Here is a 72,089-nt window from a genome sequence, read left to right on the forward strand (position 1 = left end):
CCTTCATGCCTCAAGAATGAGGTACAGCATTTGTCATCTCTCTGCACAAAGGCAAGCTATCTACAAACATGGAACTGCAGACCCATGAGACTCATTAGTCTCATATGCAAAGCCATGGAAATAATTATCATCGGAATGATAATTAATGACATAGGAAACCTCCAGACACTGGAACCAACCCAGTTTGGTTTCCCTAAGGGCAGGTTATGCCTACTCAACCTTGTGGACTTTTTCAAGAAGGTCATCAGTGCAATGGATGAGGGCAAAATGGTTCAAACTGCCTATGCTGAACTGGCCAAAGTATTTGCCACAATACCTCCCTCAGGCATTGTTCACTAACTCAAGTGGTTAGGCATAAACCCTTATGTCAACTGGTCGATATCCAATTGGCTCACTGACAGAACCCAGAAAGTTAGAGTTGGGAAGTCCAACTCTACAAAGAGACCAGAGACAAACAAAGTGCCTTAGACATCAGTCCTCGGACCACTTCTTTTTCTCATCTATGTCTCAGAATTCAAGGCCAACATCAGGAGTCTCTGTGGCTGACCCAGTTTGCTGGTGACTGCAAGTTAGAAGCAGTCATTGAATCCCTCACTGACACTAATGTTCTCTATGAAGGGCTGACACAGACAAATAACTTGTGTCAGAACCATAAACTAAAACCAAATGCCAATAAATGCATAATAGCATCCCTTGGGAATTCATCCACTCCTGTTAACTATCATATTGACAACACAGTCTTAAGAGTCAACTCACTAGTCAGACACTTGGGGACACATGTATACAGGGTTCCCCTTCATATGATTGAATTTCCCTAAACTCAAAATTCATAAGCCCGAAGCCAGAATCTCGAGTTTAAAGAAACTTGAAAATATGAAGGGGACATAAAAAAAAATGTACACCTTTCTAATGTGTTTGCAGCACCCCTGCACCCTTCACACCCCCTACTTAAATATTCCTACTCCGAGATCGCACTACAGCAAAGGAAAGGGAAATCTCCCATTCCGCGCTATATGTGTAATCGCAAAATGGAAGACTTCCCAGTCCTCCACTATACTGTGGTCACGTAGGATGTGGATTTAACCTGCAAGGGTGCAGGGGGACCAGGCCCCCTGCAGAAAGGTAAGTGAACCCTTTTTTCCTCTAACCCTAAACTTCCCATTCACAATTTTGAGTGAATGGAAGTTCGAGATTTTCATCTCGAGCTTATGCATTTCGAGCTTCCATTCATTCAGTATTGTGAAGGAGAACTGTATACAGTAATCTACCTTTTGACCATCAATTGTCCACAGCAGTGAGGAAATCATTCTATGTTATGCAACTTATAAACAAAGGTATGCCATCTAGATCCAAGGAGGTCATTGTTCCACTGCATTTGGCATTCATCAGACCTGTCATTGAGTACAATGCCCCCTTTGGCATCAACCTAATCAGTCACATCCGACAACTGGAATGTCCATAGAGGTACATTACTAAAAGTACACAGGGAGTAAGTAACATGCCTTATGTAGTCTTCCTCAAAGACCTATCCCTGTATTCGGAACAGAGATCTGTATACTGGAATATTGAGGAGGCTGTACACGCGACATACATAATACATCTCTCTGGCTTGCTTATAATACCGCTTGTTTAAAAAAGTGATTGAATTCAGGCTTCCACTTATTAATATACTTATATATATATATATATATATATATATATATATATATATATAGAAAGTTGACTGTAGAGTGTTAATGGCAAAAGATATAAGGTTTTACTGCCAACCTTTGTTGTAGAATGTTAGTGTTTAATTTATCCATGGTTAACTTATTATAATATTGATGGCTAAGATATTAGGTTTTGCTGCTAACTTTGTTGCAAAGTGTCAGATACTACTTTATGAGATTTCACTGTCAACCTTTACTTTGTTTCACTTGAACCTCCAACTACTGTTCTCTTTTACTACCTTGGTCTTCTACTCACTTTTTCTTCCTTTCTCTGCTAATTTGTCATTTCTCATTTCCTCCCTCTTTCTACCTATTTATCACCTCTGTACATTTACTATAAGCTTCTACTTCCACTACTTATATGGTCTTTTATCCTAACTTTCCCCTCTTCCTCTCACTCTTCATATCTAAAGCTTTCTAACTTGGTGTTCTCTCCTCCTCTCTTACAGCACGGTGTTCCAGATGATCCCTCCCTGCCTCAAAAATGAAGAGGAAAACCGCCTGTTAACCTGAAGACACCCCTGACTGCTTGCCAGGCTTCACAAAAAAGCTACTATCCTAAAATAAATGCACATGTATGTTGCTACTACCTTATTTTATCTGAATGCTTATAGTGTTTTGTGAACCCCTCCATGCGAAAGTCAGCAGCCCACCGCAGACCCTAGCCAAACTTCTCCTTTAGTATTTTTCCCTAAGCTTATTTTTATTTTACACTGGAAAAACCCTCTTACCTTTCCTAGTTGCTTTTCTCCCTCTGTCCACTAGGTGGCAGTATTCTAGCAATCTCTCTATTTCAGTTTTTTGACATTCTATTCCCAAATGTCTTATTTCTAGTCCCTAACCTCTAAACCAAAATTCTTATCCCCATCCTAATCTATTAGGTAATTTCACTCTTACCACAATAATTAGCCATATATCTTAGATAAGATAACTCACCTTTTCTCACTATTTCACTCTCATTTCTGCATTATTATGCCAAATCTTTAAAGACAGCTGATACTTTTTTCTCCTGTACCTATCTTATTGCTCTTGCCCGCTGTGGGCTCACTCTGCTCCCCTACCCTACCCCTAAATTCCACCCACCCCTACAACACCTAACCTTATACTTCCTTAGCCATACCTCTATCCCATATCAACCAACAGCTCACTCATTCTCATTACACACTTATCACATTACTCCCAATTAACTTAATTTCCTTAATTACCTAATGCTTCTCTTTACATAGACACACCCAAATCTTGTCCTTCCAGAATCACTTATCCCTTTATTTTACTCATCCTACACCTCCTAGCTATTCTATGCTATCCAATCCCACTATGGCTATCACTAGCTTACAAAGACATCTTAATGTACTCTTCCTGTCCACAGTCCTTACCACACTCTTACTATCCCACAACCTCTCCTGATATCAACACTTAAGCCTTACTATACTTAACAGCCCCTTAAAGTAAACAACCCCTTTCTCTTCTCCAGCCTCTCAAACCCATAGTAATATAACATCCTCTTCATCCTACCTTCTACCACATTTCCGTAGACTAACCCATATTAAATACTTCCAAACCAGAAAAACTGACCCCATCTTATGTAAACTTGGGAAACTCTCACAGAAGCCACAACAGCACCTATACAACAAGGTGACATTCATCCAAACCCAGGCCCTAGCATATCCACATGTAATTCCCAGTCTACCCATCCCTCCACCTCACTTACCTCTACTAAAACCCCAAACACACTTCTCATAGCTCAACTAAATATACATAGCATTAACAATAAAATCACCCAGCTGCACACCCTAGTAGATTTACATTCCTTTGACATCCTATGTCTATCAGAAATCTGGCTCAAACCAGCTACTAAAGGCAATGATATAATCCCACCTGGCTACAACATCCTGAGACTAGACCATCTAAATAAAAAGGGTGGTGGGGTAGCAATATTGTTCAAATCTGGATTGCAGGTCACCTCACTAGATACTAAACCACCCTCACCTAATAAAGCAGAGATCTTAATATCCAAGCTCCAAGTGAATGCTAATAAATCCATATACATTATCTGCTCATACATCCCCCCAGGTAATAACATAAATACTCTTGAAAATGCCCTTAGTTGGCTCTCCACCTCCTTCCCACAAGAAACCATACTCTTTGGGGATTTTAATATTGACTGGAAATGTTGTACTTCTGGAAATCCAACTACTCACATCAATCTTTATGGATTTCATCAAACCATCACCTCCCCTACCAGAATCCATAAACCTAACAACAAACAACAAACCTTAGATTCGATACTAGTGAACAGTATTCCCCAAGTATACAAAACAGGCTTACTCCCCGATGATATTAGTGACCACTCTCTGACCTTCATATCCAGACAAAAGACCTCAATCCCCAACCAAATTAACTGTAGAACTACACGTAACAAGAAACATCTAAACCCAGTTAGCTTTCAAGCTGAGCTTAAAGCTTGCAATTGGTCACCCCTAAAATCCATAACTCTTGATGAAGCAGTCTCATACTTTAACAATAAATTCTTACAAATTCTGGAACACCATGCTCGCACTTGCACTGTTAGAATTAGGAACAAACCTGCTCCTTGGCTCACAAATGAAACAAGGCAAAAACTGGGACTGAAAAATAAAGCCTGGACCAAATGGAGACATACTAAAAACTCTACTGATCACCTAAACTTTATACAGCTTAGAAATTTCACAAAAAATTAATATTCCTTGAGAAAAAAACTATTACCTCACATTCCAACAGACCCCAAAAAAATCTTTGTTTCTTGTATTGTATCTATTTTACAAAATCTTTTTAATTATAAATGACTATCAATGATATTTATATTGTTATTATGTGATCACTATGTACTTTATTCATTTTTTATGTCTTGGAGCTTTGATGTGATCACTATGTTCTTTTTTCATTTTTTATGCCTTGGAGCTTTTCTCCCAAGGCCTCTGCTGAAAATGGACATATATCCAGTCAGACTTTCCTGGTCAACAAATGTAAAATAAATAAATAAATAAATAAAATATTCTGTCTCCTACAAGTTTTGAAGGGAGATCTCTGGCATACAACGCATTGTCAGACCCCACCCTGATAGACCTCCTGCATACCTGCAAAACATATAATATCAGAATTACCCATTTTAAAAACTTAAAACTTGATAAAACTGACTTTCTGAAGATACAGGTATGTCTGCCAGAGAGTATCCCTTCTCTGGAACAGGTTCCCCATCCATATGAAGCAGGTTTCCTCCCTAACCCAATTCAAGTGTAACTTAAATGGATTGGGAACAGTAACTTCATCTCAGTTGTGGCCCCTGTGTTGCTAATAGACACAGGCTGCCTGTAAGTGGTTCAATCTCCCAGCCCTCTGATTTTAAATATAATATCTCACAAGGCCCTGCTTATTATTATCACGTTTATCAGAACTTGTCAAATATTTGGGATGTATGCTCAGACTTGAAAAGTACCCAGTGGTTGTTAGCCTAGTAGACACCTTTGAACATATGAACTGTTCACGTTAACATAGCTACATCTTTTCATCACTCAGAATATATATATATATATATATATATTTATATATATATATATATATATATATATATATATTTATATATATATATATATATATATATATATTATATATATATATATATATATATATATATATATTGGATAAATTAACATCAAAATCCCGTTTTTACTTCCCACTTGAACTGTGTCATTTGTGGCAATTGCCATTACTATCAGCCTGTGGCAGACAAAGTTAATACACATCTCTGTAGATTGTGTAGCACAATTGGCAGGGGTTTGAAGCTGATAAGATCTGTCTGTCAGACAATTGTGACAAGCAGGAGTGGATTTGGCAAAGAATGTAGATATGGCACATTAATAGGGCCAAATTTATTAGGTCTTACACTCCATGTTAGGGAAGCCATACCCATTATGATAGGATACTGATGTAATCCTTTCAAGTGTGTTCTTCATCATTTATACTTCTTTATGTGCTGTCAATGGTTGATCCACATCTCTCTGAGATCTGCCCTTGACATTTGTTCAAGTCTGGCAAGATGTAAAGTCTGAGTGTATCAGTGAAAGTTGACAGGCATTATTTATTTCCCAAGTAGCAATGATTTCTATTGCAAGACTTCATACAAATATTTATGTATTGATGCAATTCTTTTGTTCACACTCTAGGACTTTATGGGAGATGAGGGCTTACACACCATTTCTTAATGTGTGCCATGCTGCAAAACCATCACAAGGTGTGAATGGGCCTGTGTCGTATTTCCTGTACTTCCATATGAGCATACCCAGTGAAATGATGGAGTAGATGCATGCCATTTAGCACAAAGTGCAACAAGTAGTCAATATCCTGAGAAAGTTCTTGTGATGTATGTCAAAAATTAACCAAAAATTGCTCTAAGGATGATTAGCTTTGCCATCATCCACACAATGCAGTTCTTGATCTATTGGTGGAAAAAACATTTGTTACAGGCCAGTGTGCATTTGGTGCATATGCAATATAAATCTTCAACAGATTACTTAGGAATACTTTTTAATGTTCTGCCGGGGTGTGACGTATGTTATTGTAGTGTCATACAAGTCTTACTAATGTTTTAAATAAGGCTCACCTCATGGCTATATATAAATTACAATATACTGCATTCACATCTGTACTTTGATGCACATATTTAATTCAGCATATACGGTGTGGCAGTTGGAGCAGGAAGAGCACATATCATATCAGTGATTGTTGTAGCACAAACTGGTAATTCTGACATAATTGTAGCCTAACATTTGATACATTTGCCTATCAGCTAATGTGATAATGGAACAATGCTGGTATGGACTTTTATTTTGCCCAGGTCTTGTTTGGGCTACTTATCCATTCGTGATATACACATAAATGTATCCTATGTGTACTGATATACATGATGACATTCAGAGTCAAAACCCATTTGTCAGGTAACTGACATGTCAGTTGTACCTTCATTTATGGGCATGTTCACTCATGCCACTCAGCAATGACTCATTTTGCATGTACATATGTCATATCTAGACAACTGTTACTATGTGTATCAGATCATTATTTTGTTTATATCCTGGTCAGTGTGCTACATCTATGTATGTGTCATATCCTTTTGTATTTTGCTACATACATACACAGAATACATGAACATTTACAAAATTATACATTTCACAGCATGCATTTTGCCATTTTGCTAAACAATGCTTTTTTCATCATTTAATACTAGTATCAGAATGATTGCAGAGGTGTACATGATTCTTCTCCAGATTTCCAGATTGCCACAGGTGTTTACGTTCACAAAGCCATCATCAGTATACTGTGACATAGTCAACATCAGTATCATTTCCTGCATACACATAAACCAATGAAAGACTTAATTCTTTAATGTGTATCTATATTATGCCATCAGTGATGTGAATGTCATTAACAAGTGATGATCATTCCCACAATATACATTATAATGGCAGAATATTTCCATACACTTGCCACAGAGGTATAGCTTAGCATTCTTAGTATAATTGTGTCTGTAACACAAATATTACTGTGCATGCCACATAAAATGTATAATGGCAACCGTATATTTATCTTTCATAGCTGCATTTATACCAAAGTTTGTAATTTGAAATAATATGCCTGGGTAATGTATGTTTAAATTGATAATACCTTTTCTATTTTTGCAAGTGACAACAAATGGAAGACATATCCCTTTCTGAAGTGCATAATACAACAACTGTAGTGTTTATTTATTTCATGTTTTACATGAGAGGTGGGGAAGACACAATACTGCTGATCACAACAAATTACTTTTGGAATATACATCTGATATGCAATGACAGTGATATATGCAAATATCCCCTTATATATCTTCTGTCCTTGATAGCTGTCAGCTCACCTCAGCATTTTATAAACATTTATATTTCATTTACTTCCCTTTGTTACACTGTAGCTATGTGTCCCTCTCACAACCTTTATTAGCATTTCTTTTTTATTTACAGACATGTCCCTAAGTGAACAGGATTACTTGTATACATGAAAAAGTATTTAATTACTGCTGTATCTGCACTAATCTAATTATATCTAAGTGCACTTTCCGAAATTAGCTTCCCCTTCCTCTTATATATTTAATTCCAGTTGCCCTTCCCTTGAATTGACCTGTCCAGGTGTGTTCACTTACTAGTTTATGTGTATGTACAGCCTGTTGTTTATATTGTGTGCTGAAGCCTCTGTCCACCTCCTCATGGCCATTAACAGTTGTTATGGCCATGAAGAAGTGCTGCTAAAATTGGAGGCTTGCTTATGGCTTGCATCTATAGTGAGCACTGCTGCTCATCATTCTGGGATCAATGAAACATGTAGGTGTAGCGCTATGTGTAGACACACGTTAATCAATCCTCAGGAATATGTAAACTGGATTCAAACCCTGCATTTCCTTTCCTGTTACTCAGAACGTACTGCATTAACACATTGAGGCATAAAGAAAGTTACACAACAAATGCATTTTCTGCACACAGTATTCTCCACAGTGCTGACTGGGACTGAGGTACATTAATGTTAGTCATATTTGTATTACGGACTACTAATGCTCTGCACATGCCAAATAAAATTTTGAGTTTTTGCCTTCAGATTTCAACTGACATTCACTGCTATTGATGGCTGACAGTTAAGACTGGGCACTGCCAAGAGTTGTGCAAAGGCAGTTGATTAAAAAAATCCAAATAAATAAATAAGCAGTGTGCTACTTATTTAAGTGTCAGCCTTCTAAAATAATATAGTATTGAACCAGCATCTATGCTATTACTCTGAGACATTCACCCCTTTAGCAGTGTTTGCCACATAATATATGTTTTCATGTAATAACACTTATTAAAGAAGATGCCATACGGGAGCTTACATACGATCATTTTGTACACAGCATATGCAAGTGAGATTTTTACACCTGTTTTAAGGAAATGTCTAACTTTCATGATTACTTATTCTGACATATTTATAATGGTTTGATTAAGTAGCCATATTTCATATTCATTGTATTTCTGATTTTTGTTCCTCACACTGTAGTATGTGTCATATTTGTTACGTCATTCTTATAAATATGAGCTATAACTATTATCAATAGTTCAGATTTCAGGACACAAACATTTCTTTAACCGAATACTAACTTCAAAATATCAAAATCTGGAATCAAACTGTGCACTTTTGGTTCTGTTACTTGTAGCTTACTGTATTACTGCTTTGGGCTACAGAGAATATTACATAACAGGTGTTTTCTTTTGGCACTCAGTACTCTAGAGTGCTGATGGAAGGTCAATGCTGACAGGCTTATTTGCACAACTGTTGGCATTCTATATTAATTTTTTGAGTTTGCTTTGGGAAGTGAACTATCATTCTCTATTAGCAACCAATGGCAGACACTGGTCTCAATGCCATTAGTCATGCAAATGATAGACCAAAAAAAGTCTAAATGCCCCTGTGTGATGATTTCTCAATCTGTAATCTTAAACCATATAAATGTGCTCATTAAGGTTCCCTATTTTCACACAGACATCATTCTCTCTATGACTGAACTGTGAAATTATGGCATTATCACAACATACTGACAAGATTAACATTGTTTGCCACATCAACGTAGATATTATGATGTAAAGAATGTAGAGCACATACATTCAGCTTTGTTATTGTAAAATATTACATTTAGGTTGCAATATATTCAGGTTCTCAAACTTGCCTTATTCCTTTCACAGTAGAAGTTTTGCTGAATGGGATATTTGCACAAGTTAGGCTATTGAAGCATGTCACATTACAAACAATGCATGCAATAGAATTGTGTTCTCTTCCCTATTGTCTGTGATCATTAGCACTTTTTGATACCCTTTTAACATGCTCATATTATAATCTGCATTTATATTTCTGTTTCTATATTTGCATTTTGTGTACTTGATATGACCTACAGACATGTTTTACTCAGAGGTGCAGTTACTTCTTAACCATATTTTCATAAAGGTGGTATAAAGTTTATCTCTTAAGTCAGTCAATACAATCCCAGACTATGCTGTAAGCCTATTCTCCCTGATACACCCTCTAAGTGTACATCAAAGTAGCAGTAGTGTTAAATGCTTAATTAGTCATGTAGTAGTGCTAATAAGTTACACTAGCAATTTATTAACTAGCTATATTTATGAATACTCACATTTGTATTGCTAGGGCATGTGCATGACATTATGGAACATCCTCATACCATGTTTACCTCCCCATCATTTTAAGCAGGTTGAGTGATTCAGGAATGATAATGAGATGACACCTGATTTACATACTCAGTGTGTCCAGAAAGATTAATCTACACTATATAAGCACAACCTCAGGTAAAGGAACTTGTATCACATTAGGGAAGACTGCTTGGATTCATCAACTTAAAATACTGCTTTTCTGAGCTAAAGTGCTGCAATTGCATTATTTTGTTACTTTATTAAAAATCCTGTCAAGGTATATTATGTCCTTTATAAGTGCTATAGTTATGATTCTATTATTGTTTTGATAGAAAATTGAAAGTAATGTCTGCACATTGTGCATTTGTGTTACTATATAAGGTGTAAGAGTAGGTATTGCAATGATCCCCACCTTATGTTACATGGGTTCATGAAAACAGTCCTCTAAGGATGTGGGCACATTTCAAACTTAGTGGAGATAACAATGTTAAAGTGACATTTCAGAAAATGGTCTATGGTAAGACAATTGTGTATGCCCGACATAAATAACTGGGTTGGTGGGTAATGGTTCTTTTGTAATGAGAGTTTACTATTTATTGCGTAACTGGCTGCTGTTTACAGTTTGCAATGCTCTTTTTAATGAATGTTTAACAGTTGTTATTATAAAATGATAACTGACTAGTATTTCATAAAAATTTTCATTTAGCCCACTTCATTAGGATTGTTAAGGGTCTGAATACAGAACATCAATTTATTTTAAAAGAGGCATTATTTCATACAATTGTTTCATTGGTAATGTCTTTATAAGTTCTAGACTAATAATTTCTTTTCACTTATTCAGTTATGTTGTTGCTGGGGAGGAGGGTTACATTTATGCATTTGATATGTGTATTCGGGTTTATATTATATCATCAAATGCTTAAAAAAGTGAACGATGAATAATTGACCCAATGTAAGCAAAAGCTTACAATCTCGAAAGCTCAGTTCCAAAAAAAAAGAAAAAAAATTGAAAGAATACATAAAGTGGGGGGCCTCGCCACCCACACCCACCAATGTGAGGGGCTGTGCCCCTCACACCCCCTACATAATATACCAACTCCGAGATCGCACTACAGTGCCAAAAACCACAACGTAACAGAAGCGGCCAAGCAAATTCTTTCCCTAAGAAAGAATTTGCTTAAAAGCTGCTTTTGCCTTTTCGTTGTTTTAAGTCCGACCAAGATGCATTTGATAGAATGCGTCTTTGGTCATCTAATAGGGACCCATGTATTAATGATATCTGAATAAATGCATATTTTTTACACAATGTAAATCATCTTGTAACCATATTGGAATAGAGGCCAACAGAAAGTGCTAAATGAAGGTTAGTTTTTGTTTTTTTTTTACATTCCTGAAATACTCCACCATGTTTTTTTTGTTTTTTTTTTTGATTCATTAGCATGTGGTTCTCCTACATATTCCTTCATTAGTATATTTTGCTGCTTACCCTTGTTTAGCAGCCAGCTGCAACATGCAGAGCTGTTTAATGAATAAAAAATAATACTCTTGTCACTACCTGTCACACACACACACGCTTTGTGTAAAGTGTAGGCATTCATTAGTCCTGGCCAATATCTTATTCTGGACATTTAATAAATCTAATGCTTCTGCAGAATCTGACTAGCATAATATACTATCTTCTAGACATAATTGTTTTATATGGGAATTAAATGTTTCCCAATATGTTCTCATAACAGCCTTTATTATTATCATTTTGAGGCATTAATTTGCACTATTTTACAAATGATCCTTCAGAGTGGAATCCAAGGATGCCTTTTATGCCAGGCACAGTTTGCCTCAACAATCTGTAGGAAACAGAGTATAGAGGCAAGGATTTGATACAATCCGTGCATGATCTGCTGTTCATGTCCTGAATAATTTTTGTGAGGAACCTCTGTGAACATTCCACTTCTTGCATGTGCCTGGCCATGTACATACTAAAGGGGCATTGTACTCAGTGATGAGACTGATGAGGGTAAATGCAGTGGAATGTTGACTTCCTTGGACCTAAATGCTATGCTCCTTCTTATAAGTTGGGCAACATGGAATGATTTCTTTACTACCTTCAAAACATATTGATTAAATCCAGGTTATTATCTATATATGTACTCAAATCCCTGACGACTGGTTCTACTCTTATGGGTGTGTCTTGAATGAGCTAATTTCCTAGGGTGGCAAACTTCTTAAATGGTATTATTATGCATTTATTGGGACTGAGTTTTAAACTGTGTCTTTGGAACCAGTCATTTCTTTGTTTTAGTCCTTCCTGTAGGATGTTGGTATCTTGGGGAGATTCTATCACTGCAAACTTAGTCAGCCAGAGCCCCTTGATATTGGTCTTGACTTCTGAGTAGTAGATGCCAAAAAGATGCACACCCTACACAGATCCCTGAGGGATTCTACTAGTGTCCAGCCTCTTTGTGGTCTCTTAATGTCTTGGATCCTATCTGAGATCCAGCTGGCTATCCACTGCACAACACAGAAGTTTATGTATGCCCATTAGTTTGTTTACAATGCCCAAGTGGGGTATTGTATCAAATGCCTTAGATAGGTCAAGGTACACAGAATGCACCCTGTTGCTTTATCAGTTGCTTTGCTAGCCTTTTCAAAGAAATTCACCAGGTTAAGTATGCATGATCTGCCCTCGATGAAATAAAACTGGCTTGGATACTGTGTTTCAAGGTTTTTTATGCCCTTATTAGTCATTCCCATGATAATTTTTTCCATGCCTTTGCATATAAGACTACTCAGACTTGGTAGTTCCTGGAGTCTATTAATGATCTGTCCTTGAACAGAGGAATGATCATTGCAGTTATTCATTTGCATGGCAAAAAGCATATTTGGAGACTATGGTTCAACAGTGACTTCACGTTTTCTGATAGGTCATGTCTGAGGCTATTAAGGAGGTATCTTGGGATATTACTGGGAGCCCTATTGATGCAGTATTATTGACCTTAGACTGTGCATCTACAACCTGCTCCCTAGTGACAGTTGCAATGATAGTTGTAGGAGGGGGTGTTTATCCCTCCTGCAATCAAGACACTAACCATCAAAAAGAACTTGTACTGAAGGTCATCTCCAAAGCTCCCCAAAGTAAGTAATACCTTATAACTGGGAGCAGATAACATACCCAGCTGCCTGATTAACAGCACTAAGGAAGCAATGGTGGACCCACTCCTCAGCCTCTTCATCCTGAGCCTAGCAACTGGCTCTCTCCTGTGGGAATGGTGCACAACTGTTTTGATGTCATTCCACATGAGTGTTGCCAACACTATTGCCCAGAAGTACAGACCTATTAGCCTAAGAAGTCATATATGCAAAGCCAAAGAACATATCATAGCTGCCCTAATTAACTATGATATCAAAATTCTTGTCAGAGTCAACCCCCAACAGTTTGGCTTTGACAAGGGTAGATCCTGCCTAATGAATCCTGTTAACCTTTTTGAGAAGGTTACCCAGGCAGTATACTGTGGGCAACAGCCAAACTAGACCGTACCAAGGCATTCAATATTATACTACATGTAAATATAACAAAACAAACTAAGAAGGATTCAAATTAACTAATATATGGTTAAGTGGATAGCCAAATGGCTTAAGGACAGGACTTACCCAGTAATAGTAGGGGGTACATCCTCGGAGTGCATGACTAGAATTCCTTAAGGATCTGTGCTGGGACCTTTGCTAATCAGTGTCAACTTCTCAGATCTCCAGTTATCAAACCAAGATCTTTGGTTAACAAAGTTTGAGGATGATTGTAAACTGACGGTCATTGTTAAGTCCCCTTCTGACATGCAGACACTCTTAACAGGAGCTTACACTTTTTAACAGCTGGTGTACCAAAAATGAGCTCAGACTAAATGCCAGAAAGTGCAACACTGCAGGATTTGTTAAGTACATGTAGTTTCTGTGTACAGCATAGATAGTACACTACATCAAAGTAAATGTTCGTGAGGGACCTAGCTAGGCAGCTGCCTCATGTTTGACGTTACATTGCAATAGTGTATTAGGAAATCATTTTACCTTGTGCATCTCGGAGCAAAATATATTTCTTCCAGATCTAAAGAAATGCTTACCTCTTTGTACTCTGTGCTGTTTAGAGCCATCATTGAGTACAAAGCCCCCTTTGGGGTGCATCTTAGTAACCATATCAAGTAATCAGAAAGGACCAAGACATTTGTAATTAAAAAGATCATTAGCTTAAAAGAACTGAACTACCAAAAAAGAGTGGAGGCTTTATCTTAATATTTAATTTTATATAGACTCTTTATGGATTGTCTGTGCCTTGCTTATAGAGCTATGATGGACTGGGAAGTCTAAACACTATTATACCTCCATAAATCAAACAATCCCGCCAATATTAAGACCAGTGATCTAAATCTACTGCAACAAATAAGATTACAAAGAGAAGTCACCAGTTTGTCAGACAGCACCTTCTCCTTCTCTGGAATAACCTCCATCTCCAAGTTTAGCAGTATGAGACACTCTCTGCCTTTAAAAATGAACTGGACAACTAGATGGGTATTCATAAATGCATGCCTTTTATGACTGGATTTGCTCACCCTGGGAAAAAAAAGGCACTGCCTCAGGGTGGTTACTGGCAAGGCTTAAACAGTTGCCTTGTAACTCCTGTGATCCTGTTTACAACGTATATTTTTAAAGCCCACTCAAGTTATTATGTTCACATTTATCCACTTTTTTGTAATAACTTTACAACAAAGGAGATAGCTATAAACATTCTTATTTTTTTCTTTGTTGGCTTTAATAGCTTTGGGCGGATGTGTGAATTGAAATATTTCATATGTATGATATCTTCCTAGAAGCCTATGTTTTTACATGCATTGTTTTCCATATCCAATTTGCACATAAACATTTCCACAAATACAAAATACCATCACTGCCCATATTGTAATCACTCCAGTTAAGAGGAAAATGAAACTCCTCTGTAATTCATGCTCTGGATGAAACCTTCACAACCCACTGATATTGCATTGCTACTCAGCGCCATTTTATATCCTCCTTGCCTGTACTTATCTCATTTGAGAAGAACTAGCCTTTGTGTTATCTGGTCATGTATCTTCCCTTTCATCTCACAAGTACTTCTGGTTGATTACTTTTGCATTCCTTCCAGCACCCTATTGTTTATTTCCTTGCATGACCTCAAACTACACAGAGTGTTCAGGGTTTTATCTGACCTTGTCCCTGTCAAGAAGTAGGATTTCTTCTTTCCTGCCATTTCTTTATTACCCTGCTCCTGATTTTCATTACAGGTATGATCAGCACACCCTTTACCATTCTGCTGCCATCAGTCCCATCCCCCCATTGCTTGCACTGCACAATAATGTTATTGTGGCTGAAGTGCACTTATTTACTTCTACTTGCACTAATCCTCGACTGCTATATTAATGTCCACAAAGAAAGTCTTTCCAAATCCTTTCATGAACCATTACCCCGTCTTTCACTGCTGTCCCTGTCTTTTTACCATAAGTGAAGAGAATGATCCAGATTTATATCACCACAGATATGTCTGAGACAAATACAAAGAGCACAGACCCCCCTCCCCTAATATTTCACTAGTAACTTTAAAACTCATGATATTATATGTCTCACTATACCCCACTGTGCCCGACCATTCAAGAATGCAGCAATCCAGTTTCTTATTCTTGGTTGTTCCTCTAGCTACTCTAGTTTTCCTTTTGTCGTCCTGTATGGGACTGAGTAAAAGTTTTTTCCTGAAATCCTGGTATTCTATGTCTTTCAGAAGTCACCTGTCATGTTTTCCCTTAACCATTTCAAAATCAGGAATGAATTTAACCTTGAGCAGCAATTTATCTTCACCAAGAATGATCCCTCAATACAAACAAAAGATTATTGACTTCAACAATTGACTTAGCTTCTGGTGTCATTCAATGTGGCAAAGAGAAGTGAGCCCCTGCAAGTATGGTAGCTGCACGGCTCCAAAAGTCCTTCGGCAAAATAAAAATACAGAAATCTCATAGCTAGGTCTTCCTCCTGAAGATAAATACTATCAGGCTTCCATACTAACCAGCAGTCATCCAAATATCTCCTCCAAATGTCGATCTCATCTATGTAGATGTTATGGGCCCTGTCATAGATCAGTTGTTCCTCAATATAGACCATGAAGAGATTAGCATATAAGGAGTTTGCTAAATACCTGAATGATAACAAATGGGGGATTGAGTTTACAGTTATATTTGATATGAACAAAATCACTCTTCTGGATGTGTTAGTAACCAGAAATGTTGATCACACATTAACAACTGAGGTTTACCATAAACACCCCTAGTTTATCTCCTTACTCCATGCTACCAGCTTTCATCCTCCTCATATATGCAGTAACTTCCCTAAGTCACAGTTTTTGCATATTAAAAGGATATGTTCAGATGCAGCCACTTATCATTCTTATGAGGAAGACTTAGCTATGAGGTTCAAGCAGAGGGGCTACAAGAGAGGGTACATCTACCAGGCTAAACACTGGGCATCTAATCAAAACAGGATTGATTTACTTCAATATAGGGACAAAACAATGGACAACAATTCACTAACAAGATTAATCACTACCTATGATATGAACACTGATGGCCTACTCAACAGTGTATGCAGGCACTGGAACATCGTCTTAGCTGATACCTGGCTAAGTGAAATTGTAGATGATACATGTCATTTTTCTTTTAGAAGGGGCAAAAATCTTGGCTCATATATGAGTCATTACAAACATGTACATACCTCTGATATGCACTCAACACAGACAACACTAGAAGGTAGGGTTTTGCAAGGTTGTTTCCCATGTGGTCACTGTTCTCATTGTAAAAGGATGTTGAAGACCAAGGAATTTACTAGCAAAAATATTGGGCAAGTGCTTAATATCTCATTTTTTGTGAATTGCCAGTCAGATTGGCTCATCTATATGCCCACTTGCAGTTTCTCTGCCTTTTATGTGTGACAGACCTCAAGACCAGTTAAATTCAGAATTTCCAAACACATAAGTGATATCAGGGTTAGAAAACCAACAAGTGCTTTATATAAATATACAGAGAAACATTTCAATGCAGTTTTCAATTTCACTATTATTGATAAAATACAAGGTAACAGAAATAAATCAGGTTGGCATCAACTGCTAAACAACAAGGAGAAAAAATGGATCATCAAACTGAGTGCCTTATTTCCATCAGGACTTAATGAATATTTTGAATATGTTAATGGAAGTAATTCTCTCAATTAGCCTCTAGTGGTGGCATAATATAAAAGGAGAATGGTTCTAACCACAATTCACTAAACTGATGAAGGCTTGATAAAGTCATAGCAGAAACTGGTCTGTTGTATTTTCTCCTATTTTTATACCATTAAACTTTTATGTCACAGTTTGATGGCTCTGTATTTTTGTCATTCAATGTGGCCCCAATCAATATCAGTGGTGAGGAGGTGTTCGAAAGTTTTAGTTGCTTTGCTAGGGATGGTCTGCCCCTATCCCCCCAAGGCTTCTGTATGTCCTCTAAAGTTTGTCCACCCCCTTAGTGCCTTTTATTAAACATTATCATTCCACAACGGCTAACAATATAGCAAAGAACAATACACTGCCTATAAGCATATCAATCGTTACAGAGACCTGATTTAAGAACATTGGCAGCATCCATCAGTGCAGGGTTTTAACGCCTACCACATGTTCAGGCCCACAATACTAGATGATGAAAGTGGAAGTCATGGTGTCTGTAATAATAAAGAAAAAAAAACATTTCACCTCCAGACTATTTAGACAACATAACAATCTGGAATGCCTCCATGTCTAATTTACCATTAACAAGATCCTGTATCACATCCTGGCTAACTATAGAACCCCCCTCTACGCCCTCCTCAGTCCATAACTCCTACCTAACTAGAAAGGAGTCCCTATGCATTAATCCAAACACCATTCTCTTAGGGGACTTCAACTACCCCTCCATTAACTGGGAGACATGTACATCCCCTAACATGTATGTCCAGAAATTTATGAACTTCATCAATACAAACTCTCTAGACTAGTTGGTCAGCATCCCAATCAAGGGCAGTAAAATCTGAGATATGGTTCTCACCAACATGGGACACCTCTGGTCCCTACCAATTGTAACTCTCTGCCTGTTCAAACTGGACCACAAATAGTCACATTTGCCATAATAATGAAATAAGAAGCATCTTGTAATTCCTCAATATTCAAAGGCTATGCCAAAGTCTAATCTACTGAAACAGTGTGATTATCTGGCTAAATTCAACATACCCTTCCAACTTTCCTGCTAAATTCAATGCACATGTGAATAGATGCATCTGTCTCCCTCCAAAGTAAATGCAATTCCAAATTTAAAGACAAAATATGATGGACCCAAACATAAACAGACTTTGTGAAAAAAACACATAAAATACAAGAAAAGCTCTTGCTTATGGAATTTAAAAAATATTCAAGCAGATAACCCTCAAACTCTTGCTCCATGCCAGTTTAGATTTGTTAAAGTCAGATCCTACCTTTTGTTAAAGTCAGATCCTACCTACTTAAACTGGTTGAATTCTTCAAGAAGTTTACTGAAGCAAAGGATGTGGACAAATCATTACACATTTCACATCTAGACATGCAAAGGTGTTCAACACCATCTCATACTCTTTTATCATAGATAAACAATCCCAACAAAATTCCAATCTCTGTGTAACTCATTGGATAGCAAATTTGCTCACAAATATAACCCAGGCAATTAAGGTTGGCTACTCTGCCTCCACCAAACAAAAACATGTCCTTAGTGGTGTATTCCAGGCTTCAATTCTTGGGCCATTCCTTTTTTGCATACTCTTGTCAGAGTAACTGAAACCACAAAAAGATAAGCTCATGTATTGTAATACCAGGGAATATCAGTAGTTAAAACAAGACAACTTAGGTGGTCAGACTGTCTGTTTAACTTATCTTGTTTTAACAGCTGATATTCCCTCATGTTACATTATGGGAGCTTATATTTTTTGTGGTTTCAGTTATATTCTTCTTAAGCTGCACTGTTACACTCTCAGTATTTGTTGGTTACTCTTCTTGGAGGTCAGAACTACTGCTGAGGATTTATGGTGAACAGGTTTTCAGATGATGGTAAACTTGTTGCCACCATAAACTCCCAAGACAACACCGGGATTCTACATGCAGGCCTTTTTCAAACAAATAGCTGGTGTCAAAACCATGGCCTAAATATGAATGCCAAGAAATGTATAATAGAATCCTTCAGCAAGCAAGAAGTCCCTTGTCACTATTGTATTAACATCACACTCCTGAAAATTGATCCAGTAGTTAGGAATCTGGGAAACTCTGTAGAAAATGGACTCTCCTTTGAGCACCATGTATTTGCTATCATAAGAAAGTGCTTTTTTATTGCACATTGTATTAGTAAAGGTATGGAATTCAGGCCCAGGGATGTAATTATTCTACTCTATTCTGTACACATCAGGCTGTTCACTGTGTATAATGCCCCTTTGATATAGCCTTCACAGACTCTATCCTGTTAGACGAACTGCACATTCAAATCCAATGGGGCATAAACACATGGTCGATAGATCTAAATCACTTTTGCAATACAAATAGAACTTGCTGGAGAGATAGACATGTATCACAGAGAATATCACTTCTTTGGAATTGTCTTACTCTCCACACAAAGCAAAGTTCCTCTCTTGCACAACTCAAATGTTATCTGGAAGAATTTATGAGTAATCACAAATCCATCTTTGGTTTTGCACCTGTAGCATATATAGATTGGGGTGAGAAGGTCAATCATCCTGGGCACAAAGTGTTGGGGGGCTGTGGTCAGCCGATGCTAATATCTGATTCATTACCAGCTTTTAAAACCAGTATTGCATTTGCAGTACAACCTGAGCATTGTAGTACTTTGTGTGTAGTTTAATCTGTAGTAGCTGCTTAATGCATTGTAGTAAACAGTTTGCTACAGTTTAAAAGTTAGAAAAAAATATCTTCTTTTAATTAAAATCTTTGCACTGGAGCACTTCATGCAGGCAGTAACTGATACATGTGTAGCAAGCTGGTTGTTACATTTTATAAGAAGAATATATTTAATATATTTTTTTTAAAGTAAAACATAAGGGGTTGTGTATGGATGGATAGATGGAAGGATAGATGAATAGATAAGCTCCATAGTAAAGACCTGGATTTATGGGTAGATCTAGTTTTGAGGTTTTCTAATCATATCAACCAATCAGTCAATGATAGTTAGAGAACTATAGGTTGTATAAAAAGATTTATAAAGTCTAAGAATCAGAACTGATGAAGTTGTTGTTTGTTAGTTACATTAGACCCAAACCTGAGTATGGAATAGCAGTATGGAAACCTTGTAAGAAAACAAGCATGAGTAAACTGGAAAGAGTGCAGCAGAAATATATGAAGGGCATCCTTAGATGTGAAAATTTAAATAATTATGAAAGACTAACATATCTGAACCTTTACAGTGTCTCTTACAGATATCAGGGAGGAGAACTTTAGGTATATAAGGCGTTTAGAGACAACTATCTCTGGGAATGTTTGGGACTTTCAAAAAGTAGTAGAGAATCATTAGACAAATTATGTAGAAGATTCTATAGGAATGAGAAATGTACTAATTGGTTCTTTGAGAGAGCAGCTGATGCATGGAACAGACTACCAAAATACATAAAAGCAAGTATTAGTTTAGATATTTTTAAGAACACCCTGGACACTTATTATGGGAACATGTATTTTGATATCTTGGCAGTGTAGAAGGACATTAATGCCCATGCTTGAAATATATGTATATATGTATGTATATATAGTGCTCTGTGCAGGCAGGGTATAAACTGTAGCAAACTGCTTGCTATATTTGTATGGCTAAATAGTAGGCAGGAGGCATGTTAGGAATCTTGCCACCTGGTTGGTGTGGCAGTAGAAGGAATGTCTGCTTTTTTTTTTTACTCTTCAGTGGAAGAGCTGGAGTAGGGAGCTGTTTCATGGTACTGGCACAGGATGTTGGCTGAGTTAGCTATGCTTCTGCTTATCACCATTGTCTCTCATGGATAGAGGCAACATGTAAATATTTTTTTGGTCATCTGTGGGTTATTTGCACTTAAAAGATAAAAGATAAAAACTTCAGGCAAATGCATGGCTAAGCGTCTAAAGATCCTCATGGATCTATAGCCTAGCAAATACCCATAAACCTATGAGAACAGAATCAGTTTTGTTTGAAAGCTCCTTCTTGCAATGACAGTCATGGGCTGTGTCCTGGGGATTGTTGTCCTCTAGAAATACTTTCAGCTTTCCCCACAGGGGTGTTTCTAAGTCTTATTCTGATACTACTGTTATGCTAAAAGGCTTATAGCTCCTACTGACACACACAGAAAAACCACAATTACAGCATTCCTCTCCTCAGGCATTTCAGCATTAGACAGTGATTAGTTAAAGATCTTCATCAGGTGTTCTTGCATACAATCTGACCAGATTTCTGAGGCCTCTGAAAAACTACACATTAGGTCCTTGTTCTCTATAATCCAAAGGCTAGCCTGTTCCCTTTCCACCCATTACCACTCTGTTCTGGTATTTTTCCACTAATATTTAAATTCTTTCTGCCTCTTGCTCATTATGGTAACCTCCTTTTAATTTCTGCTGTGTAGAATGAAACAAAATATTCAGTTATTACCTCTGCCTTTTCCCAGGTTTCTAGATCATCCTCCCACCTTTCGCCAACGCAGCAAGCCCTGTCCTTCCCATCCCTCCTTATTGTTATATATCTAAAACACAGTAATTTCCCTTCCTAATCACTCCTGGTGGATCCTATTCAGCTTCCACTATTGCTGATCAAACCATCTTTGCTGCATAGTTGCAAGATTCTTTGTTCTGTCTCCCATCCCCTTCTTTCCATCACCTATACGTCCTTTCTTTTGCCCTAAAGTCTCACATTGGTCTGGTGCCATGTTTTTCCTTCTTCATTTGCCTTCACAACTTGTCCATGCTTCGTTGTCTACAGTCTTGAGTACTCAAGCCTTAAGCCTTTCTAATTGCTTATAGACATCATGACCATTCCTGCACAGAATAAGACAACCTCTAGATTCAGAATTCTGTCTTTTCTAATATGACCCTTTTGCAACTGACTGAACTCCACAGTGACCAAGACCTGAAGGCACCACCTATTTTTTCAATACCCTGGAGCTTGGATTTTATTTTATCTGGACCTGGTATATTGAGATTCATCAAAACATTAACCTCTTCACCTATTAATCCTAACACACTCCTTTATTTTATTCACTTCCCCTCATTCCTTACCTTTATATATCAGATGGAAGATGCATTATATACATATACATATATATACATATACATATACATATACATATACATATACATATACATATACATATACATATACATATACATATGCATATACATATGCATATACATATACATATACATATACCTATACGTATACATATACTACCCCCATCCTTTCTTTATCTTAAATCAAAGGATTAACCTACATTCTGCCCAGTCTACTCCCTTCTCCATTCTCAGTATGTTGCTCTCCATCTGAAAATCTTCTTTTTATAGATTGTTATTCAATCTGAAACTCTCTGTTCATATCAGTAAGACATAGGTACACATTGAAATTAAAACTGTCTGCTACTATCACAGAATTAAGATAAACAACTGAAAGATAAAATAGTAATTACTTTTCAAAAATTACCTTTGTCAGAAATATGAACTTTGATGTCTCTGGCTGGAAGCAATATTCAAGTATGCTTTAATTACATCAAAAATCATAAATATAAACATTGTGACAGTAATCTATTATCAATAGTCAATGAAGTGAGTGTGCATGTGCAAGACAGAGTAAAATAATATTACCAATAAATAATGAAGTAATTATCCAGCTGCACATGATAGTGAATATGCTTGTCAAAAACTTTTGCACAGATGCCACAATAAGCAAAGGCATATATCTGAGTGCCAAACTTACTGTTGCTTTCCTGCACAAAATCAGTAAAATTATAAACCCCCTACTGGTCATGTTAAACAAAATGTTAGTATGTATCAATAAGTTTGATCTGTGGCCATAGTGGTACACATTAAAAAAAATATCATGGAGGTAAGGTCCACATTGGATATTCCACACTCAGGAGAGTGCTATTTCTGCAAGCAGCTTTTTAGTTATCTTCTCTCATTTCAGTTTTCCAAAATGGCATTGATTTATTTTGTGGAAGCAGGAGGTACACTGCTGTGGGGATTTTCACTTTTTTCCTCTGTTATTCGACCATAGAGCTAGTATCTAGAAGTAAGGGGATATGAAAGCTGCCCAAATAGGTGGGTGCAAGGGGACATGGCTTCCTGTAAAAGACAAACTGTGGTCTATTGTAGTCTTTTTTAGCATTTATCAATGTAATATAAATATAAGATGTAACTCACATAGATGAGCAAAGGAAAATAATTCCACTTCAGATGCAAACAGTTTTTGTCCCTTCAGCCTGCCAAGTTGTTTTGAGAAAATTATGGCAACAGTCATAATGGAATGCAAATAAAAACAGAGGACATCTAACTCTATTAGATATGGATTAGTATGTAATTTATTTATTTGTTCATTTATGTTTGTGTGTTTATTTTAATGAGTAGCTTGTCTAATAAATCTTGAAGTAATCTTTCAAATGGTAATGGTAGCCTTTGATGCAAGACTAAAATCACTTACTCTTTATGTTGCTTTTTGCAATGACAGTATTCCACATGAGGAAATAATTTCCCTATTTAATGCATTAAAAATTAAGCATATTCATAGCACAGTATGCAAAACACTGGTTATATAGCATGGCACATCTCAGGGTGGGAAATGCTTGTCTATGACAATGGACATTACGAGTGGTGTCCAACGGACTTTATTCTGGAGCTACTTTTCTCAGGGCGCTTCTTCACAAATATAAAAATGGGAAATGGAGTTTACATATGGTCAAGACTAAAAGTCAAAAAAATCAATTATTTCAGTAATAGATGCTGAAGTTCTCCAAGATAATGTACAAATTACATATCCAGTGTAATAGTAACACACTGACCTTAAATGTGAGCAAATTGTCCATTGTCAGTGCTGACAAAAAAGGACTTAAATTAAGATTGCATAGTAAGTGGTCATGCAAAATCCCATTATTATTAAAAATTAGGCCAGTATAAACAGCAATTTAAACTTCAGTCAGACTGAAATTAGCAAAACTACGAAGGCATATTTTGCAACCTAATTCTAAAGGGCATATCTAATCACTCCAGAATGATTATTGTACATTTGTACACTCATTGCTGTAACCTATTATTTAATCAAAGGTACATTTACTTGATTTGAGCCTGAATTAACATCATATATATGTATACCTTGAACTATGTGAATATATTTCAGGAATTATGATTATATTGTCTTTTTTATAAGTCATTTAGAAGTGATCTGTTCCTGACTTATAGGGTGATGACTGCTCTGGTTCTATTTCAGAAACTATGCCTGGGTTGCATGCCTGGGGAATTAGTACCAGATATGGAAAACCTAATACTAAAAATTAGTATCAGTAATAGAAATAACGACAACATGACACCTCGTCAGACTATTGAATATGAGCTGCTTTTGATTTAGAATATGCACTTATTAAGATCCTTTACAAAATATACATATATAAGAACTAGGACAAAATATTAACATGATTACAATAAACTTCTTGAAGACTAGAAGGTTGTAAGCTTGACAACTGTACATATAAACCGATTAAACTGTCAGATGAGGTTTGTATGTATGGAAGAGGAAAGTTATTCTTCTAATAATCCCAAAGTTCAACTAGAAAAGAAAAAGCCGCAAATGCACTGTGTGCAAAATTCTGTCTCTGTGTCTTGAGAATTCACCTCTATTCAACGCTCATAACAGTCCACAGCACCTTCAATGAAACCAAGTAGAAGTGAACAAAAGTTTATTGTAATGCCAACAAACAAAGAATGGTTAAGCGCTTTCACTTGAATAAAACAAACTTCCCCAGAACACCATAGCTTGCATCACAGTTGTTTAAATAACTTTTTTGGCGCCAAAATTCAGTTTGAAATTTTAAAGCTATACACACATCCTTGACCATTGTTCTCCATTCATAAAATATTAAATAATATTCATATTATTTCTAAAAGCAATGTTACATATAATATGAGTTGATAAAGTGAACAAATTAAAAAACTAAAAAAATGTTAACAAAAACATTTACATTTAGATCATATCAAAACATGTTTTATGTTGTCCTTGAATGAGATCAACATAGGGTATAGAAAAATAGACACATGTATTGAAGAATACTTACTAGATAACAGGATTAATAATGACATCTATACTTATATTAAGGTTGAACATCCTGTATGAGCTTCTATAGTGGGTATTCCTAAAATTCACAAGAATATAGATGAACCGCCCATTAGACCCATTATATCAGGGAGTAGGTCTAAGACGTTTAATATAGGTAAGGTTATTGATACCTATTTGAAACATATATACGCCACTATTCCACATATAGCTAAGGACTCATGGGATTTTCTGAAACAGTATCCTATTTACCTATCCAGTTCAGATCTGATATTTGTGACTATTGATGTCATAGACTTATTTTCTTGTATACCAAAAGAAGATGGTCTATCAGCTTTTGCTATGAGTATAAGAAAACACACAGATATCCAATGGGACACTATCTGTCTTCTTATGGATATGTTGTCCCTGGTTCTCGAACATAATTACATTATATTTGAGGGAGAATATTACAAGCAGACCAAAGGTGTAGCTATGGGAGCAGCTTGTGCTCCCATATATGCCAACTTGGTCATGCTTGAATGGGAAGGGAGGACTATTTTAGATAGTCACTTTATGACATACATAAAATATTACGTCAGCTACCTTGATGACATATATTTGATTTGGGATGGTGGTGAACAACAGCTAGCATTATTTTTACAATACATCAATAGTAGCAGTAATTTTTTAAAATTTACCTCCTCTAGTAGTCACAAAGGTGTGGCTTATTTAGACTCATTTGTATCAAAAACAGGGGATGAGTTTAAATCCAAAATTTATAGAAAGAACACTTTTTCGAATAGTTATTTGGAATATTCTAGCTACCATCCGAAGAAACAATTCACGAATATATATAAGGGTCAGCTTATTAGAGCAGTTAGGATGACCTCACAGTATGAGGACATGTTGGATGAGATGAAATTTATTACGTCCTTATTTAAGGACAAAGGCTATGATGTTAGAGTTATGGAAAATGTAAGTAATTATGTTGTGAGGAAATGGGGTAATCAGTACAAGCCTTTGTTGGGTGAAAAATATAGGACAGCTATTGTTTCGACTGTGGATACATTGCATGATATGAAGTCTGAAACTTGCATTTTTGGTAAATCTTGCATTTTGGAATTTGGCATATATTCAGGTAAAGTTAAGAAGATTTTAATGAACAACTGGCATATAATATCTGCAGATCAAGATATAGCACCCACATTAGGTGAAAGCCCAAGGTTTGTTTATAAGGTAGGGGCCAACATAAAATCTATTTTAGAGAAGGATATCTTTAGTAAGAAGACAGAATACATGAAAATTGTAAAATGTGGGGCATGTAAACAATGTCACACTATATTTCAGGGAGAAAGTGTGAAATTGGATAATTATAAACACACTAGAATTAAATTCTGTGGGGGCAACTGTACAACTAAAATGGTGGTGTATATTGCCATCTGTAGAACATGTTCAGGATTCTATATAGGTAAGACTCAAAGGAGTTTAAATAAACGTATATACTCTCACCTTTATAGCATCAGAAGGAAGGATGAAAACAATGCTTTGTATAAACATATTAAACAATATGGTGACAAACATTATTTTAATTTTTGTATAGTGGACATTGTGCACACCAATAACAGAGGGGGTGACTTTAATAATTTATTATTATATAAAGAATTTTGGTGGCAAATATATACGGATGCTTCCACTATACCAGGTTTAAATGACACTGTATAAGTCAAACCACTATTGGTCTTAAAATGAACTATCTATCAGGTATATTGTTATATGTTTTTAAACATGTTTTGATATGATCTCAATGTAAATGTTTTTTGTTAACATTTTTTCAGTTTTTTAACTTGTTCACTTTATCAACACATATTATATGTAACATTGATTTTAGAAATAATATGAATATTATTTAATATTTTATGAATCGAGAACAATGGTCAAGGATGTGTGTATAGCTTTAAAATTTCAAACTGAATTTTGGCGCCAAAAAAGTTATTTAAACAACTGTGATGCAAGCTATGGTGTTCTGAGGAAGCTTGTTTTATTCAAGTGAAAACGCTTAACCATTCTTTGTTTGTTGGCATTACAATAAACTTTTGTTCACTTCTACTTGGTTTCATTGAAGGTGTTGTGGACTGTTATGAGCGTTGAATAGAGGTGAATTCCCAAGACACAGAGACAGAATTTTGCACACAGTGCATTTGCTGCTTTTTCTTTTCTAGTTGAACTTTTATGGTTGCTGCACTGTTTGCTTCAGTTGAATAATCCCAAAGTGGAATACAAACATGGAGGAGTTACCCTAAAAGGCATTGAATGGTTATAAAGAAGCATACTAAGGTTTTAACAGCATAAACTAACCACCAAGTAAAATGGAGAAAGCTGTAGCCACATATAATAAAGTGCTGGGTTATATCCTTAAAGAAGTAGATCCCAGGATAACTGAGAAGATATATCTCCCTCATGCACACAGTTGGAGCACTGAGTATAATTATTATGTCCATAAAAGCATATGACTATAAACGCAGTTAAAAAGGGACAAAGAAAGGCTGTCAAGGTAAAAAATGTAATGAAGGAAAATGAGCGTGCAAGGATGTATTTTGTTTAAGGATGCATAAGGGTTGAAAGAGCCTAAGTGCACAAATTACTTAAGGGACTATAAGATTGCCTGGAGGACAGTAGGAAATGGAGAGATGGAAAGAGGGGCGTACCTACATAATTATGGTTATAAAGTTCAACAGAAGCAATAGAAAGTACTTTCTCCTTGGAAATAAAAGTGGATTAATGAAACGAGTTATGGAATATATGATCACACATCCTTACCAAAAGGTCTCTGATTTTTGGTTGGCTAAGAGAAGGAACAGCTTTACTGAAACATGTGTCAACTAGTTAGACAACTTGACTTTTTCAATCATTAAAAATACGACATGCCATTTTGTGTGTGTGTGTTTGTGTGTGTGTGTGTGTGTGTGTGTGTGTGTGTGTGTGTGTGTGTGTGTGTGTGTGTGTGAAACCCTGGTGAATCATGTGAATTAATATTAAGCATGATTAGTATGAAATGTCTACATAAACTTTAATACTGAATACTAGTATTTTCATAATAAGTATGCATATTTCTTTATTAATATATATAGCAATATCTCCCCCCCCCTCTCTCTCTCAATCTATATATATATATATATATATATATATATATATATATATATATATATATATATATATATATGTTAACATTAGTGACCATCTGTAAAGCAATAGCATTTCATATTATTTTTTTTCTTCTGTTAGGTATGCATTTAAGAAAGAAATATTTCTCTGTAACTCATCAGCATATTCCAAGAATGTCATACAAATGTGTTACCCAGGAGCATATTCTTACTCTGAATGTATAGCTGAAAGTTTAGGACTTATTTCTTCAAATAGCACAAAATATGGGCAATATTATTTTTCCATTTCTTTACTTTACTAAATGATGGTAAATATTAAATTTGACATGATCTCTCCTTCCAATGAATCAATTCAGTTCATTAGAATACTTTCAAGGAATACATATACAGGAAAAGATGAAAACAACCATTGCAAATTACTTTCGCATCCCTATTCTAAACAAAGGGGGGGGGGGGCTTGAACATTTTAAACTTTTTCCAACTGAAAATTGGAATGCTAAAGTTCAAAACTTAATTAAAATTACAATTTGCTGGCTTTATTTGGAAACAGAAGCTTATGACTAAAGTACAAAGGACAAGCAGATGGGACTTAGTTAAACATCTCCTGTGAATGTCACACTTTAAAAAAGTGCTTCTTCTGACATTTATATTATGATCAGAGTTTTAATTTGAGGTGAAAATCCAAGGCTTCTGGAGCAGAAGATAATTCATTATCAGATAAGGTTTGCTGACATTCTAATGAATCAGCGGGACATCTCTCTAATGCAAGTGTTAGCACTTTGAATAGATTTTCATGGTTAAGCTATAACCTTTGAGGCACATTCCTTCACTAAGGAGTTAAATAATCACAGTACAAGAATAAAGACAACACTAAACCTGTACATGTATGCACTATAAAAAAGTGATCAAGATGCAACTGATACTGTCGTTAAACATTTAGGAACTCACAATCTATTGATTCCTAAATATGAAATTCTAATATTCAAATAAAAAAAAATAATGTGTGGCATATTCAGGAACATTTTCTAAGAAAATGAGAATGTTTTGTCTACCCTGTGTGACTGAAATGTAATTAATATTTTCCCACAACAGCATGCATCTACTTAAAAAAAGACCATGCAGTGCATTTGCCTTGTCTTGGATCTTTCCTCATATGTAGTTATTTTAACAGCTGTTCCCAATTGCCTCATCTGTTCAGCAGACTAGGTGCCAGTTGAAATAAATGCCCTATTACTTTCTCTCTAACACTTCAGCTGATGGACAGATTTTATTGATCTCACTTATCTAAGTGAAACATGTTTTTTTTACAAACAATTCTCTACAGTTTCACTATGATGACTGCTCCTTCTACCAGCAAGACTGATGCCCTTGTCAAACGGATAGTCTGTTGCTGCTAAAGTGTAGCATTTTTCTGCTTCTTGTTAAACATATATCAGCATTATATGGAATGTGTAATATTCTTAGAGAAAGTTCAGTGATTGCAGAACTGAGTGAACCACAACAACTATGCTACCCTGTCTGCCTAGCAACACCTACAATTATTCACAATGTCTGATTCCTGTCCTTGTGAATGCAATGCACTAGAAAGGCAATTAGTGGTCAGTGAACAAATTAATTGTGCAGTGGCAAGGGGCATGGTCACAGAAAATTGCTGTTTAACTTAACATTTGTTCATATTTTCAGGTTACTCTACCAATAAAGTAAGCATTTTGAAGTGATAACATAAATACACTGATGAAATGAAAATTTGAAAAAAAATTGCATTAGGTAAATACTTTAGCTAAAAGACTCCTCCAAATTAATTATTTTTATGCAAATTATTGGTCCCGGCACAAAAGTAAAGCACACCTGTTTTAGAATTAGTTTTATTTTAAGCATTGCAGATATTAAACAAAATGATACAAAGTAAGACTTTTTTAAAATTGCATCTGGTATAGTACCACCATGGTATAGCTAATGTCTGACAAATGGTACAGTTTGGATCCATGACACTGATTTAGTTTTTCATGGTATTCTGCATTTTTGAATGAGTGTCAAAACTTATTGTCCTTTTCATTTGGTTCTCTCAAATACGTATTTCATTTCATTATTTTTCTATCAAGTAGATTGCTAGTCACATCACCTTTTACAAATATGGCCAAGGCAATTAAAAAACACCATAGTTTTGAATGAAACGCAATACCTAGTGACATCAAGAGATACAAATTCTAGCTTCCACAATAATGGGCAAGTTAAGAGGAAGACCTAGCAATTTATTATATTTCACATAATAACAAAGGCATACATATTTATAACATTAAAATCAAATGGCAAAATTAATAATTTCAACACATTAGACTTGTCTAAAATATGTGCATATATAATTAGGTGTGACGCAGGCAAACAGGTTATTATTTATTTAATTATATGTGTATTACATTTTGATTGCTGGATAGACAATGCTATGTAACTTATTTTGAAATTACCTTAGGAAAGCTTCACACAACTTCGATGGAACTTGTTATACAGTAGTTGCACAACATTCAGGACAACATGCAAACTGCTTGCTTTATCTGTGAATACTGTTGCACTAATATGATAGAAGGCAAACTACTGACATACAGAAAATATGGGCATCATTTACAGTGATTGTGGCATGTGCTAGTATGTATTAAGAATTAGAGAGAATGCTGATTGGTGCTACATATTGCATTATCTAATTTACATTGGGTGCATATCATATGAGCGAATCGTTACATTACCTGGAAATTTCAGTGAAGACCTCATCAATGCTGGTGGTACATTTACATTAGCTTCTCAATTTGGTAACATACTGAGAAGCATTATTAATGATGTGTGTTGTGAGAGGTGAACAAGATTATTTATTTCCAAAACACTGAGAAGGTATAACTTCATAAGTATAAGTCACGGCTGTAAGAATGCCTGCATGTCAAGGAAAGAAGCTTTGAAGGTATTCAATACTTCTTCTTTCGAGAAGAGGAGAAAGACAAACTACAAACAATAAGCAATACATTTAGGAGTTACTGTGAACACTGAAAAAAGTAATATAGTTATATGTTCCTTTGTAATGAACCATGATTCAATGGAAAGTATAGATGCTTATGATCTTAAGTTAAATAATCAAAGCAAAGACCATGAATTTGATATGTTGCTTAACGTGTTGGTTAGAACAGTGTAGTTAATGGTAATAAAATATTAAGCATAGGCTAAGCTAAGTAAATTTGTCGTGACCTTATCAACAGCTATGGATGTATACTGCACTAGTGAAATGGCATGCATGTAGTTATAGGAATTAAGTAAGGAAAAGAAAGTTTGTAAGATAAAATTTGAGTCAAATAATAAACTACAAATGAAGACAAGGTGAAAATGCTTAGTATAGTGCATAGGATATTGAAGATTCACATCCTATGTGTGGCTATAAGCATGAGAAGAAAATGTTTCAGTCTTTTAGTCAGTTTTTGGACATTGTGGTAAAATGCATCATTTTACATTGACATGCAAATTAGATAAAACAAATAAGATGGCTCAAAAACAAGCTGCAGTTTGTTGATTCAAAATATGAATGTGAGCCATTCTGGAATTATTAAAATGAAACAGGTTGATGTTATGAAAACTGGGAATAAAAAATAAATGAAACAAGATAGTCAGACTATTGGAAGGAGGAGATCTGAATGAAAAAATAGACATTGAGTTTAAATTTGTTATAGGTAAAGACTGTAATACTATGGCAGAAAATATTTTTAAGAAGAATTACAAGTTACGAAAAGAAAATAGTGTACTCATGGTTAACATACTGCGGACAATAAATATAATCACGGAAATAAATTATATTGACATGGGACATTATTTGTACTTAGAAAAAAGTGTACTCATGACTGGCATGTTCAAAACACCAAATATAGCCACTGAGTAAAAAAATATTAACATGTGACATTTTTATTCATATATTCATACATGCATTTGTTAACCCAGTAAGTATTCTAGTCTAATGGCCATTTTGTGGCATGACTAGGCTGACAGCTCTCAACCTCTTACCTCCAGAATCAGTGATAAATCTGGACATAGTCAAAACAAATCAGGGCCATTTTTTTAAATATTAGTACTGCTAATTTGAGAAACTGACAGAATGAGTGAATGTGAATTATACATTTTTGGAAGTAAAAAATACTATATATCTACTTATGGCCATTTCTTATTAAGTGTAATCCTCATCTTTTCTCTCAAAAATCTCTATTTTTGGGGGTGACTAGGAGGGACAGAGCAAACTTTTTAAACAAAATCAAGGATACCCCTAAAAATCAATGACAATTTAGAGATATGCCTGGGCCAAAGGGCATAGAATGTTTATGAAAATTATAATACTATCAGTGACATACTAAGTTGTGAAACATTACATAAAGTATGAATATTATCAAAAAGACTTTTAGTTCTGGTGCTTTAAATGTATTGGGAATGACAATAGATATCTTGCATTTATAATAGTGAGGTATACTGTTCTCATATCACAAACAATACAAACTGTATGTACCAGTGATAGCACACACCAGTAGGTTAATTAAGGAAGAAGAAAGATGTGATTGTGGATATTTGGAGTTAGAGGAGTTTAGAATAAGAAAGATTAAAGAGAAGGTGACTGTAGGTGCTGATATTAGTGAGGTATGAGAGTTATTTACAGTATTCATTAATATTTGTAGAACTTGTTTCTTAGTAAAAGTTTTCATTGTGTGAGTGGATACAGGGAGGGGGGGGGGCATTAATGGAGTAGTATCTAACTATACAAGTAAAATATGCATGATTTTATTTATATATTAGCATACCATTGGGAAGTTAACTCACGCTACAGTTTGGATGATTTGAATTGTGGCAAGCTGGTATAGGGAACATTTGAACAGCTGCAGAATCATCTCAAATACTGTACAGAACCATATTTAGGGGTCTGAATGGAGAAATGATAAGTCAGCAAGCAAAGGAGAGTAGTTTTGCTGAAAATAAATTTTCCTTCGAGTCTTGGTGAGTACTTTCACTAGGTGGACCCTATTTTTCACAAAATCTCACCAAGACGACACTAATCTATAGATTGTATTTTCTATAGCATATATCATGGACAGAAGTAGGTCACAAATTAAAAGAGATAGCTGGGTACACAAGACCCAGGATTAAAGGTGCCCAATCCTGGTAGGTGCACTGGTGGCAGGACTGGAAAAAAGGAAAATGTAGAATCCTCAAAATGCAGAAACATTCTTATATTGGGGTCAGGCCAGGCCCAGTGGAAGGATGCCCCCTCCCCATTGTGGAAGGAAGTAGCAGCCCACAAAAAAAACAGAAACTGATAGGCCAAAGAACAGCTATAAAGATGATAGAGTGGACTATTGAGGATAAGGAATAAAGGATGTAGTGTTACTGTTATGCAAAAAGCCCAGAATTTTCAGACACAAGATATACAAAAAGATTAAGAGAGAAATTAGAGGAAAGAAAAATACTTCCACAAGAGAAACTGCCAGAAGCTTCAAACAAAAAAATGTGTTCATTAATACAACAGATTTGTGAAAAACATTATACAGAACCAGAAACTTTGATCTGTTTGGAAAAAGAAGCATCTGAGGAAGTACAAAAATATAAACAATAAAACCTAGAGATTCTTGAAAAGTATATAAAAGAAATATGGACATAGCATAGAAAGAGAGATTTGATATGGTGCAATATCTATGCAAAGTTGAAGGCCAAATGAATCAGTACAAAAAAGGCAGCACAAAAGCTATTCAAAGAGAAATATAAGCAAAGGCATCCAGATATGGAAAATTTAACATTAAAAAATAATATTACAAACAGGGAATATAAAAAGAAGATTAGTAAATTAGAAGTTAAACAAAATAGAAGTTGAAGCTATGGAATGCCTGTGAAGTGAAGGATTTAGTGTATAAGCACTAACACAGGTTACATCACAGGATGATGGACCGAGTTCCCAAAGTATGAAGAAACAGTGAGATCCGGAGACATCTGAAGAAGAAATATGGATATAGGAAGGAAAAAGAGATTTAATACGGTGTAATAATTATGCAGAGGACAAAGCAAAACTAATCAATAAAAAAAAAAGAGCAGCACTAAAGATATTTGAAGAGATATACAGGCAAAGGAATCCAGACATGGAAAACCTGAGGAAAAGTAGAAAAGAAGATCAGTAATGGTAAAGTTAAAGAAATAGAAACTGAGGTTATGGAGTACCTGCAAAGTGAAGAATTCAGTGTAGAAAATCTAACTCAGAAAACACCACAGTGGCTTTACCAGAAAGGCTCATCTAGACTCTGCTACACTTTGCTGTGAAGGAAAGGTTAGTTTGCTTTTATTTGTTGTATGTTGTATTACTTTATTGCCTTTTTATATTTTGAATACTGTGGTTTGTTTTCTTTACCTTGTGTTTTACTTGCATTCTGCTTTAAATGCATATTAAAACTTCAAAAGAGACCAAAGCTCTGTCTCTTCTGAGTCAGGCATAAATTTTCATACCACTGTCTTTCTAGTTGCCTGCCTCTTATGTTAATTTGACCATATACCTCATTTCCTCTCTGCTTTCACTGGTTTGTGTGAGTAACCACAAAATTATCATTTTTGAAATCACTGCCCTTCAACTATTTAAATGTATTGGCCATCCTACTGTATTCCACAGTCCCAGAATACAAAAGTGACCACCCCTTTTAATCCATCTTGCTGTTTTAAAAATAGTAGCTCTCCACTAATCCTTAACTTTTTAAACAGGTAAAACTTAAGTTAACTACTTTCACATCTAACTTCTCTAGTGCACACTGTAGTGTGCATTTTTTTCATCTTACCTTTAAGCATCCCTGTGACTAGCACTTGCTCTAATACCTGCTAGAAAGCACTAGGAAACCTTAAACTGATACAAGCACTCAACTCTCCTTGTTAATGAGAACTTAATTGTAGGCACTAAACAGCCTATAATTGCAAAGTACCTTGCTAAGGTAAGGGGAAACAGCTCCTGTACTTTACAAAAAAAAAAAAAAAAAAAAAAAAGCACCAAACCAGGCATGTCCAAGGGTCAGCTTCCGGTGATTTCTCCTGTCCACCTGGTGAATCTGGGCATACTGGGGCAATGCAGCAATTGCCTCATGTACACAGACAATCGTCTCCTCCTACCACCCAACACTACAACCTGTGAGAGATGCACTTACATAGCCAAACTGGAAGCAAAGCTCTCTCCACCCAAGACTGTGCTAGACAGTCAAGAGGAGAAGGTTAACACCCACACTACACCTCAAGCAACACATAGCCCTTCTAAACCCACACCACCAACACCCACATATAGCAACACTAAATCCACATATGCGGAGGCCCTTAACTTTAACCTGCCCAAGCAAAAGGGACCTCTGAAACTGAAACGCAAACAAACACCAATCACAATCAAAGTGTCACATAGCTCACAACACCAGTGTGCCACCCAGCAACAGCCCCTAAGGCAAGACAACGTACCTAACACTTTAGTCATAGATGACTCTATAGTCCGGCACACTGATGTCCCACTCACCAGGTTGAACAAGGAGATAATTACAGTCAGCTGCCTGTCAGGTGCCAGGATCCGCCACATAACACATGCACTCAAGTCACTCCACAACAAGTACAAATATGACCCTGTCATTGTCCATCTTGGAATGAATGACTTGAGATGTACCTCCCTGGACTACATGAAAAGAGACATGGAAGAGCTCTCGGATCATGTGGCCCAGGCAGGTATGACCTTAACCATGAGTAGCATCCTGCCTTCGCCCAGAATGACACCACAATATAAGGACAAAATGATTGACTTCAACAATTGGCTAAGCTTCTGGTGTCATTCAAAGGAGATCCAGTATCTGTCTGCCTGGGACGACATGATCGACAGACCACGATGCTTTGCCAGAGATGGTCTGCACCTGTCACCCCTGGGATTCAGGTTACTGGCTAAGGCTCTTGCCACCCCTATAGTTCCTTTTTTAGGCAAAGTTCTAAGGACAAAACCACCACTGTAGCAGTTACAAGCATGCAAAATCTGAAGGTAATGCTACTCAATGCTAGAAGTCTAAACCTCAAAATGCACTCTCTCAAGGCACTCCTAAAAATGGAGAACATCAATATCTGTGCAGTAACTGAGACCTGGTTCAAGGCTCCAGAGAGCACCCCTGCAATACCAGCCAACAACTCTTACCACACTTTTCGGCCACCAAACCAGGACCAAAACACTAAAGGTGGAGGAAGGTCCATATTCACCAAGGATATTCACACCACCAAGCTAGCTGCCCAACACAATGCGTCTGAAATTCTCCAGGTGCAACTAATACTAGGTAAGACTGCAATCCAAATTGTAGCTTGCTACAGACCCCCCCCCCCACCATGTCCCAAGATTCTCACTACACCTTCCTAAACATAATGGAAAATATTAAGATAGAACCAAACACCCTAACACTGGGTGATTTTAACTACCCTGCCATTAACTGGGAAAACTACTTGTGTAACAACACCTTTACCCAACGGTTCTTGGAATTCATAAATTCCAATGCCCTGGATCAACTAATCCATAGTCCCACCAGGGGTGCCAATATCCTAGACCTGGTCATTACCAACATGGGAAATCGATGCTCCACACGTATGGACACCCACTCATTAGTCAGGTCTGACCATAAGCTAATCATCCTTAACATCCACATCCCACCCCCACCCCCCCAGTAAGGAAACCTCCATAAAAAACTTCTCCAAAGCCAACTTCATGCTACTCAAGTCAAAAGTGACAAACTTCATGACACCCATGCAAACGGGAACTGAAAGTTCGACTGCTGAATCCTACACTAAGGCACTGTATTAGCACATCCACTCATGCATGAATTGTGCCATCCCAAATAGAACCAAGATGCTCTCCTCCAAAAAAAAAGGAAGCCAATCTGGTGGTCCCCTGCCATAAACAAACTTTACAACAAAAGGAAGAAACTGTTGCAGAAAAAGAGGAAAATCCCAGGATGCAAAAAACTCCTTTACCAGCCTCAGTAAGAAACTGAGATCCCTCATAAAATCCTCCAAAGATAGTTACGTACATAAAAATTGCCAAAGATTCCAAAGGCAACCACAAGGCATTCTATAACTATGTCAAGAATCTAAATGTCAATGCTCAGATCTGCTCTGAGCTAAAAGAGAATGGCATTAAATATGCTGATCGCATGGATATTGCCAATATCCTGGCAGAACGATTCAGTGCCAACTTCACCCCCCTCTCACCCCCAAAATGACCCATCTCAATACTGGAAGATTGCCAAATTCCGGTAATAATGGCCACACAGGTAAAAAACGCACTCTTCAAAGCTAAGAATACAGCATCCATGGAACCAGATGACATCCTGAGCTGTGTACTACATGAACTACAATATGAAGTGGCACCTCACCTAAGTGTCATGTTTAATCATAGCCTCACCTCAGGTTTCATGCCCACTGAGTGACGCAGAGCTACAGTTATCCCACTCCACAAGGGGGGATCCACGTTGGATCCCAGAACAACTGTCCCATCAGTCTAACAAGCCTTATCTGCAAGGCCATGGAGCGTATTATCATGGAACTTATAAAAAAAGACATTGGCAACCTTCAAACACTGGACCCCACCCAGTTTGGGTTTGTGAAGGGCTGATCTTGTCTCCTGAACCTGACTGACTTCTTTGAATCAGTCTCCAGAGCCATGGACAAGGGTAAGGTGGTCCACACAGCCTATCTAGACCTTGCCAAGGCCTTTGACACCATCCCTCACTCTGGAATCATAGATAAACTTACTAAGCTGGGCATTAATCCCTACGTCACCCAATGGGTTTCCAACTGGCTTACTAACAGAACACACACTGTAAAAGTAGCCGACTCCAAATCCAGCTTCAGACAAGTGACAAGTGGAGTACTTCAGGGTTCAGTCCTGGGACTGCTCTTGTTTGGCATCTACTTCTCTGAAGTACGGGCCAACACTAAGGGACCCTGGCTAACAAAGTTCACAGATGACTGCAAACTGGGAGCCATTATTGAATCCCCAAATGATGTGGATACTCTACAAAAGGGCCTTACAGAAACAGATGCTTGGTGCCAGAGCCATGGGCTCCAGCTCAATGCCAGGGGTTGAGAAGGTGGCCTAATGGTTAAGGTGTTTGCCTTACAAACACAAGGTGCAGGGTTTGAGTCTCACAAGGCATAATTGGCTAGGCTTAAAATGGCTCACAAGGGAAGTTAGCTTAGTACTAGCCTATGCTATCCAAAATGCCTATGCTATGCCAATTTGTTAGGGATGGGAGGGTGGCCTAATGGCTAAGAATTTTGCCTTACAAACACAAGGTGCAGGTTTGAGTCTCACAAGGGATAATTGGCTAAGCTTAAAATGGCTCGCAAGGGCAACTAGCTTAGTACTAAACTATGAACCTATGAATCTATGAACCAAGAAATGTATAGTTATCCCCTTTGGGAAAAAACATGTACCCATGAATTACCACATAGGTGGCAGTACACTAAACACCGAAAGTGTTATAAGAGACTTAGGGACACAGGTGGACAGTGGTCTCACCTTCGATAACCACATCGCCACAACAGTCAGGAAATCCTTCTATGTGGCACACCTCATCACTAAGGGCTTTTCATCCAGAAAAAAGGAGGACATTGTCCCACTGTACGCATCCCTCATTACACCCATTATAGAATACAACACCCCATTTGGTATGTATCTCTCAAGACATCTGCAACAACTGGAAAGGCCACACAAATACCTCACTAAAAGAATCACAGGCCTAAAGTAGATGCCCTATGCTGACCACCTTAAAAAACTCCAGCTATACTCTGTCGCATATCGTCTACTCACAGGCGATCTCTGCTTAACATACAAGGCCATGTCAAACCCAGAGCTGTTGGACATGCTACACTTAAAGAAATCCCAATTCCTCAGAGCCACATGCTCCATGGATCTAAACCTTGTCATCACAATAAACAAAACATGCTGGAGGGATAGGTTCCTGACCCAGAGACTCCCTAGACTCTGGAATCGACTGCCTATACATGTCAAGCAGAGTGCCTCTTTGGCCCTCTTCAAAAGGTACCTTGACGATTGGATGGGAGAAAGTAAATTCATCCCGGGGATCACGTCAGTCGCCCTGCTAGACAGGGGTCCAGGGAAGTAAATAGTGTGGGAAGAAATAGCCAGGGAATTGTTATGGCTACGCTTGTATAGGCCCTGGAGCTGATAGCCTAGTACCAACCTATGAACCTATGATAGATCAATGGACATCCAAATTAAGGAGAAACCAGTGGAACAGGAAGGAACAGGTCAGTTGCCTTATGGAGATATTTTGGAGCCTATAACAAGAAACTAGTATAAATATTCACCTGAAGCTGTACAGCAGGGAAGGAACAGGAAACTGTAGCAACTCTGATGCAGTCAATGTTGAGGAGTGATAGGCTAATGAGTTTCTATATGACTGAGCAATGGATGACATAGGATGAAATTGAAGAGAGTGCGCCACAGGATGATGCTACAGAGCTATCTATAGAATGCCTGTAGGAAATGGAGTTTAGAAGAAAGTGAGCTAAGAGAAAAGTTGCTTAATTTAATAGGTAGACATATTTAGATCAATGAAAGAAATAGACTGCAGAAGGTCAATAAAACCTAAAAAGTTAGAAGTTTGATAAAGCAAATGAACACAGCAATTAAGACTGTCCATAGAGATCCATGTGATATAACAGAAGTAAACAGGATATATTACTGTGCAGCTAAATTAATAACTGATAAAGTTCTACTACAAGATCACAGGGTAGTGAGGGAAAGGAAGGGGAGAAATCGAATACCATCATGGAAGTATCGAACAGAGAAAGCCATGAAGCAATTAAGACAAGAAGTGTCACTGTTAGAAGATTATAGAAGAGTGAATAGATCAACAAAGATATTCAGAAAGATAGACATGATAAATGCAATGCACAGTATTATAATGGATCAGGATTTATCCTGCACTATCGCAAATAATAAACTAAAAATATCAGCACTGTTAGAAAAACTTAAAAAAGATAAACAGATAAATATAAAGGAAAAGTACAAAATATTCAATTTATTGATGGCCCAAAAAAGTTTTATAAAGAATTGGGAAACAAAGTAAAAAGAAGTGAAAAACTGACAAAAAAGAAGAAATGGTCACATTTTGGAGAAGTATCTATGAAGATCCTGTAGAACATAAGAAAGATGCTAAATGGATAGAAGAAGTAAAAGAAAGAATAAGAAGTTTAAAGGTACAGGATATGAAATGGGATGAAGTAACAGCCATAGACATTGAAACAAAGTTATGAAAAGCCTCCAGTTGGAAAACCCCAGGCCCAGATGCAGAACCTAACTTCTGGTTAAAAGTATTAACATCTTTGCATGAAGATTTAGCCATGAGTAAGAACTATATATATGCACACCCAGAACAGACACCAACCTGGCTAACAACAGGAAAAACAATGCTCCTACTTAAGAGTGAACCTGAAAGTTATCCTAAAAATTATAGACCGATAACTTGCCTTCTGGCGACATAAAAACTATACAACAGAAGTGATGCTGACCAAGTTTATCGTCATTTAGAAGAAAACTCAATTATGGCAATAGAACAAAAGGGCAATACAACAAATTCATATGGAGCAAAAAATCATCTGTTGTTAAATAAAGTCATAGTGGAGAATTGTAAAAAGGGGAATAATCTAAGTATAGCATAGATTGTCTATAAAAAACATTTGACAGTATCCCACATTCATGGATAAAAGAAAGCTAAAAAATGTATAAGATACACCCTACAATGATCAATTACATTACAGTGACCATGAAACAGTGGCAAACCACTTTGAAATTAAGCCATCATAAAGGATAACTTATTATTCCATGGATAAAAATCAAAAGGGGGATATTCCAGGGTGTTTCCCAGTCACCACAACTGTTCTATCTTGCCCTTAACCCATTAAGATGTCTACTCAACAGATTACACCATGACTATAATTTGGCCCCTAGAAAACAACAAAGTTTAAAGACCTCTCATCTTTTCTTTGTTGATGATTTAAATATGTAAAGCTCACCAGATGAGGAATTGAAACACAACTGCAAGTAGTCAAAATTTCTCAGATGATGTAAGAATGTCATTTGGTCTTGATAAATGTGCAAAAACAACCTTTTGCTGCAGCACCAAGAAACATCAGTTAGGGACAAGAATGTGATATTAAAGAACTTGAGCGAAAGGGAGTCTATAAATATTTTGGAATTGATGAAGGATCAACAATAAAACATAAACAAACGCAAATAAAACTTAGTAAAGAATATTTTAGAAGACGTAAATTAATCCTGAAAACAGTGTTGACATCTAGGAACAAAATTCAAACTATAAACCAATTTGTTCTTCCTGTACTAACATACAGTTTTGGAGTGATTGACTGTCCCCAAAAGGTGTCGGATAGATTAGCCAGGAATACAAGAAGGATGCTTCATGCTCATCAAATGATTTATAAAAATCAGTGCATATCAATATTATATATTCCACGTTCTGAAGGAGGTATGGACCTTCTTGAAATTGATTACATGTATACATTTGCAATTGTGGGACTGCACACACATCAGCTGACCTCACAAGACCCAAATGTAGTGAAAGTTTTGAAATATGTGGAGAATAAATCTAAGATGACTTCCCTGCTTAGTCTAGCAGAAGCATATAGGCATCAATTGGGAATGGAAATGAGACCAGAAGTAGATAAACATCAAGCAGCAAATGAATGTGCCAACAAACAAAAAAAGAAGATAAGGGGAAAGATCAGATAAGAAGGTAAGAAATGTGAATAATGCATATATATAGTTGCAAATATAGAAAACTCCTGGAAGAACCTCATGTTGATCAGGATCACATGCAGGAATGGTTAAAGAGAAGCAAATTCAAACCAAGAGATGAAAGGTGAATATTGGGTGGCCCAAGATAGTGGGCTATGTACATATTGGTTTGCAAAGTCAATTGAACATGTGAGAGAAACAGACAAATGTAGGTTTTGTAAAACAGCATTGGAAACAATTGCACACCTTGTTGCTGGCTGTGACATACTAATGGCAGAAGGACTGTATACTGAAAGGCATAATAATGTGATAAGACTGTTGCAATGGGGATTGTGCAAACATTATGGTACTGAAGTGACTGAAAAACACAGGAAACATGACCCACAAAGCATCATAGAAAATTATGAAGTCTACATTACATGGGATTACCCATTACCAACAGTCCAAAAGATAGATGTGAGAAAACCAGATATAGTGGTTAATGAAAAGAAGAAAAAAATAGCATTGATTGTTGAAATCACTACACCCAGTGACTACAGTATCTTGTGTACAGAGAGACACAAAGTCATAAAATATCAAGATTTGCAGGCAGAAATGAGAACAATGTGGAAGAAAGATACCCAGACAATTCCAATAGAAGTAGGTGCAACAGGTCTTATAAAAAAGAAGCTACAATCATATTTAGATATGTTACTGATGTGGTGGTGGTGCTGCGGTAGTGTTGTCGCCTCACAGTAAGATGTTGTCCTGTTCGATTCTCAGTTAGAGCGTCTTCTGCGTGGAGACATGCGTGAATGGGCGTACCTTCATTGAAGGTTGTGTGTCAGGGCTGGCAACTTGGCACGTAAAAATCTACTGCCAATAATTAGCGGACTGAAGTTCCGCTGTGGTGACCCCTAACCAGGAAAAGCTGAAAAACACAACAACAACTGTTGCATGTAACTCCTAATGAAATGCAGAAGGAATCATTACTGGGCACATTGCAGGTGCTGCAAAGAACACTTTTGGCTGGCATCAAAGACTGAAGCAATGCTAATTTCATGAACTTTAATCTTACTTTTATTTAGGAATGGGGTCCATTCCCATCATGGTATTAGAAATCCAAAAGACTTGGAGAAATTAAGAAAAAAGGGAGAAACCATATTAAAATATTTTACTGATACATGTATCCCTATATGACTTTCAGAATGAGTAATTTTGGGGCCCATTGTGGGTGCTGTGATGAGCACTTTTGGCTAAAATCAAAGACTAAAACAATTCTAATTTCATGAACTTCAATTGTACCTTGACTTTAGAATGGGGCCCAATCCCATCATGGTACTAGAAACCCAAAAGACTTGGTGAAATTAAACCATAATCAAAAGATCTGCATGACTAAGCTGATTGTTTTTGTGCTTGAAAACCTGACAGGAGACAACCATATTCAAATAAGTTCAAATCTTATGGCAGTGATACATGCTCCAAGGAAATCACCAGTGGCTCTTATATGTATGGTTGAGTGGGAACTGAAATGAAAGAAACCAGACAGTGCCAAAATAATACTATGATCACTGCCATGAAGTCAACAAAGAAATATTTGTAACATCTAAATAAAGTAATTAACATTTAGCAATCAGCCACAGCTTATCATGGAAGAAATAGTCTCCACTATCCTAAATGCTACTTTTAGGATTAGATACCAACCGGATATTATACAAAATAATGCTAAATAATTAAATAAAAAAAATCTCCAAGTGATATACATTTAACATGCTATTAGGAATCTAAAATTCTGGAAAAATCTGTCCAGTATCACATCAGCATAATAGAAGAGTTAGAAGTCATGAACATAGCTGATGATCTATTAGTGTGGAGTCATTCACCATAAGATCATGGCAAGAGAGGATACCACTGCATAAATTGACAAATTATCATTTTTTTTTTAATTAGAACAAGTGTAAAATAAGAATGACATATCTGAATTACAATGGTCATGTTCTAACATCAGGGGAACTAAAGCCAGACTCGCAGCAAGTCAGAGCAATAGTGCAAATCCCAAACCCAGAAGATGAACAGACAGCAATGACATTCATAAGAAAGCAGTACAAAATCATGGAAATATTGTACCTAATATGTCTGAAATAACTTTAATGCCTTGAAAACTATTGGAACAAGACTTAGCTAAAGAATGCTCAAGGAACTAGTAAAGGACATTGTTGTATTAAAGTATTCTGATAGAAAGGAGACAGTTATATAATAAGTAGATAGTGTTCAAAATGTACAAGATATGTGATCTCACAGGAAAGCAGATTAATTGTGTATAGAATAAAAGCAATTTCAAATGCACAAAAGAGGTAGGGTCACACTGAAAAAGAGCTATTAGCAGTTATGTTCTGCTGTGAGAAATTCCATGAATATGTTTGTGAGAATGAAGTACAAGTAAAGACAGGCCATAGACCATTGTAAATCATTTTCAGAATTTCTTCACATTAGGGAACTGCAAGAATACAGAATGAGATACATAATTTGCAGAATAATGATTTGAGAGTGAAATAAAGATTAGGTAAAGAAATACATCAGTCAGATGAAATCATACTTAACAAATTTGAATGAAGATTGATGGAAAATGTATTTTATTAATCTTTTGTTGACTGGGTTGCTCCTTCTAAGCTAGTGGTCTCTTTTCAAGGAGGATGCAAAGTACTATTTATACTGCAAGGGGAAGTTTGGCCAGGGCATCAGGAAATGTCTGCTCTTTTTAATGGTTGCAATGGGCATAAACCTGAGCTATCACTGACTCAAGTTGATGGAAGCTCGGTTCAAAATGTATATATAAACTACATGGTCAAATAACATTACTAACATAAATAAGCAAGTACTTTTTGAGATTATGGTGGTCTAAGGGTACATACAATGCAGAGAAAACACAGGTTTGAGAAAGTACATACTGCATGAGTCATACTTTGAAAGACTGAATGCAAGGTAAGAGCTGACAATATAATGTTTTCCCAAATGATGTTAACATGGATAGAACAAGTAAACAAAGCAGTGCTGTGTGAAATTAATATGATAGCAACAGTCCAAGAGAATAAATATTAGCCTTATAATAACGTTTTCAGTGGAGCCAGCTGTGCACTGCCTTATTTTCTTAAAATAATGATATGTGTGACATACTCTATGTGCATTGAATTGTTTTCTAAAAAAAAATGATATATCTGAAATACTATTTCAAGTATCTTGAATTAATTAAACTAAAAGATACAGGTTTCAGTGAGATAGGTGTATTGAAGTATTACTTTTAAGAAAAGGGACAACACAGTCTGTTTAATGGGACAGCAGTCCACAATATAAGAGCCAATAAGTTTAAGAGATGTGAAAGAGAGCTTCAGTTTATTAGTATTAATTACAAGTCCATGTTACCATATTTGAACTGAAAAAGAAAGCTATCCTCAGTACTGATACCCATGAACAAAGTACTAGTAGTAGCTATGGGGATTGTCATTTCAATGTTTTCTGCTCTAAGAATCTGCATTGAAGCTATTGACTTTAAGGTTCTTTGCTCATGCCAAAGAATCAATGTAAAACCAGAAAATTTCTAACCCTAAATTAACAAAACCAGTTATATTATGGCAAACTTTCCACGATACCAGTACCTACAGAAATGAGATGGAGTCAAAATTCTACAGTCTTAGAAAGTCCAGAAAGTAGAAAGTATAGAAGATGTTAAAATTGTTAAACTCAAGTAATTTGATGCTTATAAAGAAAATAAATATTGAGTACAAAGAACAGAAGACATTTACCTATGAGAAATATTTTCCAAGTTTGACAGAGAAAACACATGAATACAAATATATGTATATAAATATTGTAAACTGTGAAACAAAATCCTTTTCCGAGATGAAACACAACTCATCTGAAAGGCTACCCAGGTGTCCCCATCTCATTTATAGTAAGTGCAAGCAAAGCACTGGCCTTCAATGTTGAGATGCCCCTGCTCAGAAGATCAAAGCCACTAATAAAATTTACCACTTCAGCCAATTCAAAAATGGGCCACACTTAAGAGACTTCAACTTTTTGTAATTTCTAAGAAATATTTTCAAGGTGCTTTCCAGAATAACTATGATAGTCTCCAAAGTATTATCTTTAGTTTGAGAGAGCAGATAACCGAGATGCTGTTTTTGCTTTTATCTAGGAATATCACTTTTGTGCCACTAAGTACCAAGGAACTTTAAAACTTGAGACATTAATGCATCAAGGAGCATATTATCAATATGATCCAGAAGTGCTTTCATAGCATGATTTACTGCTTCCAGGTCCCCCTGGCCCTTTCGCTCCTGAGGCTGAATCTCTAACAGTTGCTCTTGATAAAATCAGCTCTTGTGGACATATACTTCTAAACTGTATATCTCAAAATTCCATCTCTTAATATTTGTGTAAATGAAATTCTAACTCAAACCATTCCACACAGGCATTAGTAAATAACTGACAACATTCTTGTATATTGCAGCAGTAATTAGGTAGCCAGCAGGGGTGATCAAACTGCTGCTGAGACATGTTAAGACAATATAAAGTCAGCATGTTCAGGTATAAAACCAGAGATGATGTCTAATCCTTGTAGAATCCTTGTAGAATAATAGAGATGTTATCTAGATGGCTCAATCTTATGTGGACAATCACCATTTAAACAGCTCCTAAGGAATTTGCCCAAGATCAGAAGAAAGACCTTTTTCAAGCCCCAATCATAGAAAAGTATTCTTACTAAATGTTGCTGTGTTCTGTGAAATAGCACCAAGTTCACCACTAGTGAGACATGAAGAGGTATTAACACTGGCTGCAAATCGGTTTAATTTTTAGCGTCACTGATTTTATAACTACATATGTACTTCCTCATCATACATACCATTTAGTAATGGATGAACAAACCCAGTCTGAAGGGGATACACACACCTGCACAACTCTGAATATGGAAAACAAACACCCTGATTTATTGCCAGCAGTTATTAAACTCACTCTATTTGCCTGTATGTGGAAAAGGAGGAGTCCATGTATATGCCTTCATGGTAGAGAGGCACTACTAACATAGTGGAGTTGCCAGGAAGGGACTTATGGAGATTGGGACTAAAGCTGTAGGAAGAGCCTGAAGACAACAAAAAAATTAAGCTCTCAAAAATTGATCAAAAAGACCAACTAACTATCAGCAAAACAAACACATAAATGCATATCTAAATAAACAAATAAATACACTTCATTTGACTTCCTATGACACTACGAGCCTCAGATTAAACATCCTGACTCCTGCATACTCAGCTATCAAGCATAAGCCCTGGCTGGAATACAAAGGTAAAAAGGCACATCATTGCTAGAATCTTCTTGTGTTTTAACTGAGAGTGCTTCTCAAACAATCTGGAAATATAGAGCTGATAAGTATATTTTTGGGCACTTTGTTCAGAGTTCTGTACTGTCTTATTTTTGCTTGACTGAATTATTTATATATTTGCTGGCTTTGTATTCTGATCTGGGCTGAAACCTTTCTCCCACCCTCCCAACCTACTGCTGTTCTGTTTTTAAAGTTGGTGGCTCTTGCAATTGCCTGCCCCTTCTGTAAATTTGATCTGGGACCCTGCTCCCATCCCGATCTCTTTAGCTCATTCTATCTAATACAGAGATCATTTAGGAAGGCCAAACCTCTTAGTCCCGTAACCTTGAATTATCTTCTGTTCCTCTTGCTCTCTCCCTTTTCACTTTATAAAAGAAATATATATATATATATATATATATATATATATATATATATATATATATATATAGCTGTTTAAACTGTTTTTTCTACAAAAAAAAAAAAAAAACAAACAAAAAAACTTCTAAGCTTGTTTCCCACCTTTACTGCTGTTTTAACTGTTTTTCTGAAAAAAAAAAATTCTAAGCTTGTTTCCCACCGTTTCTGTTACTAGAGTAGTCCAGATATAGATTTTATGTATCCAGGACTGTTTTGTAAGTTTCTGAGTTCCCCAAACCTTTCTTTGTTAGAGGGAAGCCTTTCAGCTTATCAGTGGAAGTGGTAAGCACTAGGTAGTATATCTACCACAAGAAGAGTGTTTTCTGGCTCAGAAATTGTAGTTTATTGGCTGTTCAGGCAATTTTTCTATCCCTTTCAACTTTCTGGTTTAAAAACCTGTGTTTTTATGAGTTTGTGCTTGTTTAAGCTCCACCGATCCAGTTTAGGAGTCCTGCAGATGACAACAGCAACAGAACTGAGAAAGAAAGACTCTAGGTGCCTCCATTTTGATTGTTTCTGACACAACAGGAGTGGTTTCTGGCTCTGAAATTGTAGTTATTGGCCATTTGGGCAGTTTTTCTATCCCTTTCAACTTTCTGGTTTTAAAGCAAGTGTTTGCACAGGTTTGCGCTTGTTTAAACTTTGCTGATCCAGTTTTAGCATCCTGCAGAGAGCAACAGAAAGGAGAAAGAAAGACTTTAAGTGCCTCCATTTTGGGTTTTTCTGACCATAATGCTTTCTGCACTTGATTTAAGTCATTTTTTTCATTTAACTGCATTTATTTTAAATGTATTTTCTTTAATATTGCTACACACTCAAGCGTGGTAGCTTGGAGTGCATTTAAAGTGATTGCATTACTGTTTAAACTGTTTTCTTCCTGCAAAAAAAAAAAACAAACAAAAAAAAAAACAAAAACACCTTCTAAGCCTGTTTCCCACCTTCCCTGTTTCTACTTTAGTCCAGATACAAAGTTGCTGTATTCAGGGCTTTTTTGTAAGTTTCTCAGTTCCACAGACCTTTCTGTGTTAGAGGGAAGCCTTCCAGCTTATCAGTGGGAGTGTTAAGCACCAGGTAATCTATCTACCACAACAGGGGTGGTTTTTGGCTCTGAAATTGTAGTTTATTGGCAGTTTGTGCAATTTTTCTACCCCTTTCAACTTTCTGGTTTAAAAGTCTGTGTTTGCATGGGTTTGCACTTGTTTAAGCACCACAGATTCAGTTTTGGCATCCTGCAGACTACAAGAGCAACAGAAAGGAGAAAGAGAGACTTTAAAGTGCCTCCATTTTGATGTTTACTTATTATAGTGCTTCCTGCACTTGACTTAAGTAATTTATTTTAACTGTATTTCCTTTAATATTGCTACACATTCAAGCGTGGTAGCTTGGACTGCATTTAAAGTGATTATATTACAGTTTTAACTGTTTTTTTCTGCAAAACAAACAAACAAAAAAAAAGATCTAAGCTTGTTTCCCACCTTTCCAGTTACTAGAGTAGCCCTGATACAAGTTTGCTGTATCCAGGAGTGTTTTGTAAATTTCTGAGTTCCCCAGACCTTTCTGTGTTAGAGGGAAGCCTTCCAGCTTATCAGTGGGAGTGGTAAGCACTAGGTAGCCTATCTACCACAAGAGAAGTGGTTTCTGGCTCTGAAATTTTAGTTTATTGGCCATTTGGGCAGTTTTTCTATCCCTTTTAACTTTCTGGTTTAAAAGCTTGTGTGTAGGCAGGTTTCCACACCCCTATGCAGGTGTAAACTAATACCAGTGCCAGAAAGTCTGCTCTTCATTTTTTCCATTAGATCTTGCTAGTTCTCTTCTATCTTGCACTTTAATTAGCTCTTTCACCTAGCACTTCGTCAGGCTTTTTGTAGCAATTGTTATAGCACACATAAGTGCTATCAGCACTAGATATCATATAAGGAAACAGCTCCAGTAATTAGCAATGATGAGCATCCCTCCTGTCATGTCTAAAGGTCAGTTCCCTGTGTTTTCTCCTATTAACCTGGTGAATTGTGAATTCTGAGGCAGTGTAGCAACTGCCTCATGTACACAAACATCCCTCTCCTCTTCCCTCCCAACACTCAGACTTGTAAGAGATGCATGTACATCTCCAAATTGGAAGCTATGCACTCTCCAGCCGAGACCAGAATAGCTGGTCAAGAGGAGAATGTCAACACCTGCACCACACCACATAGAACACATAGCCCTCCAGAGCACCCACCATCTCAGCTCACACATAAAAACACAAAATGCACAGCCACCTTCGTGGAGGCTCTTAATACAAATCTACCCAAATATCAGAGACCTCCAAGGCAGAAACGCACTCGACCCCCATAACACAGTACAAACCACAATACACATAGCTCACATACACAGTGTGCCCCTCAACCTTATGCACTAAGGCAAAACAGTTTGCCCAATACACTAATTATAGGTGACTCAATAGTGAGGCACACTGATGTCCCACTCACTAGGTTGAATAAGGAGAAGGTAACAGTCAGCTGTCTATCAGGTGCCAGAATCTGCCACATATCACACGCACACAGGTCACTCCACAACATTGTCCATGTGGGTGTGAATGACCTGAGACACACCTCCCTGGACTACATGAAAAGAGACATGGTGGAGCTCTTGGATTATGTGGCCCAGGCAGGTATGACCCTAGCCCTAAGCAGCATCATACCATCACCCAGAATGATACTGCACTACAAGCAGAAAATGTTTGACTTCAACAATTGGCAAAGTTTCTGGTGTCATTCAAAGGGGATCTAGTATCTGTCTGCTTGGGATGACATAATTGACAGACCTCAATACGTTGCCAGAGATGGCATGCATCTGTCACCCCTGCATTTCCGGATACTGGCTAAGGCTCTTGCCACCCCTATAGTGCCTTTTTTAGGTGGTGTTCCAAAGACCAAATTACCACTGTAACAGCTGTAAATAAATGCAATATGAGGGTCATACTGCTCAATTCTAGAAGTCTTAATATCAAGATACACTCACTCAAAGCACTCTCAAAATAGAGAACATCGACATTTGTGCTGTAACGAAGATCTGGTTTAAAGCACCAGGAAGCACCCCTGGGCTACCAGGCTACGACTCATTCCACACCTTTCAGCCCCAGAACATGGACCAAAGCTCCAAAGCTGGTGGTGTCTACATATTCATAAAAATTTATGCACACCTCCAGACTAGTAGCCCAGCATAATGCATCTGAAATACTTCAGGTACAACCAACATTGGGTAAGATGGCAATTCAGGTCGTAGCCTGCTATAGGTCCCCAGCCATGTCCCAAGACTCTCATTCCACATACATAAGCACCCTGGAAACTTTTAGGGTCAAACCCAACACTCTTATACTAGGTGACTTCAACTACCCCATCATCAACTGGGAAAACTACTCATGCAACAATACACTGGCCCAACACTTCCTGGAATACTTCAATTCCAATGCCCTGGCAAGCTCATTCTTACCTCCCTGGTTAGATCCGACCTCAAACTAATCACCATGGAAATCCACATCTTACCCACATCCCCGGCAAAGGTAAGCACCATGAAATACTTCTCCAAAGTTGACTTTGGGCTCCTAAAACAGAGGTGACTATCTTCACAGCACCCATGCCAATAGAAAATAGATGCATGACTGCCAAATTATACACCAATGCACTGTATGAACATGTACATAAATGCATGGAACTAGCCATACCCAACAGAACCAAGGCACTCTCCTACAAAAAAAAAGGAAACCAATCTGGTGGTCCCCTGCCATTAATAAACTCTACAACAGAAGGAAGAAACTGTTACAGGAAAAGCTGGAGTTCCAAGACTTGAAAAACTCGCTTATTAGCATCAACAAAAAGCTGAGATCCCTCATCCAAACCTCTAAGGCCAGCTATGAAGACAGAATTGTGGCAGACACCAAAAACAACCACAAAGCCTTCTGTAGTTATATCAAGAACCTCCATGGCAATATCCAGATTTGCTCTGAATTACTGCACAATGGTACCTCCTATACTGAGCCAACAGATATTGCCAAAATACTGGCCGACAGATTCAGTGCCAGCTTTACCCCCCAAAGAACCAATCACAATACCAGAAGAATGCCAGGCACCCAACATCACTGCAGCACAGGTTAAGGCTGCATTGTCCAAGACCAAGAATACAGCTTCCATGGGACCCGACAATATCCCTGGCTGTGTTCTACATTAACTACAAAGTGAACTGGCACCACATATGTGTGTCCTGTTCACTCACAGCCTCACTTCAGGCTTTGTCCCTACTGAATGGAGCACTGATACAGTCATTCCACTCCACAAAGGGAGAGTGACTACAAACCCTTTGAATTATCACCCCATTAGCCCGAGAAGTCCGATATGTAAGGCTATGGAGTGCATCATCGTGGACCTAATTTGCAAGGATATAGTGAATCTCCAAACTCTAGATCCCACACAATTTGGTCTTGTGAAAAGTAGATCATGCCTGCTCAAACTGGTTGACTTCTTTGAGACATTCACCAGAGCTGTGGATGAGGGTAAGGCAGTTCATACAGCCTACCTCCATCTGGCCAAGGCCTATGATACCTTCCTCACTCAGGAATAAAATCACTAAACTAGGCATCAACCCCTATATCACTAGGTGCATTGCAAATTGGCTCACAGATAGAACCCACAATTTGAAAGTAGCAGACTGACTGCCAACCAGTCACGAGTGGAGTCCCACAGGGCTCGGTCCTGAGTCCTCTCCTATTTGGCATCTACTTCTCAGAAGTCCAGGACAACATGGAGGGACTTTGTCTGACCAAGTTCATGGATGCCTGCAAGCTTGGAGACATTATTAACTCCCCAAGTGATGCAGACATCCTACAGAAAGGGCTCACTGAGACCAATGACTGGTGTTGAAGCCACATCCTTAAGCTTAATGCCAAAAAAATACATTGTCATCCCCTTTGGGAAAAACTCAGTTCCTGCTAATTGCCACATCGATGTGAGCACACTGAACACTGAAGGCTTTATAAGAGATCTGCGGGCTCAGGTTGATAGCAACCTCTCCTTCAACCAACATATTGCCAATGTGGTCAGAAAGTCCTTCTATGTGGCACATCTCATTACCAAGGGTTTTGTATCCAGAAAGAAAGAGGTCATCATCTCTCTCCACTCTTCCCTCATTATACCAATCATTGAGTATAATGCCCCATTTAGCATGTACCTCACTAGACACTTGCAACATCTGGCAAGGCCACGAAAGTACCTCACGATAAGGATCCTAGGCCTTAAACACATGCCCTACATGGACAGACTCAAAAAACTCCAGCTATTCTCTGTCTCATATCATCTACTAAGAAGCGATCTCTGCTTGACTTACATAGCCATGTCTGACCCATCCCTGTTAGAAATGCTACATCTAAAGAAATCCCAATCCCTCCACACCACATGCTCCAGAGACCTCAACCTCATTACCACAATCAACAGAACATGCTGAAGGGATAGGTTCATAACCCAGAGACTGCTCATGCTCTGATATAGCTTCCCATACATGTCAAGCAGAGCACCTCACTGGCCCTCTTCAAGAGATATCTTGATGAGTGGATAGGAAATAGAAAGTTGACCCTGGTGATCACTCTAGTGGCTCTACTTGATTGAGGCCCTGGTCTCTAATGTCGGGCGGCATGATGCCATGGTACTTCTATGGGCTAGGCTTGTAAAGGCTCCAGGGCTCTTAGCCTAGTACACACCTATGAACCTATGAATTAAGTATCAAAAGCTCTGACCACTTAAAGGAAAGTCTGTTTTTGCCTCTAATGATGCATAGGGAGTGTCAAAGCCCACATCTCAATGAAAAAAATTAAGTCAGAACCAGAGTAGTGAGACCACAAAGAACTCAGACAGTAAGACAGAGAAGAACAATTGCAGGAGAGATCTAGCATTTAACACAGTTCAGCCCAGTTTATACATGAGAAGTAGAAAAAATGTACAGCGGGAGAGAGGATATATAAAGCACAAACAGATATACAAAAAGGTTTGTGTCAGAAAACTGCCATAAGTTAAGTTGCCAGGCAACACTGTGAGCCACATGACTTCAGTCTAATATCTGAATTAAAACTAAAACAGCATTGACTCTTAAGAGTGTTTCAGTAATTGGTTAAGCAATGGCTAAACCTCAACATTTCAATAAATTACACCTTAACACAATTCCTTTTCTTGTGTTTTGTTGATTCATCAAATAAATGAGATGTATTGCTTCAGTTTTCCAATATTTGTTATATTGAGAAGCATACACTGAAAATACCTACAAGCACACAAAACATATTATGCAGGGGGATCAATTTCTTGAACTCTATGTTTAGGGGAAATGCCTCTCCATCCTCTAACCTATATATACTGTCTCTTTGGTCACACAACAGTGGGTAAAAAACAGAAAAAAACATTGAAGTTCACTATCAGCTCATGAAACATGTGCATTTCATTTCAAGAAACGGTGCTTAAAAGAAATCACTGAAAGCCTGATCAATGAACCAACCCTCACTGCTCTGCAGGAATGTCCTGCCAAGCATCTCATATGGTACTAATTAAAGTTAGCTATCATGAAGAGAAAAAAACAGCACCAGAAAGGGAAAGAAAAGCAAGTAGAATGAAAACAGGAAAGAAAAATCTTTTATAACAACAAGAAGGAATGATAAAATAAAGCAGTAAACACACAAAACCAATGAAAGCACACACACACACACACACACACACACACACACACACACACACACACACTTGCATGCGTGCATGCACATACACAAACTCTCTCACTTTAAGTTCATGTTTATTTCCAAGTTTATTAAAGCACCCATACCAATGTACTTCTCATATACAAATTACTTATATGTAAATAACAACTAATAGGACATTACAAAATAATAAATTAATGTTGTAGAAGTAAAAATTACATAATAGTAGAAAAAGGAAAGACAAAGGAATAAAATCAGACTAACAGTAGCTGTGGTAAAAATGAGCAGACTTGCAAATGCCACCTCAAATAAATGAGTTTTCAAGGAATATTTAACGTCAACCATCACTGCCAACTTTCTCAACCAACAAATAGAAGATGCCAGTGGTTAGAACTAAAATAGAAGATGCCAGTGGTTAGAACTATATAAATAAAAAGAACATTCTTTAATGAAATTAAGAAATGTCAGAGCAATTGTCAACAGTCCGTGTGTGGCTGAGCAAAAAGGTAATAGAACAGGAGATAGTGTAGGTTGGATGAAACACAAGCCAACATCAACCACATCAAATGCTGATGATAGTTATAGTACAATGAAAACAGAGGACAGCATTGATTTTTTCCTGTTCAGAGATCATTAATGAATCTGGTTAAAGCCATATCAGTACAATTCAGAAAGACATTTTGGTTTATCTCTGTCTCAGATCATGACAAGTGATTTTTTATTTTGTAAGAATAGATCTTGTTTTCTGAATCTTGCACATATGTAACAACATCACTGAATGGGAGACTGAAAAAGTATAAAGAATACTTGCTCATAAAGCCTTTAAAACAAATCCTCATTTACTATAAACAGTATATATCTATAGATGTATATCTAGCTATCTATATACTGAATAATACTGTACATTATTCATTGGTTATAACAGCTGTCTGATCCTGTCAGGGTAACCAGTGGCAGAGTTTTGAGCCTCTTATTTTTACGATTTTTTAGGGAGACAATGATATTTAAAATAAATAAAGATCACTATAAATTCTTCAGCATAGTAATACATCCAAAACATGTTAATGTACTGTAAGAAGGATTACTTGAAATTTATGGCAAGTGTAATAGCACTTGGTTACATACATTCGGTTTACACCGTTTGTTCATTTAGTGCTAAAGGAAACAAATTCACATACTCTTGCATTATCATATGAGGTACTGTTTTTTGAGTGTAGTAGAAAACTGAGGAGTAATAATAATAATAATAATAATAACAATTTTTCTCTCAAGAACAAAAATGTCCTTTTGCTATTTTTTTGTGAAAAAAATACTGTCAGATCTCAAAATTCAAAAGCAGTTTCTAAATGCTGATAGCACAATTATAGAGTTATATGTTTCATCAGACAACAAACTTGATATTACTACAATATTTCAATATTTATGGCTGTAGAGCTGACTGAATGATATTTACATGTATGTTAGGCTACATCTGAAAACTAATTTGTTCAACAATTGAGTATAATGCTATGTTCTTTATCTTTTATGCAGACAGCTTGGATAACTTGAGAAGGTACAGTGTCAGGATAAGGATGATAATGCTTGGGAAAAAAGTCAGCTATTCTGAAAGGTAAGAGAAGATATCACATTACTCAGACTTCCAAAGAATAAAGAAGGCTGTCTGTAAATCTTTGGAAAGTATGTTAATGTTTCTAGAGGATTTTCTGATAATGGTATCATCTGTGTAAAGGTTCATAGATCAGTATTAGTTTAACTGTCCTTGTGAGGCATTTTAAGCCTAGCCAATTATCCTTTGTGAGATTCAAACCCTGTACCTTGTGTTTGTAAGGAAAACACCTTAACCATTAGGCCACCATCCTAAACTCCTAAAGAAGTCAATTTATGGGGGGGTGATCTCAGTTCATGTTGTTCAAAATAATGAGAAAACTGAACTTGTGGGAAACCGGAATGTATATCACCACAAGTGTAGTGTAAACCTGAAGAGTGCACTCAAAAAGTATATCCTAAGGAAATTCTTAAACCAAAATGTGACTTCAGTAGAAGATGCAATGCCAGACATCTTACTAATGAGTAAGGTATGGTAAACTGTTTTGAAGGTATGTTTTATACCAAGGAAAAATAAAGTGTCAGCTGTACACAAGTGTGATCCATAGTGCTGTAAATTAGGTTGGCACAGGTATACAGAGTAGTTTGGGTATTGTTTTTAGATGTAAATCCATGCTGACTGTCTGTGAGAATATCATATTTAGAAATGTATTTCAAAATTTCATTATAAATTATTTTTTGAAAATTTATGCAAACTGGCAGACATAGCTATGAGACAATAGTCAGATGTGGAAGGAGATGTCACCTTAGGCATTGAGATGATTAACTCATGCTTAAAGTTGTATGGGACAGTGGCAGATGTGAGAGAAAGATTATAAATGAAGTGATATGACTAGAAAGATTGTTCTTTCAGTTCTCAATATTTTAGAGTGCATCTTGTGGAAGTGAAGGTTGTATTAATAGTCCAACTTCTCAAGTAATTAATTAAGCTGTGTCTTGGTCATTTCCTAGAATAAAAATGCTGAGTATTCCAAATATTTATACAGGAGAAGGTGGTTGGATATTATGGATGCTGGAAGTTAGAAATGAGATGTCTTGCAACATTTTCAATGTTATTTTCTAGTATTTTATTGCTAAGAATTTATTCTGTCGGGTGATTTTGAAAAAAAAAAATTATCGCAGAGATGATAGAAAATGTGTCAAAATTAATTAGTCTGCTTTTGTTTAACTTGAAGTTCTATAAAGTATGTGTCACAGTGTGAGTTACTGATGAGTCTGACTTCCTTCATTACCCTAATATACTTGTTATGTTTTTTGCTGCTGGTAGGATGAGAGGGAGAGAAGGTTGGATGATGTAGGGATAGTAAATCATGAAGTACAATGGATTAGCAAGGAGGAAGTAAGGATGGCTATGAAGAGAATGAAGAATGGAAAGGCTGTTGGCCCAGATGACATACCTGTGGAAGCATGGAGGTGTTGTGCAGTGGAGTTTTTAACCAGATTGTTTAATGAAATCTTGGAAAGTGAGAGGATGCCTGAGGAATGGAGAAAAAGTGTTTTGGTGCAGATTTTTAAGAATAAGGGTGATGTGCAGAGCTGTAGTAACTATAGAGGGATAAAACTGATCAGTCACAGCATGAAGTTATGGGAAAGAGTAGTGGAAGCAAGGTTAAGAAGGGATGTGATGATTAATGATCAGCAGTATGGTTTCATGCCAGGAAAGAGCACTACAGACGCAATCTTTGCTCTGAGAGTGTTGATAGAGAAGTACAAAGAATGTCAGAAGGAGTTGCATTGTGTTTTGTAGACTTCGAGAAAGCATATGACAGGGTGCCTAGAGAGGAGTTGCGGTATTGTATGAGGAAGTCAGGAGTGTCAGAAAAGTATGTAAGAGTGATACAAGGGTAGTGTGACAGCGGTAAGGTCTGCGGTGGGAGTGACAAATGCGTTTAAGGTGGAGGTGGGGTTACATCAAGGATCAGCTCTGAGCCCTTTCTTATTTGCAATGGTGATGGACAGGTTGACAGATGAGATCAGACAGGAGTCCCCGTGGACTATGATGTTTGCAGATGACATTGTGATCTGTAGTGAGAGTAGGGAACAGGTGGAGGAGACCCTGGAGAGATGGAGATATGCTCTAGAATGAAGAGCAATGAAGGTCAGCAGGACTAAGACAGAATATATGTGTGTGAATGAGAGGGAGGGTAGAGGAATGGTGAGGATGCAAGGAATAGAGGTGGCGTAGGTGGATGAGTTTAAATACTTGGGGTCAATAGTTCAGAGTAACGGTGAGTGTGGAAGAGAGGTGAAGAAGAGAGTTCAGGCAGGATGGAGTGGGTGGAGAAGAGTGTCAGGAGTGATTTGTGACAGATGAGTACCTGTAAGAGTGAAAGGAAAGGTCTGCAAGAGGGTAGCTATGTTATATGGGTTGGAGACAGTGGCATTGACAAAAAGGCAGGAGTTTGAGCTAGATGTAGCAGAATTAAAGATGTTAAGATTTGCACTGGGTGTGACGAGGGTGGACAGGATTAGGAATAAGTATATTAGAGGGTCAGCCCAGGTTGGAAGGTTTGGAGACAACGCCAGAGAGGCACAATTACGTTGGTTTGGACATGTGCTGAGGATGGATGCTGAGTATATTGGGAAAAAGATGCTAAGGATGAAGCTACCAGGTAACAGGAAAAGAGGAAGGACGAAGATAAGGTTTATGGATGTGGTGAGAGAGGACATGCAGGTGGTTGGTGTGACAGAGCAAGATGCAAAGGACAGGAAGAAATGGAAACAGGTGATCTGCTGTGGCGACCCCTAACGGGAACAGCTGAAAGAAGATGATGTGGCTGCTGGTAGGATCTGCATTTCAAGTTTTCCAGCTAGAATTGCACTTTCTGATTAGTTATTATAATTTAGCTGAAAACAAAGCATAGCTTGACTTCTAGTTTTTTTTTTTTTTTTTTCCTGAGGGGGAACAGCCTGCCCACAATATGGGAGATTAGATTAACAAACATCGAATATGCAGGATTAACTTCACTATAGCCATATAAATCTAATCTTCCATATTCATTCTAACTGAACATACTCAGGTTGACCGGAGCTAGCAGATGTGTCAGGGATAGCCCTAGTGATTTTAGTAATAGGAAGCAGTTTGTGTTTTTTAAAGGACCAGCTAATTTAAACAGGCAATGGTTAATTAATGCATTTGGTTGAACATGCATAATGGATAGAAGAAGATCTCCTGTAAGGGCTCTGCTATCATCTGGATTAGGTCTGGAACTTAATTTGCCAAGTTAGCAAAAGGTGAACAGAGCAGTCAGTCTTGAGAATTGAGTTGACCATGCCAGTCAGCATTTCAATCACAAGAATAATATATCGTTTGGTGTAATAGTTGTGATTGTTACATTTAGTACAGATAGTAGAGTTGAAATAGACGAGGGGAAGGAAATTGAATATCTGATATGGATAACTATTTGTAAGATCCTAGTTCTAACTGTATTACAACTTAGTTACCATCTTTATCACAGCTTGAGTTTGAGGTAACCATCTGCATTGGGAAAAGCTTTACAATGTTGCCGACTCATAGAGTAGCATCTTTGCATTGTCACTGTATGTTTTTGCTGAATGGATGTGAAAACTGAGGAGTCTGGTTCAAGCTCTACTTCTTTTATGATTTTGATGTTATTTTTAAGTGTTGTGGCCTTCATTTCAAATCGGTTCCTCTGATTACTAAGACTACAGATGTTTGCATATGCTATTGAAAGGAGGTCAATAGGATTTCTGTATAAGTAAGAGGGATGAGTATCAGTCTGACTGGCTAAAGGTGAGGGATGTTTGGCCCAAGATTAAGATCAATTCTCCAGCTAGTAGTAGTAGTAGTAATAGTAGTAGTGCAAACACAATAATAATTGTGAGAAATGTAGTGACTGTGGGGCATACATTAGGTATGGTTGCTGTTCTTATAAGCTTGATAATAATCATATGGGCAGGCCTGTTTGGTGGTGTCTAAAATTTGGGGTAGTTCCTCTGGTAAATTGTCAATTTTCAAGGAGAGTACTGTAATTGTAGAAGTTTTGTTGGTAGAGTTGGTACTATAGATGTAGACATAAAGAAGAAGGCAGAGGAAAACAGGCAGATGAGTGATAAAGGTAATGCAGTTGAAAAAGAAGTATACCGTGTCCTTTTAGAAGTGACTGTGTGATGTGTTACTGAAGATATGCAAGTGAGTAAAGATAGGTATGCTGTGAGTGTAACTGAAATGTGTGCAATGATAAACCTATTCTCTGTTAGAGATGTGATAACGGAATGTTCATTTTGGAGGAAATAACAAAGCAGAATACTGGTTCTTAAAAATAAAAGTCTCAGCTGTTGTATTCCTCCCTTGTAAAATTGTATAAGTGGCACACTTCAGCTCTCGATGAATTATTGATAGCAACACTCTGAAGATTTCATGTTACTGTACAGTAGTGTCTTTAGATGATTGCATGACTGGGCCATCACTATACAAGATGTGATAGTATGTTTTCCATGCCATAGTTTTTTCACCCTGATAAGCAGTTAATGTATATTTTAGCAGTAATCCACAACTGTGTATGAGTAACCAAGGATTTACTCACAGTTGGTGTAGTGTGATCATGAGGGCAAAGCCTGAGTGGCTAAACAAATTGACTCATGGGTGGATCCTTGGTTACCCCCAAATAGGAGTGGACTATTGCTATTATGCACTGACATTATTTAGGATAAAAAGAGTCTTACCTGTTTGAAATAAAGTCATTGTATAAATGGACTTCAATGCTCTTCCACCAGCTTCTCATAGTCTGGGACATCCTAGACATGGACTACCCATGACACTGCATTGCTGTTTCTCTTTTTTTTGGTTTTTTTTTGTGTTTATAGGTGTGCATGGGTGAACGGTGCGTGTAGTGAAGCCCTCTTGGTTGCTTAGGTTTTTGGAGAATGCCTAGATATTTACCACATATTGTTTGTTGGTTGCTTGTAAAGACCTGGTTTTCTAGCAAATCACTGAGGAATAATAGCAGACATCTCTGTTTCATGCCATAATGGGCTGGTAGGTATGCAGTGAGTTTTCTGGATATCAAGAGTTGTGATTTTTTTTTTAAAGATATTGTATTTTGCCCTGAGGAGCAGATTACTAAAGCAGGATTTCTCATTAGTTTATTTATTAATTAATGTGTTTCTGTAGTTCTGTATTTATTTTATTTTTTAGGAGTTTACACTCTGGTTACTTGTGCAGAAAATAAGCTGCCAGAGTTCTTCCTGTTAGGGCATGCTGATCAGTGTGTCCAATCAGTGTGCACATTTTTGAATATTATCTTACTAACAGTTTTGGAGATAATATATTATCTTCTATGTTTCTGAATATATTTTAAAAATTCATAGAAAAAGATGATTCCATTTACTGTTTAATAACCTTTATTTTCTTATCCTTTAAATGTTCAAGTAGTTGAGTAATATACAACTGGAAAGCTGTAACTTGTCACGTGGGTTCTCTTTGTAAGGGCCAGTACATGAGATGAGATTTTTATGACAGCTACAGCAAATGTACCAGACAGAAAGGGACACTCTGTCAATTTATTGAGAGCTATGCATGTTAAATTCAACTGCTCAAAGTACTTCGGCAGTATATGTGATTGGACTTGTTTCTGTTTGGATATGTTAGGTTTACAATGGGCACACTGACTGAGCTGCTATTTTGCATATCAAAGTGACAAAAGTGTACAATGTCTTTTGACAGTGAAAACCCATTAATCGCTATGGCAGGAATAGTGCTGTAAGCAGTGTTGGATGTAAGTACTGTTAATCCAACTGTGTAAGGGCATGACTGCAACAGTCTGGATGCCTGTGTGTTTGTGTAATACTCTGTGTATGTGTTTATGTGTGAGTGTACATCAATGTGCCTGAGTGGCAATATGTGACAGTGTGTTTTATGTGTGTGTGTGTGTGTGTGTGTGTGTGTGTGTGTGTGTGTGTGTGTGTGTGTGTGTATACGCGTGTGCACGTGTGTGTTTAATTAAGTGTGCATGTGCATGAAGGTGCATAATTGCAGTTGTCTCGATATCTGTGAGTTTTAGTGACTGTGTACATGTGTGAGCGTGCATGATTGCTGATATGCTTGTGAATGTGCGTGGATATGCATGTGTTATTTTTTATTTTTGGTGTGTGTGTGTGTGTGTGTGTGTGTGTGTGTGTGTGTGTGTGTGTGTGTGTGTGTGTGTGTGTGTGTGTGTATGTATATAGGGAACATGATTGTGGCTGTCTGCATTTTTGTATGTTTGTGTGACCTTGTATGTCAGTGAATGTGCATGAGTATCCGCATGTTTGTGTGTGCACGTGTTTGTGTGTATGCATGTGTGTGTCTGTATGTGCATGCATGTGTGTGTGTGTGGGTATCTGTGTGTGTGTGTGTGTGTGTGTGTGTGTGTGTGTGTGTGTGTGTGTGTGTGTGTGTGTGTGTGTGTGTATGGGTGTAGGGGACATGATTGTGGCTGTCCACATTTTTGTATGTTTGTGTGACCTTGTAAGTCTGTGAATATGCATGAGTGTCAGCATGTTTGTGTGTGCACATGTGTTTGTGTGTATGTCTGTGTGTGTCTGGGTATGTGTGCATGTAGGACCCATTGCATCTCTGTTGTATTCGATGGTAGGGAGAATATTACTACAGTAACCTGTAATTGCGCAAGAAGTGTAGATATGGTGGGGAAAAGGGGGCATCTTCCCTGGGCACAAGGTGTTATGGGGCATGAATGGCAGTTACTTATGGTGTGGCACTGCAATATTGTCATTCGTAAATTAATGCCAGTGCTGTTATCATTCCCAGGGTTGAAGTGCTGAAGCTGTTTATGTGTGTGAATGTAACTGTAACAAGAATTGTGTTATACTTGTAGCAAGCAGCTTGATAGAGTTTCAGTCCTGACTGCAGACTTTTATTCTTTTTGGTCAGAGCTAGGGCTGGAAGGCAGAGGCATGAATGTATCTGGCCACTTGGTTGGCTTGCCAGTACAAGGATCCTACTTTTTTTCAAATGAAAAGCTGAGTAGGTGGACTGCCAACATGGAGAGTAACCCAGGCACTACTAAAGCCAGCTACTCCTCTGATATGTCTGTTTGCATACGTATTTAATAATTGTTCCTTTTCCATTCTTGCTGCCACTTAACAAGGGTAAATTCTTGTGATAGGTAAGTAAATAAAGATATAACAAAATGAAATATACAAAGTTGTCTCTTACTTTCTAGTCACACATTTTATTGGCTAAACAACAAAGGTCACAAGATTCACCATATCCTCTGACACCTGCATAAATTAAACATTCAGTTCAGTTCACGAGTCACATTCCATCCATGTGACTCATGAAGTGACTCGTGAAGTGACTCGTGAGTCACATTCTTTCCATGTTATGTTTTCCATGAACTTTACAATTGAGTTTTGAAATGAGAAAAGTAGCTCAGTTCATTTGTACTCATGGTATTTTCATAGTAACCAAAACATGGGAAGTTCATTTTCTGTTGTTTAGTCTTAGAGTAATAGCCAATCTTCACACTTTCTCTTAACCCTAGGCTTTTACATACCATTTAGCATTTTCAGATTACAAAAATGCATCTTTTGGTTGGAATTCACAAATTATTATGCCTGGGGTTAGATGTTTCATAAAAGTCATAACTAAAAGCAAATCATCATTAGCTGGCCACTACTATCTTATAACACATATATTTTTCTACACATACATTTCTGTGATTCAGATTCATGGCTGAAAAACTTGGATCATATGCTTTAAACTGTCTAGCTTTCTCTTTCTGTCTCTCACTCTCCTGTTCTTTCATTTTGTGCATTCTTTTGGGAGTGTTTGGCAGCATTCTGAAGTGGCACATGCTTTTTTGTAATTTATTTTCTAAAGCCTGAAAGAAATAGCAATTTATTTTAAACTGTTAATTAGCAATGAGTAGTGCTTGACAATAAATAACATCTTATTTTAATAGAGGCTCTGGTGTATAGCTTTATTTAAATAAATTGATCAAAGTTAAATACTACAGATCCTTTGGGTATTGCATCCTAAACAATCTCTTTTGAAAGTATTTAAAATCTAATCTGTATTGTCACTTTCATTATCAGTTTGTAATTTATTGAAGTAATATTGAGAAACAGATTTGGCTGTAGAGGTATATGAAAAATTACTAAAAACAGCATGTGTGTTAACAAGTAATGATTTTTTATCCAGAACTATACAAAAAATGAAACATTTTAAAGACAGAATACTGTATTTAACAACCATGAAATATTCTTGCATGGAAGGAATAAGGACAATGTTGTAATATCATCAATCAAAAGTAGATATTTCTTTAACATCCTTTGAGAATAAATGTACTTAGGAATCCCATAGTAATGGGACATTAGGGGTTACTAAAGAAATACCTTTATCACAGTAATATATGCCCTTCATAATTATATCTAATTGAGAGAAGTTGTCATTTTTCAAAAAAATTCATAGAAAAGTGTTACCCTAGACATAAAATAAAATAAAATCATATTTAATAATGTCTTACAAGGCATTATAACTTACAAATGATTAATGAATTAATTAGAATTCTACATTGCTCACCCTGAGGCATTCCTTTTGTTAAAGCACTACATAGTCCCTTAGGTTATTTCTGTTTCTTCTTTCCCTCTTATCTTTTAGTATAGTGCAGAAGCAGGTGAAGAAGTCAACATTACTGTTATCATGAACACTGAAATGTGTATAAGTCAAAGCAGTCTGTGACTACATCACCCAGCCATCTCTACTGTAATGACAAAGTGTGACTAATTTATAAAGTTGCCCTTAATTAACTGGATAGACAGATATCTCCACTGGCATTTTATCTGGGGGAACTGAGCATGTATATTATTTACAAAGTTTCTACCTTCTGCTGTACTGCACAGCATTTGGATGTGTGGATTTTTACTTTTGAAGTTGAGTACGTGTGTCTATCATACAGTGGAATATGCTGACATGTTAGAAAAGGAAACGGCAGCTGCAGCAACTCAGCAAGAGACAGCAATGAGAATAGCAGATGAATAAAACTTCTGAATTATGCCATCAAGTAATCCTTAACTTCATTTAAACTTGTTGACTGATTTGCTTCTCAGTAAAAGCACCAAACCTCTTGCAATGCAATAAAATACTCTAATCTATCAAATGTCAACAATTCTCCCACACTCTCTCCTTTACTGCAACAAAAAACTGTAAGTCTCTAAATATATCCTATTTCTTTTTCCACAGTGTATAGAAAATGGGTGATATAAATAGTAATGGTTTATTCTGTTTTATTGCAGTTTGTAGAAAATATCAGTAATATGACATTGTCACAAGCAACGCTTTTATGTACTTAGCTACATGCATACATACGTAAGTATGCATGTATGTGTGCATCGGTATTGCTTGCATTTATACATTCTTGCATATATGCAATCATTTGCTTTTATTTATTTTTAAAGAAACATCAAATAGATATGCAGTGTGCAACATATAAATGCTGTAAACAAACCATATGTTCCTGTAAATGTAACCACTGGTAGAAAACCACCTCATATCCACTTGTAATGAAAGTTACCCAAAAAAGTGAAGAGCACCTTTTAACCCAGGAGCAATACAACTGTTTTCTTAAAAATACATTTTGAGGTACAACCATGCTAGTTAAACTTACTTGATGAGCTGTGCAAGTTATGTGGACAGATAGTAGCACATAAATTCTAGCATTTCTTTATATATATATATATATATATATATATATATATATATATATATGTATATAAAATCACTACAGAATATCAAAATTCCACAATCCCGAGACTCTGAATCACGAGGACCAGAATCTCGAGATTGCGGAATCTTGAAACTTAAAAAAAAAAAGAAGTAAAACATACAACAAATTATCACCCCCCTGACCCCTTGCCACTTAAATATACCAACTCCGAGATCGCACTACAGTGGAGTGAATGGCAAAGTTCCCATTCCACACTGTATGGCAATTCCCATTCACTATGTTCGAGATTCCGCAATCTCGAGATTCTGGTCCTCGGGATTCAGAATTTTGGGATTGTGGAATTTTGGTATTCCATAGTGATCCTATATATATATATATATATATATATATATATATATATATATATATATATATATTTATATTTTATTTTATTTATTTATTTTACATTTGTTGACCGGGCTAGTCCAACTGGATACGTGTCCATTTTCAGTGGATGCCCGGGGAGAAAAGCTCCAAAACAAAAACATACTAAAAAAACATACTAAAAGTAACACACAAAATACATATTAAAAACAAAAATATACTTAAAAATATATAAACATCTGATGCTAATGATTAGGAGATGGCATTAATATAGAGTAATTCATCTTCAGTTTAACATAGTATACAAAAAGAAATATAAGTACAATATCTGGTAGGTTTTGAGCATGGTAAGTAGTACTAAGTAGTGACTGAGATAGGAATTAAGAGAGAAGATTTGAGTATAGATTGGGTACATAAAGATTTAAGGTAGAAAAAATTAGGTTATGTGGGTAGCAGATAGATTAGAGAATAACAGCTAGGCAGGGTTAGTACAAGAACATAACCAGTGGTTGGAGAAGAAAAGTTTTAGGTTAGTTTTAAATAGTAGGAGAGAGGTTAGGGTTGTAAGGTCTTGTGGTAGTTGATTCCATATTTTACCAATTGAATTAGAGAATATGGAGTCACCTGCTGAGTTGTTAGATAAGGAAGTATGAATCAACATTTTGTTAGCTGAGCGTAGATTTCTCAAGTTGTTATAAGGTTTTATGAGGGAAGAGAGAATAGGGATATTATTGGGTTGGTATAGGGCTTTATGGGCGATTTTAAGTTGGTTAAACCGTAATAAGTGAGGTAATTCAAGCCAGTCTAGTTGTTTTAGGTTCAGACAGTGATGAGTCCTGTAAGGTGTATTTGTAGCAAATCTGGCGATGTTGTTATATGCTCTAGCTAGTTTGTTAAGATTATTTGTAGAAAGATTGTTGAATATTGGGGAAGCGTATAATAGGGTAGAAATTAAGTGGGTTCTAGCTATTGTGGTTCTGGCAACCGGTGTCAAGAAGGGTTTTATTCTATAAAGGGATCCAAGTTTTTTGTTAGTCAATTTTATTGTAGTGTTTATGTGAGTGTCAAACTTTAATTGATTGTCAATTGTGATTCCTAGGAGTTTGGTGGTGGGGTCAGGAGAGATAACAGTACTGTTGTTTGATGTAAGTGTAAAATGAAGTGGGGGAGACAAATGAGAGGGTTTAAAGAGCAAAAGTTTGTTTTTTTGGGGTTGAGGAGAAGACAGTGGTTGGAGAACCATTCTTCTATAGTGGTAAAGGCTTTTTGTGTGATAGAATGAAGTTCAGTTTGGGATGAGGCAGAACAGATTATAGTAGAGTCATCAGCATACTGAATACAGGTGGACAGTGGGGTAGAGAGATGAAGGTCATTTATGAAAATGGAAAACAGAAGTGGACCTAAAATAGAGCCCTGAGGGACACCTAGGGAGGTGGGAAGGAGATCAGAAAGATGGTTTTGCCAGAGAACTGCTTGTTTACGGTTTTCTAGGTATGATGTAAACCAGTTCATAGCAAGATTGTCCAGTGAGAGGGACTTCAGTTTGTGGAGGAGAAGTTGATGATTAACCATGTCAAACACTTTAGAAAGGTCTACAAAGAATGCTGAGGAAAGAATATTGTTATTACGATTATTGTTGATAGTTAGTAAAAGATAGCAAGGCAGTGGTAGTACTGTGAAATGGCCGGAATCCATGTTGGCAGTTAGCAAGGAGATTATACTGAAGTAGGTGAGTTATTAATTGTTTGTGGATACATTTCTCCATAATTTTAGCAAGTGGAGAGAGTAGAGCTATGGGGCGATAGTTGGAGAACTCAGTAGAGTCACCACCTTTGTGAAGTGGGATGATGTGTGAGATTTTCCAAATAGATGGAATGGTGCCTTCTTTTATAGTTCTATTGATCAATATGGAAATTGGGAAGGCAATGGCTTTGGCTCCTATTTGGAGGTATTCTGCTGGTAATTTATCAGCTGGGGGGGTAGTAGGTTTTAATTTTTGAAGTAAGGAGGAGATATAGGAGGTGGGTATAGGTTCAAGGTGAAAATATATATATGTGTGTGTATGTGTGTGTGTATATATATATATATATATATATATATATATATATATAATTGTCAGAAAGAGACTTTAACTTTAATAATTGGGGTATCATACTATCATACACTTGCAAATCATTCAGAACTACGTGAGATGCAATTTTAAAATTATTTCAAGCAAAGCAGTTTCTGAAAACTTTATAGACATAGTGTGCACTGTATTTACAGACTTGTGTTTACCATATTCACAGACCTAATCTGCATTGCATTTACAGATTTAGTGTACAATCCCCGACTGGGGCTGTGCTCTGTGCAGCTTGTACATGGCAGTGGCAATGCCAAGAGTTATAGAAATGAATAACTTTACTCTTATACCATGCACAACTCCACACGTACCACCAACAGTTAGTGGACACTTGCAGTATGTGGTTAAACCAGGGATGTTTACGTCACACTTAGTGATTCAGATTAGAAATGGAAGCACTTTCATAATAACGTATATTTATCTGTGATTGCAGGTTAATTTCTTATACATCCAAGTAGAGATAATAATACATCAGTACAACTCTATAAAACTTGTGGACCATTTGTTGACTGACAAGGCTTTATGAGAGATTTAAGTAAGTGGCTATAGCTCCCAGATAATACTAATTATTTGTTGGTAGGAGACTACATTGCTGCGTCGCATAAGCAAAAAGTAGCAGCTGCAGTGTAATATATCCACCACAGAATATCTGTGGAATTCCATGTAGTGTCTGCAGCAGGAAGCGCTGCAAAACTGATCATCTATTTTGCAGTGCTTATGCATGCCAGGGTGTTACATACTATATGGGAGTGTTTGTCTACCAGTACACTGATAGCATTACTGGTTTCTAAAACAAGAAGATATTTTGGGGGACTATAGCATAATCAAAAAATTTGGTGATTTCTGTATGACATTGATCACAGGTAATTTTATGTAGATGGCAGAGGACCACACAATTTCCTGCTTAGTTCTGATGGCAAGTAGTGATTCATACGTGTCTGATTACACTGCCATGACTTCAAAGATAGAGGACTTATTTCCTACTCTGATGGCCATCATTCTGAAGGCTGAGCCATAGAGACTGATTTTTACAATCAGTTGCAAGACTGCCAATAAAAACAGCAACATGCTGTTAATATTTTAAGGTTGTTGAGAAAACCCTGCATGTTGTTTGGTGTCATATTGCTGCCAAGCCACAGCCTTAAGTAGAACACTGGGTGTAGTTTTCTGGTTTTGTGACTTACCTATACTTGGATTCATGTATAAATTTTTGTCACTACTCTGTACTACAAAATGTGCATCAATCATTTATGAATCATGAGATATGCTGTCGATCATCACAGCTTACCTACTCCATGTCTGGACTAATTCAGGTAAAGAGTGGGGTATGCCAAATATCACTGGCATTGTAGGATATCTGTGAATTGTATAGTGATAAGTGTTTTTTACATCACGTTTGTACTATACAACTGTAGACAAGGTCTGTGAATCTTGTCTCTCAAAAACATACAAGTTCCCATCTAAATCATTTTGAAACACAGTTTTTTTGAAGTGAAAGCAAAAATATTTGGAAAATATCTGCTATCTGTTCCTGTTATTTAATCACTCATTCTCCACTAAAAGTGTTAAGGCATTCTAACTTTCTTTAATGTTCATTACCATAAAGAGCTTAAATGTTTGGAATAATTAGGTATGAGTTTCTAACAGGAAGAAAAACTCATGTTTCTTTTATATAATGCAAAGCATTCTCATCGTCTAAGTAGTAAGTCATAAGGCTGATCATAAAAAGTGTGGCCCACTGAAGAATGGTCACAAAAATCCCCCAAACAAGTATTTTTCTATTGTTATCTTATTGGTTTAATCTTAAAACTAAAATTAAGAGGGGTCTCATGAATTTTCTTCCCATGTACAAACACTGTTGTGAATAGGTCACTCTTTTCATGATTGGTCTTTTCATGTAAACAGTTCCAGGTATGTGGACAGTAATACATTTTAGTTGTTCATAATAACATTACCTGTGTCGATCAGTACCTGTATTCTCAGAAATTTAAACTGCTGACTTGGCGTGTTGTCACCATATGTGTCAACAAAACCCAAAAGCCCTATTTTCTGTTTTTAAATGCTTGCAGAAAGAAAAGCAGAGATGCTCAAGATGTCAACTTTTCACACTGGGAACCAATATCAAAGAAAACTCCTTTCACCGTATATAGAAATTCCTCATTTACTGGACTGCCCATCAGCACTTTTAATTTTTTTTTAAATCATGTCATTGTCAAGCTGTTACACAGTAAAACAAATTAATGACTGAGTATTATAACATTCCAGGTGTCAGTGATTCAACAGTCCCAAATAAAGCTTAGGATATACTAATTCAATTAAAGAGTAATGCACACAATATTAAAAAATAAAATGCGCAGTAGCTAACTGCTGATCTAGCAAAGCGTTGAGAAAACAACTATAGACCTGCTAGGTGGTTCATGAAAAACAAAGATCATTGCAATAACAAGCAAACATGCTCGCTGTAGTAAGACAATTATACTTTTTTATCAGTAGCAATATTAGTTCAAGAGAGACAGTATGTATGCTGTTCTTCCCTCTCCTTAGATTCAGTTTTGTATACTTTATTATGATTTTATTCTGAAATATTGAACAGGACAAACTGGAAACTCAATTTTTAGTGCTTTCTTGAAACATTGAATCTCCAGAATGGGCTCTTCCATGAGTTGGGGGTAGCAAGAAATTTTCTAATTGTCTTTTTGGTTGACAAAATGTGGTCTGACTAATTTTATTTGCTTATTTGAATTTATTAACAGGGATAAACCAGTCATCACAAATGACCGATTTCTATCTCAACCTTGGAAAAGTACAGTAATAAAATAAAAGTTTACAAAATAGATAGTATCCATGAAAAACAACATGTATAACAAGGTTAGAATAATTTCTCAATAAGGTAAATATAGTTATGCATCTAGTATGAGAAATTCTTTACTTTTTTGCAGTTGAGTGAAGTGGAAATAAACTTAAGAATTATGAATTATGAAGAAGTTATTTACGTTCTATACACGAGAATGAAATCTTTAGGAAAATGTGATACCCAATCAGAGGATTATAACGAGGAAGAAAGTTATCAGACAGTGACAGAATATGGGGTGCTTAGGTAACATGGCCAGGGCATAAGACGGGCATTTTGCGAATTTCAGAAGATACATTTTTAGCTAAATCCAGAAGACTAGGTATGATAATATTTCTTTGAGATGGGACGGAATAGATTTCCTGAGCCTGAGGCAGTGATCTGTGTGGTGAATCTTGTTTTCTGGAGCTAGAAGTAAAGGAGCTGAGCTGTCATGATTTCTGAGGTTGTATGATTGGGGTTGTTGTATTATTTTAGCTGCAAAGGGGGAGAATGTTTGATTGTATATAAGTCTGAATAGTTGGGAACTTATTAGGAAGTCAGTTCTTTGCTTAAATGGGAACAATTTTGCTTTTTGTAGGGTGTTGCAGTGGTGTTCAGACTAAGGGGACAGTGATGAACCTGCAGATTTTATTTGTGATTAATTTTATATATATGTGGCATTTGTCTTTCAAGCAGATAATTCCAAAGGGAGACCATTC

Source organism: Protopterus annectens, chromosome 4.part0, assembly GCF_019279795.1.
Source record: "Protopterus annectens isolate FY-2018-M chromosome 4.part0, PAN1.0, whole genome shotgun sequence".
Classification (NCBI taxonomy): Eukaryota; Metazoa; Chordata; order Ceratodontiformes; family Protopteridae; genus Protopterus; species Protopterus annectens.